We start from the raw sequence: 72089 nt of genomic DNA on the forward strand, positions 1-72089 counted from the left end.
GTGTCTTTTTGGAGAAGGATCACATTTCCAAAATGACAAGTGGGAGAAAAGTAGACCTCGAAGAAATTCGAGTCGAACAACAAACTCTAGAGAATGCTCAAGATGACATTCAGGATGAAACTCAGAGATCTTTAGAAGAATCTGGTGAGAATCATGGTCAATCTAGAAATGTTACCCCGCGTAGATCGCAAAGATATAGATCTCAACCGGAAAGGTACTTAGGTATTTTGACGAACGAGAGCTATGACGTTCTATTACTTGAAAGTGATGAACCTGCGACTTACAAGCAAGCTATGACGAGCCCTAGCTCCAAGCAGTGGCAAGAAGCCATGCAATCTGAATTAGACTCCATGTCTGAAAACCAAGTATGGGATTTGGTCGATTTGCCAGATGGCTACCAAGCCATTGGAAGCAAATGGGTTTTCAAACTGAAAAAGGACAAGGATGGAAACTTGAAGTTTTCAAAGCTAGATTGGTCGCAAAAGGTTACAGGCAAGTACACGGTGTGGATTACGATGAAACCTTTTCACCAGTTGCAATGCTAAAGTCTATTCGAATAATGTTAGCAATCGCTGCATATTACGATTACGAAATATGGCAGATGGATGTCAAAACTGCTTTCTTAAACGGCGTTTTAACAGAAACTGTGTTTATGACACAGCCTGAAGGTTTTGAGGATCCAAAGAATGCTAAAAAGGTATGCAAGCTAAAGAAGACAATCTACGGATTGAAGCAGGCATCCAGGAGCTGGAATATACGTTTTGATGAAGCAGTCAGTGACTTTGGTTTCATCAAGAACGCGGACGAATCTTGTGTATACAAGAAGTTCAGTGGGAGCAAAATTGCTTTCCTAGTATTATATGTCGACGACATATTGCTTATCGGAAATGACATTCCTATGTTGAACTCTGTCAAGATTTGGCTTGGGAAATGTTTTTCGATGAAGGATCTAGGAGAAGCACAGTACATATTGGGCATCAAGATTTACAGAGATAGATCTAAAAAGATGATTGGACTTAGTCAAAGCACTTATATCAATAAGGTGCTTGATAGGTTCAAGATGGCGGACTCCAAGCGAGGCTACCTACCCATGTCTCATGGGATGACTCTAAACAAGACTCAGTGCCCAAAAACACTTGATGAGCGTAGACGAATGAATGGGATTCCATATGCATCATTGATTGGTTCAATAATGTATGCTATGATATGTACACGCCCGGATGTTGCGTACGCACTCAGTGCTACGAGCAGATGCCAGTCAGACCCAGGAGAGGCGCATTGGACTGCTGCCAAGAATATTCTGAAGTACCTGAAAAGGCACAAAGATGACTTCCTGGTCTATGGTGGATATGATGAATTAATTGTTAAAGGCTATACGGACGCAAGTTTCCAAACCGACAAAGATGATTTTAGATCACAGTCTGGGTTTGTCTTCTGCCTCAACGGAGGAGCAGTAAGCTGGAAAAGTGCTAAGCAAAGCACCATTGCGGATTCTACAACTGAAGCGGAGTACATTGCTGCACATGAAGCAGCAAAGGAAGCTATATGGCTAAGGAAGTTCATAGGAGAACTTGGTGTAGTCCCCTCCATTAAAGGACCAATAGCCCTGTATTGTGATAATAACGGAGCTATTGCACAGGCAAAAGAGCCTAGACACCACCAGAGAGTCAAGCATGTATGTTGAGTAATATAGTGTTTTGATGATTATGAACAAATGATGATTATCTAACTAATGTGTGTATTGTTTAGATGTGCATGAACAAGTAATGACGGTTAATACAGATCATTTAGTTGGAAGATTATGAAGATATATACAAGAAGAAGTGAAGTTCCTGAAAGGAACTCAAGAAGTGAAGGGAACTTCAGAAGAGAAGTCTAATTATATAAGTATACCATTAGACTTAGAGTTTGTGTCCTTAACTACTGCATACTTGTTTATTAGTTTAGTTTTCTTCATCTTGCTTGTATTGGTTGTCATCACTGACTTTATGGTTTTGATGACAACTAGCAAACGACTAACCTATGTTTGAGTTCCAATATGTATACGAAACAAATATAGGTTTGATGAAGAAACAAACATGAAGAGTTCAAGTCAATAAATCAAGTATCCAAGCTGCAACAAAGTTCTTCAAAGGAACACAAACAGATCAGTTCCTCAGCAGATCCTACGAGGAACAACGAGTATAAAGTTCCTGAGTAGGAACAAGCATGGAGAAGTTCCAGAGGCGGAACTATCAACATGAGGCTCTTGAGTTGGAGCATCATGAAGCATGAAGAAGAAAATAAGAGTTTATTTTCTATGATTCATGTAAGTATGTAGAAACTTGAATAATTGAGGAACACGGTGCCAAAAGGAACTTGTCGGAACTTATGAGAAATAACGTCAGTTTATCTTCCTAGAATACTCCTAGTTTTAAGGTAATTTTAAGTGTCAATAACGTGGCTTTTAACACTCCTAGTTGTTAGGGATTTACCTTTGACTTTGAGTATTTATCTCCTAGTAAAACTCTATTTATTTATGTTTTTAAAATAAAAGATAATTTTTATAAAATCTTATTTTAATTAGGATTCTGATTTTTATATCATATATTTATTTATTTATTATTTAAAATTCGTTTTTAATAATGTAATATCTTTTGTAGTTTAATGTGTTTAAAATTTTATTTTTAATAAATAAAAAATAATTAATCTTTTTGTAAAATAAAATCTGATTGTTAGTTATTTTATTTTAATAAAATTTATTTTTCTATTTTATTAAAATCAGATTTAAAAGGTTTTGTTTTAGAAAATTAAAATCATTGTTTTACGTTGTTTTGGAAAAACTACATTAGTGGAGAAATAATAGGAGATCATGGAAAACCTGATTATGCTTAGCCCTAACTCCATGATTTTCTCTACTGACTAAAGTCATGGGATCATGCCTAAATTGAAGGGCTTAGTGGTTGTTAGTGGAGAAGATTATGGAGAAAGTGGTTGAGGTTTCTTCCTCTATAAAAGGAGAGCTTTCTCATTCATTCAAGAGTGTCTGACTTGCGTTGTCATTCCAAAAAGGGTCTGGTTTATGTGGAATAATTTTACAGAAATTATATTTTGTTTTCCACGTTTTTAGAGTCAGTTCCTACAGTTCCAAGTTCCTGACAGTTCCGAGTTCCTTTACAGTTATTCACTCTCTACATATTAGAGTTTAATCAATTATCAAATGTCAATATTTTAAGAGTTGTTCAAGGGTTGAGTGAGCTCTTGTAATGGGTAATTTGTCAAGGGTTTGAGTGAATTCTTGTATAAGTTTTGGGCAGGAACTTGAGTGAGTTCCTGATGTGTATGGGGTAGGAACTTGAGTGAGTTCCTGTTGTATTTGGGGAGGCTTTGAGTGAAGTCTATGAGAGAGAAGCTGATAGGCTTTGAGTGAAGCAAAAGAGTCAAGAGAGACTTCTAGGGAAGTCAGTGAGAGCGTAGTTGTTTGAGGAACAACTATTGGGAACTTGAGTTCGTAGAGGAACTCAAGTAATGCCCGAGTTCCTTATAGGTTTGTAACTGAGTTGTTGCCCTATAGTGAAAAGAGTTTAAGTTGAAATCCCTAGTGGGTCGAGGTTTTCTTTCTAGTTGGGCGTAGAAAGTTTCCTCGTAAAATCTCTCTTGCATTGTTTCTCTACTTGCTTAAAGTTTCTTTATAATTCCGCAAAATTGGCTAGAAAGTTCCATACTACAATTCACCCCCCCTCTTGTAGTGTTCCATCCGAATAACAGTTGGTATCAGAGCCGGAACTCGCTGATAAGCAGGCAACCCTGCTGAGTTAAGTTCCTGGAAGGAGGAACAATTACAAGAAACTTGATGAAAGGAACTCGATCCTACCCATTCAAAGGAACAAGGCAGATCTGACTTTTATTGTTGAATAAAAGTCAGCCAAAGTGTAACAGGCTATCTTCTAAGGTAAATATCTATTCCTTTAGACCTTCTTTGTGTGCATACATTAATTTATTACGTGTTCCTTGCATTGTTTCTAATGGAACTTCTGTTTTGTTTTGATTTAAAATTAAATTTGAAAAATCTAAAATCTATATTTAATAAATGATTCTTCAATTTTTTTTTTTCAAACTTCAGTACATTAAAATTATGTCAAGGAAACGTATTTTGAAAAATGCATATCTGTGGAACTCGGAGTTTTTATTTTTTAGGCAACAAAATATCCTACTTATTTTTTCTCTGCCTAAAAACTATTATTTTATATGCTTCATGAATATATTGAATATCATTTATATGAAGGCATATTGTATCTTGGTAGTAGTTGTTGTGTTGATTATTTTCTTAACAGTTACTACTAACAAGAAGGAACCCAAATCTGTTGGGTTCCCTCGACAAAGAAATTGGTACAGGAACAAACAAAGGTGCACATTAATATGTCAGAGTTCCTGTGAATTTAAGTTCTACATTGAGGAACTCGCTGGATCATTGTTGACCCACGAGTTATACTTAGGAACTCACGAAGGTGCGACATTATAAAAATACATTACATCAGCTCCCCACATCGGAACAAGGATCAAAATCCGAAGAGGAACTTTCGAATAAAGGAACTCATTTAAGCACCATTCCAAGGAACAGATAAAGGCTGCAACGAAAAGATCCTTAATGATACAGTTAAGGTAAACATTAAATTTTTGAGATCTTTATATGCATACGCTATTTATTTAAATCAAGTTCCTAACAACGTTTTATGAAAATTGTTCAAATATATTTTAAAATTTGTTTAATCGATTTTGGATTGTCTCAAACATGTTTTTGTGAGACAAATTTCAGATTCTAAAACTGATTTTGCATTCATGCATTATTTGAATGGTTCAAGGAACAAGACAAAGGAACAATGCATATAGCCACTCTTGGAACTTGGTTTCCCTGCAAAGAGAACTTTATTCTTTGGGCTGCATAATTTAATGTTATATCATTTATTGTCCAAAGAACGATTTTTCCATGTATTATGAGTATATTGAATATTTATTATATGTATGCATGTTAAATCTTAGATCTAGCAGTTTAAAATAATCATTTTCTAAGATGCTACTACTAAAAAGAAAGGAACTGAAATTAAGTCAGGTTCCCAAGACCATGAATTGTTTACAGGTCTGTTAGTATACAATTTTTGTATACTTTAATCTTCTAAATTATGCTACCTAAATATATTTATTACTAATGCATGATTTTGGAAAGTAGTAGAAGAGAAATGATTTTTACAGGTTTATAACTCATGATTGAGTGTGTGTATGAAGTAAAGGAACAACATCAGAATTACACCAAGGAAAAATGAGTTGGAAATCCATTAGATTCGTTGGAATAGTGAAGAGGAACTCAGGCTCGGAACTTGGAACTTCAGATGTAAACTTGTTCCAGTTCCACCAGCATGTAAGTTCCTTCCAAATATGATGGGTCATATCAACGAATCAACTCACATGCACTATATAATTGGAAGTCACTTTAAACATCTCAAAGGAACTCAATCATGTGAAATGCTAGTAAGGTTGTTCCCTCATTTTACTTGTGTTAATTAATGTTGAATATTTTTTTGATAACCTGTTTCCCTTAAATTGTTGTGCAAACTAACCTTATTTGTGTAATAGGTTTTATTTTGAAATTTAATATTTATAAAATGCATAATAATAAGTTCCATTGATCAAAGGAACTCTTCCCAAGATCTGGTGGAACAATCAACGAACTCAAGGTTACAGTAACTTGATAAATGGTACATAATCTATTTGACATTAAATTTATGGTGTCAAAGTTTTTCATGTACAAGTTCTTGATTCTTGTTAACCTAAGTTCCATGGAACAAAATATATGTTTCATGTTTCTTTCGTGAAGTAAATTTTCCAGGAACATTATATGTTGTTATTATGTTTGAGTATATATTTATTTAGACTAACTTGCTAATCATAAATTTGCACAAAAGTATTACACTTGAGTTTTATTTTTTTTCCAAATTACTCATATTAAAATAGCTCAAGATGGACAATTTTCATGAATACCATAGGAACATGTTCTAGCTTACTTGAAACATGAAAAATGAGGTGGCTCCAACTAAGGGGGAACACCTCGTTATATCTCGACAACGATTGTTCTATGAGAGAAAATTCACTATATTGTTTGGTTCTACCTACAATGGTTGTAACTTTGGACAACTAAAAAGATCAACTCGATCAATCAATATCATGCAACAAGTTCCACTACTTCTCTAGTAGTAGAGAAATTGCCAATTTCAGTCATCGAGTTCCTGTGTGCACTACAACATTCATTCAATCAATTTATCAATGACATCGACAAAGGAACTCGTAGAAGGTTGGTTCTTGAAAGGAACAACCAGCCAGAAAGGTATTGATTTTTAGGAGACTCTTTCTCCAGTAGTTTGTTTATAAGGTAATTATATATAATCCTATGTTGTTGCACATATGGAACGTAGGTTGTTCCAAACAGAAGATGACTTCTTTTTTCTTATAAAGAACAATGTCAAGTCCCTTCTTGAAAACTGATTTTAAAATTAACATATTTTGTTTTCAAGAGAAACTGATTTATTAGTGATATATATACATAAATGTTGAACCTAACGAATTGTTTTATAAGGTTTCATTATCATAAGTGTTTATATGAACATGATGAAAGAACACAACAACCACTCTCTTAATTTCTATAAAAATTAAATAGAGAGTGATAATTGAGATGATCAAATGACAAAAGCATGTCAAGGAACTTCTGAAGAATGATTGACAATATTCGATTACACATGAATGTTTCCATAAGATGTGAGGGCATCAAGATGGTGGAACTAGCACTCTAGGAACTCGAACATAAAGTCATCAAAATCAGTCCAGCACTTCAAAGAAATCATATACATGGTGAAAATTTATATAAGGTAAATTTTTCTTATTCATATCATAGCATGTTTTAATGCGTTATATTGTTAACTTATTAATACAAGTGTACAAGTTTTGCAATGCATTATGTGAATATGCTTTCTTTATGATTTCATCTACTCATGGACTGTTTGGAGGATCAAGACTTAGTGAAGCATGACATGAGCATAACCTAGTCTTTTCTATGAGTTTTGTTGATTTGGAACTCCTATACATATTTAGATAAGGCAATTATGTATGCTTAAAGTAAATGTGTCGCAGTTATATTTTGTGCTGTAAAAGGCATACTCACTTGCCCAAAGAGTATTAGAGGTCTCATAATAGAACTATATGGATGCTATCAAACAAGAAAATCCTAAGTTGCCAAAGAAACAATGGAAGAAACATTGATGGAACTAGGCAAGTAGATTCCCATAAAAATAGTTCTTTATCTTGCTTAATATTGTCAGAGGGAACAAACCTATATTTTAACCAACTTCCACTTATCCACACCATATGTATTTGAAGAACAACATCTTTCCACAAGACTGGTTTGTGTGTTCGTGATTGGGTTGAGCATTATACTACATTCGCAAAGAGTGTTCTATTGTGCCGAGCCATTAGCATTATTCTACAACCTTTGGGTTGTGTGTCCGTGCTAAGTACAATCATACTCTACAATCCAGTATTGTATCTCTACGTTGTATTCTTTATTCCTATCATTAACATTTCATAACTTCGAAGATCCTTATTTCCAAAATTATCATTCCACTCATATCCCGACACTTCAAATATACTACTTCCCACGAGCTCTAAGTTAATATTCATTGATTTGTATGGTTTGATGATACATAAAGAGTTATAAATGGATGGATACATTTTGAGGGGGAAGTTTGTGGAAGAAGTGAGAAGCAAGTTTATTATACTTTATCAATTGATATTTCGAGGGAAATCATTAGATGGAGCTACACTTACAAGCTCCAAAATGAAGAGAGGAATGGTAAGAAACTCTGGGGGAATAAGAGAGGAACAAATGTAAATGATTCATATTTGGTGGTGGAACTCAAGTATGTATGAATATATTTTCTCTTTACTGTTGTACTTAAAAACTCTAGGAAAGTGCCACAACGTGTAATGACACCCTTGTTTCAAAAAAAAAAAAAAAAAGGTATGATGAAAAAAAAAAAAAAAAAAATGAAAAAAAAAGAAAGAAAAAGAAAAACAAGGGTGATCAAATCTTTATTATTTCCTAGATGACATATGATTCTGAAGACGTTTACTCGTGGAATCAGTTGAAAGGGGAACATAAACAAAAATTGAAAGAACTTGATGAAATACGTTCAAGTTCCTTTTATCAGTGTGTTTCTCAAGGAAAGTTGGTGGTTGAAGAGAAGTGAACTTGATTGGTACATATCATGGTGAACGTGTGTTATGTTTAGAAGAAATTTCAAAATTGTGAGGTAAAGTGATAAACTCTAATGATTGTTAAGAACCTCACTTTGAAAACCTAACTATAGAGCACACTATCTATCTCAAAGTTCCCTCTATTCAAATTGCTCCATAAATTTCTTTCATACTTCTTTGAGCCCGATATTACAATATCATACTCTCTTAATCCATTTTTGACTTTCAAATTTGATCTATGCTTGACTTTAATTTATTATTTGTCAAGTTCCTTCAGTAATTTTAAAGTTGGATCTTTGGATTGTGAATTGGAAATTCGTGTAGCATATGCATCCTAAGTTTGAAAATTGAGCATCTTGAGACTTTTAGGACTAACAAGTGTTTAACCTTTATGGTGGTAATTGTGGCATATAGCAATATGTATATATGATTTACCTAAAGCAAATATGTGTAAAATTGTCCTTTTCGATAATGACAAAAGGGGGAAGATTATGTATAATGCTTATTGTCTAATATAGTCAAGTCTAAATCCTCTTATGCATGACTTGTTCAATAGTTTCCAGTCTGTATTATTAAGGGGGAATTAATGTACATCTTTAATGTTTAATTTGCGATAAGCATCATTTGTTTGTCATCATCAAAAAGGGGGAATATTGTTGAGTAATATAGTGTTTTGATGATTATGAACAAATGATGATTATCTAACTAATGTGTGTATTGTTTAGATGTGCATGAACAAGTAATGACGGTTAATACAGATCATTTAGTTGGAAGATTATGAAGATATATACAAGAAGAAGTGAAGTTCCTGAAAGGAACTCAAGAAGTGAAGGGAACTTCAGAAGAGAAGTCTAATTATATAAGTATACCATTAGACTTAGAGTTTGTGTCCTTAACTACTGCATACTTGTTTATTAGTTTAGTTTTCTTCATCTTGCTTGTATTGGTTGTCATCACTGACTTTATGGTTTTGATGACAACTAGCAAACGACTAACCTATGTTTGAGTTCCAATATGTATACGAAACAAATATAGGTTTGATGAAGAAACAAACATGAAGAGTTCAAGTCAATAAATCAAGTATCCAAGCTGCAACAAAGTTCTTCAAAGGAACACAAACAGATCAGTTCCTCAGCAGATCCTACGAGGAACAACGAGTATAAAGTTCCTGAGTAGGAACAAGCATGGAGAAGTTCCAGAGGCGGAACTATCAACATGAGGCTCTTGAGTTGGAGCATCATGAAGCATGAAGAAGAAAATAAGAGTTTATTTTCTATGATTCATGTAAGTATGTAGAAACTTGAATAATTGAGGAACACGGTGCCAAAAGGAACTTGTCGGAACTTATGAGAAATAACGTCAGTTTATCTTCCTAGAATACTCCTAGTTTTAAGGTAATTTTAAGTGTCAATAACGTGGCTTTTAACACTCCTAGTTGTTAGGGATTTACCTTTGACTTTGAGTATTTATCTCCTAGTAAAACTCTATTTATTTATGTTTTTAAAATAAAAGATAATTTTTATAAAATCTTATTTTAATTAGGATTCTGATTTTTATATCATATATTTATTTATTTATTATTTAAAATTCGTTTTTAATAATGTAATATCTTTTGTAGTTTAATGTGTTTAAAATTTTATTTTTAATAAATAAAAAATAATTAATCTTTTTGTAAAATAAAATCTGATTGTTAGTTATTTTATTTTAATAAAATTTATTTTTCTATTTTATTAAAATCAGATTTAAAAGGTTTTGTTTTAGAAAATTAAAATCATTGTTTTACGTTGTTTTGGAAAAACTACATTAGTGGAGAAATAATAGGAGATCATGGAAAACCTGATTATGCTTAGCCCTAACTCCATGATTTTCTCTACTGACTAAAGTCATGGGATCATGCCTAAATTGAAGGGCTTAGTGGTTGTTAGTGGAGAAGATTATGGAGAAAGTGGTTGAGGTTTCTTCCTCTATAAAAGGAGAGCTTTCTCATTCATTCAAGAGTGTCTGACTTGCGTTGTCATTCCAAAAAGGGTCTGGTTTATGTGGAATAATTTTACAGAAATTATATTTTGTTTTCCACGTTTTTAGAGTCAGTTCCTACAGTTCCAAGTTCCTGACAGTTCCGAGTTCCTTTACAGTTATTCACTCTCTACATATTAGAGTTTAATCAATTATCAAATGTCAATATTTTAAGAGTTGTTCAAGGGTTGAGTGAGCTCTTGTAATGGGTAATTTGTCAAGGGTTTGAGTGAATTCTTGTATAAGTTTTGGGCAGGAACTTGAGTGAGTTCCTGATGTGTATGGGGTAGGAACTTGAGTGAGTTCCTGTTGTATTTGGGGAGGCTTTGAGTGAAGTCTATGAGAGAGAAGCTGATAGGCTTTGAGTGAAGCAAAAGAGTCAAGAGAGACTTCTAGGGAAGTCAGTGAGAGCGTAGTTGTTTGAGGAACAACTATTGGGAACTTGAGTTCGTAGAGGAACTCAAGTAATGCCCGAGTTCCTTATAGGTTTGTAACTGAGTTGTTGCCCTATAGTGAAAAGAGTTTAAGTTGAAATCCCTAGTGGGTCGAGGTTTTCTTTCTAGTTGGGCGTAGAAAGTTTCCTCGTAAAATCTCTCTTGCATTGTTTCTCTACTTGCTTAAAGTTTCTTTATAATTCCGCAAAATTGGCTAGAAAGTTCCATACTACAATTCACCCCCCCTCTTGTAGTGTTCCATCCGAATAACAATGTACTTCGTAGATTTCACCTTCTACGAGAGTTCGTTGAAAGAAAAGAAGTCGAGATAAGCAAAATTGGAACTGATGACAACATATCAGATCCATTAACTAAACCTCTGCCGCAGGCGAAGCACAACTCGCACACTGCAGCTATGGGAATCAAGCATATTGGAGAATGGCTTTGATGTCTCTGTTTAATGTTTTAAAGTTTTAGAGTTTAAATCTTTGTAAAACATTATTGGTTAATCATTCACAATAAATGAAATGAATTCATTTTTCCATTTAATTTGTGATGAGTCCCTTCAATTTGACGATATATTCAAGATAGACTGTCAGGACCAGTCCTGTGACTAAGAAATGTCTATCAAGTGAACTTGAATGTCAAAGGTTGAAAATGGTCCCTAATCGGAGTTTTCTATAAAATTGGACGCATAGAAAACGTTAGACGATTAGAATTCAAGATGACTAGTAGTTCTGTTTCTTGAACTGTGTGGACATGGCAATGTCATAATCATTTGCATAGATACTTACTTTGGGAAGACTAGTATCGGACAAGACCTATGAAACTTTACTGTAAGAGATGAAAATCTGTCATGAGTAAATTTCATTAAATTATTAGACACTAAATCCTCAATACCTGAGTGATTTGAGATTACTTGTTTGAGAACTGGTTGCTTTGACGTTGACCAACCGTCGCACCGTAAAAGGAGGCTATAAAGGCAACGCTCAGGTAATCACCTATCAAACGAAGTCTAATCTCAAGATCGCAAGATTGGGATTGTCCTCCCATAAATCGGGATGAGATGCTTAAAAGTTGTACAAGGCCACTCGGAGAGCTAGAAACTGTGAAATGCATGGCCGTGCTCGGATGAATCATAGGCTATGATTATCTGTTTATTTGATCAGTTGAACTCTGAAACCGAGGAACACCTCTGGACGTAATAAGGATGACAACTCTTACCTTATGTTCAAGAGCAAGCATCGAGCGACAAAGGAATTAGGAAATGCACACTTGTCCCTAAGGACAAGTGGGAGACTGAAGGAAATAATGCCCTTGGTCCAAGTATGCATTCTATGTTAATTCTAATAAATGCGGTTCAGTATTAATTAACAAGTTAATAATTCAGTGAGATCAAGTGAGCTGAATGCCTAGCTAGAGGCCGCTTCAGTTCAAGTGGAATTAATGATATTAATCCACAGCTTACTCTTGACTGAACCCGTAGGGTCACACAAATAGTACGTAAATGGATCAAGTATTTAATGGCATTAAATACTCCATCTATGAATATTCGGAACCGACGGATCTTGGTTTCAGTGGGAGCTAAGATCGTCACAGGCAAGAAATGAATACTCCGGAAACGATGATATTGCCGGAAACGGAAATATGGATCGTATCGGAAATATAAATATTATCCAAGTCGTAGATGTTGCCGGAAACGGAAACATGGTACGTATCGGAAAATATTATCGGAAATGGAAATATTGCCAGAATCGGAAATATTGCCGGAAACGAAAATATTGTCAGAATCGGAAATATTACCGGAATCGGAAAATAATTCCGGAAACGGAAATATTAAATATTTGTTCGAAACGGAAATTAATTCCGGAATCGGAAATATTAAATATTGTTCGTATCGGAAATGAATTCCGGAATCGGAAAATTTAATCGGAAGCGCATCGTACGAATAAGCATCGGACGAGGCCTGCCGGACGAGGCCCAGCACGAAGCCAGGCCATCGCCCAGCAAGCCAAGCGCGCCGCACAAACAGCCACGCCAGGCCCAGCGCAAGGCCAGGCCCAGCAGGCTGCGCAGCGCGCACAGCGCGCACAGCACGCGCAGCGCGCAGCGCGCGCGGGCGCTGCATGGGTTGCTGCTCGCGCGCACGCATGGGGGCCCATCGTGGCTGTCGTGCGTGTGTGTGCAAGTGTTTGTGTTCGTGCACGTTTCCTAAAACATGCAGAGTTCGGTTAATGATTAAATTCCTAATTCTATTTGATAAATTAATTAAATTAGAGTTCTTGTAGGATTCTAGGTTTAATTAAATTTGTATCTGAATAGGATTTCGATTCCCTTTCCATACCCCTATAAATATGAGGCTAGGGCTCAAAATTTATAACAAGTTTCAAAGTATTCAAAAGTGAGTTTTTTGAGAGAAAATTAAAACACACATCTTGCTCATAAAAGTGCCGAAATTTTCTAGTACCTTAAGGGCGATTCTAGTTGGTCAATCTTAAGGCGGATCCGGACGTGCTGTGGACTATCTACGGAGGGACGACACTTGGAGTCCTAAAGACTTGTTCTTGTTCGGTTCGGGCGCAGCTAGGGAGGGCACGCAACAAAGAGTATGCATCTAAATTATGCTATATGATTATGTGTAAATAATATGTTGTCCTGGGTTAATGGTTGTTTCCGCATGATCTATGTAATGTCATATGTATCATAACCTAACAAAGAAGTGGATGGATAGTGAGAGGATACCCCCCTTTTTATAGAGTAAAACCCCAAGGATTAGGTCACAAGAGGGCGGCGGCCAAAGGGGACTGAAAGGGAAGAAAAAACCCACTAAGAAGCCCAATGTGTCCATCTCAAATTCGCGAACCGTGTACAACTCGACCACGCTTGCTTAGCCCACGCATCGCCCATCCATATTGACTCGGTCATGCCCTCTTCGGGCCCATTCTCCGAAAATCACTGGGCTCATTAGCCCCCTCCTCGGAGCCCGAGATTTAAACAAAGATAAAGAAAACACTTATAATCAAATAAGTGCCTAAAAGACCTTCCCTCAAGGCGTACTTGAGCATATCGCTCGAGTATTTAAAAGACCTTCCAAAGGCACCCTCCTCCTATCGAGGTCGGCCTGCACTATATTTCGGATCTCGTCCCTGGGGCTTATCAACCCCCCGATTAATCCAAAATGCCTTACCCAGATCACCAAGGGAGGTATTCGGCGGAGATAATTACCCTACCTAAATAGCTCCCTCGATTGAATGATATCGTCGGCTAAATACGATAAGGCAACTCGGAAAGGAGAGAAAAAGGGGAGGCGTCGGCCGGCCATAGTCAAGGTAACGAGCCTAGCTCCGAACGTATAACATCAAATTCCCTTGGGGCTTATTAACCCCCAACTAGTCCAAAATGGCTTATCTAGACCGCCAAGAGAGGCGTTCGGCGAAGACAACTACCCCTGTATAAATAGCTCTCCTCGACCGAGTATCATTGTCGACCAAACAAGATAACGAAATTCGGAAAAGAATAAAAGGAGGTGCGTTGACATGTTGTAACCAAGATAACGGGCTTAAGACTCCGAACGTATAGCGCCGAATACCCTTTGGGTCAGAAAATTTCTAGGACCAAACCAATGAGCTCCTCGACTAAAGGGGATGGTCACCGAAAATGGGTACCACGCCTAGTTCCTCGACCAGGAATAGGAAGCCCCTCAACGAGGGTAGCTCCTCGACCGAAGCTAGGGGGTCCCTCGACCAAGGAAAGGAATCGTCATTGAGGTATAAAGCTCCTCGACCAACGATGGGAAGTTCCTCGACGGGGGTAGTCCCTCGACGATGCAGCGTGATAGCCTGAAAGGCGTGCTCCTCGACCAAACAGCATCAGACAAGCGTATTGAGAAGTTCCTCGACAAACGGAAGGGTTCCTCGGTCGAACTACACCACGCAAACATAGAAGCATGTTCCTCGACCAACCGACATCCGATAGACCCATAGAGGAGTTCCTCGGCACACAGGAAGTTCCTCGACCCTAACAAAAGACAAAACACAGGGTTGTCCTCATCCTCACGTGGTGTTGGATCCGTATCATAGCGCCAAGGAACCCAACGCTCGAAAATAAGAGGAGTAGTTCCTCAGCCAAATCCCTTACAATTAACGCCTTACAAAGGGGGATGTCCCTCGATATCAACGCGGGCTAATCAAAAGAAGAAACGAATGGGGATCAGTAGAAAAATTCGCTCAACACACGACACGCCGAAGACCTCATCTCTTATGTTAAGCGTGGGGCTAATTGTTTGGACCCATATACATGGTCAGCCCAACTCGGTATAAAAAGACGAAAATGCCCCTAAGTCTCCTTAATCAAGAAGGACAGCTATTCCTTAGAAGTAGACGTAATTACAGAATTACCCCTATGTAATCATATAAATACTCTGCTATAATTGAAAGGATCTATCTAATCATTACCTAAAAAAGAAAATCAGTCACTCTCTCTCTCTAGCTCTTCTCACTTAACAACGACTTATCTCATTTTAATACGAAGGTTCCTCGGATACATTCAGGGACTATCTAAAAACGGTAACACAGGTGGTTGGATATAAGGAAATCACGGTCAAGTACGTCATCGGTTAAGTTAATTCCCTAGTTATTATATTCACAGTTTCTCTGGCAGAAACAGATGTGATCTAACTTATTAAAACTTTCATATCTCAAGATGTTAATTCAACCCTAAAATACCACATGTAAATGTCATACATTAACAAAAGAAAAAAGAGGTGGTTATTTTTTAAGAGTATGGTATTATTTCACTTATTGTCGTATGGGTTTACGATGGAAACCCTTTTGTCTTGTAAATTTCAGTGGGCTATCTCTCCTCCTAATGGGCGCAACCTATAGTCATGTTTAACATGTACAAGAGCTTGTTTGATAAGTAATCTACACCAAAAAAAGGGAAGAAAGTGGAAAAGTGAGTAAAATAAAAGGCCAAAAACAATAAACAAAATAGGTTGTAAAACAACACTCCATACATTAAAGAAAGAAGCTTGTGACAATAGCCATACATTAAAGTCTAACCATGTGCAACCTACTAATCATCCATATTAATTAATCTAATCCAAACAGACCTCATTGGGTAACACAAAAAGTGAAGGAAAAAGAATCCCAATATTAATTTTATATTTGCTTCAACTTTGTCATCAAATATCCTACAAAGACTTTTCTCCATCGATCCTTATTACCTTCAAAAGATAAGTACTTCGTATTAATTAGTACGGAGTACATTACATGAACATCTTTTAATGATTTATTCAACTATGCTGAATTTTTTCGACAATTCATTGAAATTTCTTAAATGCATCCACGTGCGTATGAGATTTCGTGCATCCTCTTACATATAAAAGATTTAAAATATTCTTACACGTAGTAGGTGCATCGGAGCGCATAATAGATGGTTAGTACTTTGATAATTCATTACAGGGATAATAAACTAAGAAATAATATAAATAATAGTATTTAGTTAGTCATCAACAAAATTTTGGTGATGTGGCCGTCTAATCTCACCATTGAAATATGAAGAGTAGACTTCACTAAAATGAAAAAAACGAAGATCAAAATTGAAGGGTTTTGTTTAATTAGTGAAAATAAAGAGGATATACCTTAGGCCAAAAGGAAATATTTTGCCAGATAAGTCTTTACGTTTTAATTATGAGTTTTTATATATAGACTCATTACACTAGTTCGGCTAAATCCAAAACCTATGCGGATAGAATAAGACAATAATTAAAAAAGAAAATATTTCGGAAACAAGCTAGTCTATATCTTATAGATATACGATACATTTTTAACTTCTAATTTGTCTAGTTTCCTTGTCCATGTTTGCGTTCTTGGTATAATTTACACAAACGCATACACGGTTCATGATCTCATCACATTTCCGAAACCTGTGCGATACCTATAAAAAAAAAACAAATGTGATAAAAAAAAAAAAAAAAGAGATAGAGAGAAACGCTAATTACGAAGTACCACGTATTAGCCAAGTAAAAGCTCAACATCTTACATATGTTTTTATCTCCTTCATTTCTTAAAAGTTGAACCTTTATGTTGCAATTAATGGAGAAAACATGAAGTATATAAAACAAACTCAATCCATCCATAATCCCTTATTCCCTACGAATTGTTTGTTGGTCAGTGGTGATTGGGGCTGAACTTGGTACGGAAAACCCGTGTTCGATCCCCCGCAACAACATTTGGGAGGGGAATAAAACCTAATCACCCAGAACTCGCCCGAATCCGAATTAGCCATAAAGGTGAACTGGTGCTAACACCAAAAAAAAATAAAAAAAATCCCTTATTCCCTTGATCCACCACTTATGATGCGTAAATGTTAAGCTAGACATACAATCTCCCAAAATCACCAAGCCAGTATACTCCTTATTTCCAAGGACAAAAAACAATCACCAAAAACTTTCCTAAATCCTTAAAACATACTCTAATGAGTTAAATATCATCCACCAACAAACCTCATCTTTTTATTCTAAGTCTTCGTCAAATATTAATAAAATTGTAAACTATACTTGTATATTTTTTTATTTTTTTAATAGGTAAGAAGAAGGGACGACCCTAACTGAACCAGCACCTAGTCACAAGATAACCAGCCCAGCTCCGCAGGTCATCGCTTGAATCACTCCCAAGCATTTCGCAGTTGATGGGGTTCGAACTTGTGACCTCCAAGTCACAAGATGAGTTCCCCACCAACTCCACCAACTTATATATGTTGGTTTATACTTGATATGTTTTACACTAAATTAAACAACCAAAATATAGGACTACTCAATAGTCAATATGTACTCATATTCTCCCATTTTTTTACTAGTGTTTTTGCAGTCGTTGTGTGTTATTGGTTCAAAAAATGGTTATAATAGTAAAAAAATCACGTGGTTTGAAAAATAAATAATCAACTTAAGCGAATTGTTTATCAAAGCAACAATTATTATACAATATGATTTGCATAAATAAAAAATATATTAGTAAAAGATGATTGATTGAACGATTAAAATCAAGTTCTTCTTTTGTTCCTTTAAAAAAAACAATTAATATTAATAAATAATGGACAAATTAGACATCAAATTATTTAAAAGTTGACTTATAAAATAGTGATACGCGTCATTTAATTCAAATGACAGAACATTATCCCCAGAATTTCCTTCTCCCTGGCCTCAAAAAAACTTTGGTTACTTTGTAAGTGATCGACCTACCTGGCTTTTTCTTAATTTCAACAAACAAATCAAAATACATTACTATAATCAAATTACTCCAAGATTAGATGCTTCCGTGGAGTAATGATGTGGACAAAAAGCTCAGCATCAACTTTTTTCTACGCCAAACTTTTAATTTTTAATTATTAATTAATTTATTTATGCTTCACTTTTTTCCTTCTACAAATCCCCATCCTTTTCTTTTTATATATCTGGCGGCTCTCATTATCACATGCATAATCTCCTTTAAATCTCATCTTTTTTTGGTGCATTTTTTTCTTTGGGAACTTTTAACAAACACTTTGCAGTCAATCCCTTTTTTTGCACTTTATTTATAAGTTTTTTTTACATTTATATATATACACACCCTAACCCCCTCATTCTACTCCCCACAAAAAAATACCCATTTTCCTATTTTAAGAAATAAGAAATCCCATCTTTTTGTTTTTTTTTCTTGAATATTTTATTTAAATGGCTGAAATTAAGCTATTTGGCCAAAGAATAGTGTTACAAGTTAAGCATGAAGAAGAAGAGCGCGACAAGAATGACGACAGTAAAAATAATAGTAATAATAATAATATTATTAACAAGAGACCGGACAAGATTATCCCTTGTCCGAGGTGCAAAAGCATGGAGACAAAGTTTTGTTACTTCAACAATTATAATGTTAATCAGCCTCGCCACTTCTGTAAGGGCTGTCAACGGTACTGGACCGCTGGCGGCGCCCTTCGGAATGTTCCTATAGGGGCTGGACGTAGGAAAGCCAAGCCGCTCGGCCGAAGTGGCGGGTTGTTTGGAGAAGGTTGCTTGTTAGATGGCATGAATATGGAACAGTTTGATATGGATGGTATGGTTGTGGATGACTGGCAACTGGCTGCTGCTATGGCTACCGGTGGCGCTTTCACACATGATGAGTTTCAGGTTAAGAGAAGGAGGAGTGAGTCTACTGGTCAAACATGTTGATCCTTTTTTTTGGGGGGGTATATTTTCTACTTGTGCTTTGTAGATCAATAATTGGGAAAGGTTTAAAGAAAAATGCGAAAAGGAAATTATTGTTAATGAATTTTTGGTGTATATATATATATAAATATTAATATAATTACGCCTTGTTTAAATTTTTTAATTTTTCCTTTGGATGAATTGGATCAATCTCGATCTTGAGGGTTCTAATTACAATAATGTAAGTTTTACAAAAAGTGTAGCGTACTGTAGTATTTAGGAAACTAATTGTAACTCGTAAGACATTGGAATTATTATCCCTAAAACAGCAAGAATTATGTCTCCTGTTGCATCGATTAGCATCTCCGCATACTCGAGTTTCACAATTTGAGATAAATACACACAACAATCATTTTAGAAAGTGGTGGATTTCATGTTAAAATTTGACCCACTAAACATTACATATTGTAAGTGATGTTTACAATCATAAAAAAAAAAGCTAAAAGAGTTAATCAATTAATAAGGCTAAGTGGCTACTCCATTTGTTGTCATATGATTTTAAAGTGAAACCTCATTTGATATTATGAAATAGACTCTATTTCTTGATCAATGACGGGTGTAATCTAAACCCTTATTTAACATTTGAATATTTCAGATATTGACACTAAACTTATGACAAGTTAGCTTATACTCCGTATAACCGAGATTATTCATGAGAATCGATCTATAGCATATTTTTCCATGCAAAAATGATCATACGGAGTATATGTGAATAGATTACTCAAGAAATGGTTGTGAGTAGATTTGGATTGGAGATATGGATAGTTCACCAACTGGTTATTATTGGATACCAAAGAATATATTCCAGATAAGAGACCCTGTTACATATTTGATATACAATTCCAATGTATATTTAAGCATAATAATATTACTATTATTTAGATTTCAGAGTGATTCTTTCTCTTTCTTATCCTACACTTACCGGTTACGTACGGGGAACATTATATTTACAACAACTCTAAGCTGTAGTGTTACATTTAAATCCTGTAATCGTACATGCAATAGAATGATACGGAGTAACGAACATGCTCGGTATTTTTAGTACGAGTATATATAACGAGTCTATTTTTATAACCTAGTCGATCTAGGTATGAAAATTTGTAAGAACATGCATATCAAGTTTAAAATTTATACACAATCCGTCCCTAAATATCGCATCTATTTCGGTATGGATTAGGAACGGTTGAAGAGGTTCTTCCGTTTGCCTCCACTACAAGAAATTGTACCAATTAAATTAATGACGGAAAATCCGTCGCTAAAGGCCAATAGTGGTGGGATTTCCTATCGTGAACCTATCATAAAAGTGGATCGTCATTGATGGAAATTTTGTCGTTAGCCCATTGCAAAAGACATTTACGACCGATGTTCCGTCTTTATTTCGTTGTTAGCCCCGTCGCAAAAGGCTTTTGCGGCGTGATTTTTGACCTCTCTTTCTTGGATTGCCATTAATGATACAAATTCTTGTTGTGCTTGCCTCATTCTTCTTGGTATGATTCTGCACAACTGAGAAACGTAAGCTACCCTTGATGGTGATTCGAGGATCTCCCCTCCGATGCTTAAGTCAGATAATATATAAATTATTAGAATTATAGGTCAAACAAAATGATTTTAGTTACATACCTTTCGCAATAAACGAGGTACATATATATTGGCACGGGTTGGATGTACGGATGATATGGGCTATACCCATAGGATTACGACCTGTTGACTTCCCTTGCCTCTTTGGGTTGATTCCTTCTACCGATATCATCCAAGTTGGTAAGGATGATATCATACCGGCTGGTAAGAAAGTTCCTTGGTTTATCCTTGCTGCAAATACTCCAAAAAAGGGTGTTACAAGCGGGTTGGTGTACACCCTTACAACTAGCCCACTCAGAGTGAGTGTAACTATTCTTAAATTGTTGCGCTTGCTCTGATATAAAGAGAGGCATCCCTACAACTAACCCTCAAATCTGCGTAGGCAGGCTGCTGGTACCGGTGAGATGAGTCATGAAATAACACCGGAATCGGAATCGAAAATATTACCGAAAACAGAAATATTGTTCGAGTTGGAAATAATTCCGGAATCGGAAAAAAAATTGGAACAATGACGAGCGATAGGCCAACGCGCAAGCGGCAACCCATCGCTCGACGAGCCATACCAAATCAAGGTGTAAGGCAGCATCGCAGCGCTACAACGCCAAGGCACAAGGCCATGTGTTGTGTGGCACAACGTGCAAGCCCAACGCCCAACTTTGCTGGCTAGTGCAGTTGTTGTGGTACATGGGCCAACACCAAAGGCTTGTGCAGAACAAGCCTAGACACGACTTTTCTTATGCACCAAGCTTGTTGGGCGGCCATCGCTTAGGGTTTTGGGGTTTTGGGAATTTTCCCAAGACTTCCTAAATCGTTTCTAGGGTTTTGGCAATAGAGTTTTCCTATTTCCTATTAATACATGGTCCATGATCCTGAATACACACATGTTTTTCATACTTAATTCTCCTATCACATTAAAAGTGAGATCCCGAATTAATTATATCTTAGACTAAATCTGTATCACCCTAATAATTCATTGTTTTTATAAAATCATTTTCCAACTCAAAATAAGAAAGTAATAAAGTCTTACCGCCACCGTGATAACGGTTAAGGCTAATACCAGAATTATGCAGCAGAATTAATTAACTTTAAAAATAATAAATAATAGTTAATGGCCTCCATACAAGTTGGAACCATAACGCCCCAAACCAAAATACTTTAAACAAAATCCATTAACTAATTAAAAATGTTATAGTCTAGAATACATAGATAAATAGATAAATAATATTGTACACAATATTATGGTGGTTCAAGATTTGGTGAAACATTATGGTAGGAAAGATGTGAAGCCTAGCTGCTTAATGAAGATTGATCTGCAGAAGGCATATGATACAGTGGATTGGAACTTTCTGCTTCAAATGTTGGAGCAGTTAGGTTTTCCTAAGAAGTTTGTTGATCTAATTATGGAATGTGTGACTACCCCCATGTTTTCTCTGGTTATTAATGGCTCTCTTCATGGTTTTTTCAAATCTAAAAGGGGGCTGAGACAAGGGGATCCCATGTCCCCTCTGTTGTTTGTAATCTGTATGGAGTATCTTTCCAGAATATTTCATCAAATGAGTGAGCTTCCCATGTTCCAGTTTCATCCAAGATGCAGAGAGTTAAAGCTGACACACTTGTGTTTTGCTGATGATCTTATTCTGTGCTGCAAAGGTGAATTTCCTTCAATATATTTGCTACTTCAAGCTTTCAAGTTGTTCTCTGATTCATCTGGTTTAATGGCAAATAAGCAAAAATCGTCTATTTATTGTTATGGCATGGCTGAAGATGATGTGAAGAGAGTAGTGTCAGCTTCTGGTTTTACTAGGAGTACCTTACCTTTCAAGTATCTGGGTGTACCTATCTGTGCTAAAAAGATTACTGCTGCACAATGTGAAATGTTAGTGGATAAGATGATTCTCAGAATCAAAGTGTGGAGTTCTAGAAACCTTTCCTACACAGCAAGAGTTCTTCTGATTAATTCTGTTTTGCTGAGTTTGCATAGTTATTGGGCTCAGATTTATGTCTTGCCTAAGAAGGTTCTGAAAGAGATCACCATGGTGTGTAGGTCATTTCTGTGGAGTGGGCAAGCTTATAGTAGCAAGCCAAGTAACATTTCCTGGAAAAGTTCTTGTTGTGAGAAGAAAGAGGGTGGTCTTGGCTTCAGAGATATTCTGACATGGAATACTGCAGCTATTGGTAAGTATGTGTGGGCTGTGGCCACAAAGCAAGATAGTATATGGATCAAATGGGTAAGCTCTGTATATGTCAAGGATGGGGAATGGTGGGAGTACCAGCCTAACAATTCTGCAAGCTGGTACTGGAGAAAGATTTGTGAAACAAAAGAAGTCCTGAAGCAATACTACACTATTGCTGAATTTAGTAGTATGTCCTGTTATTCTGTGAAAGATGTGTATCAAAAACTTACAGGTCCAAAACCCTTGGTGCACTGGGATCATATGGTTTGGAATAGATTGAATACACCCAAGCACAAGTTCATTTGTTGGATGGCTGTTCAGGATAGGTTACAGACAGCTGCAAGATTAGCCAGAATTGGTGTTTGCTCCTCCCCAAACTGTCTGTTGTGTGATCAGCAAGAAGAGGTCCATGACCATCTGTTTTTTGCTTGCCCCTATAGCAAGAGGTGTATTGAGGAGATCAAGAGTTGGGTTGGCTTTCACACTACTCACAGTGGGCTTCAGATTCTCATTAGTAGAATTGGTAATAGTCATCAAACCAAATTTCGAAGGCAAGTCTGGTATGCTGCTTTAGCAGCAACTGTGTATTCTGTATGGAGGAGTAGGAATGGCAGTTTATGGGATAAGTGTATCCCAACTGTGCATAGCACTGTTACTAGAATCAAGCAGATTGTGAGAGATCGAATTAGGAGTGTAATGCCTAGAAAAGTAAGTCGAAAGGATAGCTTATGGTTTTTAACTCTTTAAGAGTTGTTTAGTTGTTTTGCTTTCTCCTTTGTGAAAGGGTCCAACCTAGTTGGTTCGTTTCCATTGGAGTTAGCCTAGCTTGTAATCTGTTTTGGTGATTAATATTATCCTTTCTTACTTAGCAAAAAAAAAAAACAATGTAAGTGAAAATAAACTCGCTTAACCAATCCCATTGCTAGATAACTTAATTTGCAAGTTAACTCTAAAAACCTTTTATTAAGATTCTACTCCCCTACAATGCAAATGCAAATGATGGATCATCATAGGGTCATTAGGGCAAAGTCCATGACCAAAAATACAAAGCATGTAATCAACGAAATCTGAGTACAAACAAGCTAGAATGAAATCATATATCTACCATGCTTCATTCCCATGATGAATTAAATCACATGCTAAAGACAATTAAATAAACAATTAATCATGAAGAAAACACTCGACTCTTGACGCGATTTTTGACTCATAGATAAATTAGAATAAGCTTCGAATATGCCTAAAATAAATATTCATTAAGGAAGAGTGTTTGAACCCCACCAAACACTAAAATAATACTAATAATAATAAAAATAATAATAATAATAATAATAATAATAATAATAATAATAATAATACTAATACTAATACTAATAATAATAATAATAATAATAATAATAATAATAATAATAATAATAATAATAATAATACTAATAAAAATAATAACAATAATAATAATAATACTAATAATAATAACAATAATAACAATAATAATAATAATAATAATAATAATAATAATAGTAAAAAAAAAAAAAAATAATAATAACAATAATAATAAATAATAAATAATTATACTCTTACATCATAAATAATATATCGATCATGTACTCTTAATAATTATACTCTTACATCATAACTAAAAAATAGGGTTTTTCTACATTGTACCCCTGTAGTTCATGATTTTCTATGTTGTACCTAAACATTTTAAATTTTACACATTTTACCCTTTTAGTTGCAAAAGTTGATAGACCTCCCAAATAGAGAAAGAGGGGTGCAATTAATGAAGCTAAGAAGAGGAAGAGGCACATCTCATTTAAGTGTGGCAAATGCAAGAAAGTGGATCACGATGCTCGGACCTGGAAGTTTGGTGTTGGATCTTCCAAGTCCTCCAAAACATAAAACACCTTTTGTTTCTATAGGTAGGAACAGAAAAGTTTCCCCTGATGGTGCAAGTACTTCCAAGGCCCCACCAAAAGGAAAGAAGTTTAAGCAAGCATGAGGCAGTTACAGTTGTTTTGGGTTTTTTTTTTCTTTTTTTGCTGATTTGTGCTACTGGTGGATGTTTCTGTTATGCATTAAACTAAAAAATAGTAACATAACATATTTTTTATAGCATTGGTGCACATATAATTAGCGTAGTGGTTTTTTGTAAGCAAATATGGAAATGCTTCCCAATGTGGGATTTTGTGCATATAATATTATTATGCAAATACAATGAACCATGCAAAACATTTATATTAAGCATACTTGAAATAAAATAGGGTCAAAGTGAATTATGTGAATAGTGCAAAAAGTCAAAACGTTGCGAGTAGTCCACTCCCTTTGCTAATTATAAAGTCAATGTAATTAATAATGATGAACTACTTAACTACCTCATTATTAATTACATTGACTACTTAACTACCTAACTATTAGAAGTTTGTATAGAGTTCAAAAAAAAATGTCGGAGTTCAAGTCGGAGTCCACCGCAATATGGATCGTTGAAGACAATAGCAAGGTTGAGTAATTGTACGTGATTTTGAATCAAGGGAGGATGTTAGATTAATGATTCAAATAAATATTTATTTTGTTAGAGTTTTTCTAGGAGTCAGTAACTTTGTGGTTTACTAAGTCATGGACTAATGGGAATAATGGGTTAAAATTAATGGGATAAGTTTTCTGATTTAGTTAAGTTGTGGGAAGTGAAGATCGGTGAATTCTCGACTCGAAATTAGGGTTGATAGTATTTAGAAACATACTTGAAACGAACAAGTGATATTAGTGGTAATTTTGTCAGGATTTTTGTGACTATTATGTCTATAGGAATTCTAACACAAAACTATTTATTGAGTAGGAGAGTGTTAGAGTTATATATGGTATGTTTAGGCCAGGTTGTAGTAGGTTTAGGAAAGTTATTTAATTAGTTTAAATAACTATCATAACTCCATGTTCCAAGAATTGGGTAGTATGCTTGGGTAGTGTGCTCAATGATAAAAATTTGAGTACACACGCGGAAGTTTTGATGGACCTGAATATAATATAACAAAATTACATTTATTATTGATAAGAATTGTGCAACTATATTTGCGAGAGTCAATATCTCTCACTTAGCTCTCTTGATTAGCCCACCTCTCAACTTATGCACATACAACATATTTATATTTATAGTTATTGTATTCTAATTTCTAGATTTCTCTACACTTTTCTAATACTCCGTATTACATATTTTCATATCACATGTCTAAGATATTTCTAGATACGTACATCATCACTTGATTTTTCATGCCACATATAGATTTTTCTAGAGTAACCTTAACAAACGAACCAATTAAATTAAAAAATAATAATAAAAAGTCAAGGCTGTAGAATATTGGTTAGGAATATGTTATGTAGAATTTTCTTAGGAGATATCAGTTTAGTAATAATAATAATAATAATAATAATAATAATAATAATAATAATAATAATAATAATAATAATAATAATAATAATAATACTCCCTCCATCCCAAATTAGTTGTTACATTACGGCTTTGTACAAAGTTTTAGGTGATAAGTGGTTGTTTGGTTATCAATTGTTATTTTATTAAAAAAGTAGATGTGATAGAGATAGTGGGGTATTTTTTTAATTGAATGAGAGAGGGTGTGGGGACAAGAAAAAATTTAGTGGGAAGAGAGAGACAATATAATAATTTTGGGGTCATTTCTAATTTAGAAGTGTAACAACTAATCTGGGACGGACGAAAAAGGAAAGTGTAACAACTAATCCGGGACGGAGGGAGTAATAATAATAATAATAATAATAATAATAATAATAATAATAATAATAATAATAATAATAATAATAATAATAATAATAATAATAATAATAATAATAATAATAATAATAATAATAATAATAACCTGCAGACCTTCTTGTCTACTCTTGGGACAAAGGGAAAAATGTATGCTTAGATGTCACGGGTATCTCTACATTCACCGGGCCAGGAGTTGATGCTTTTGCTCCTGGGGTTGTTGTCGCTAATGCTGTTGTCAGGAAGAAGAAGAAGTACGAAGCGAAGTGCATAGACAACGGATATGGTTTTATCGCTTTTGCTTTCTCCACTCTTGGAGAACTGGGGAGTGATGCCCTCGAGTTCATGGCTAGGCTCGCACGGGTTGCTCAGAGTAACACGGCTACTGCTAACATTCGTTCTTTCCTTTTTCAATGATTGTGTTTTGCTTTGAATAAGGGTGTCGGCACCCAATTAGTGGCTAGGCTCCCATCCAACTTTGTGTAATCGCTTCTTTTTTTATAATAATAATAATAATAATAATAATAATGATAATAACAATAATAATAACAATAATAATAATAATAATAACCCAGTTGTCGGACCATACCGACAGAATTCCAGCGCATAAAATAAATGAAACAACGTCTTGTATCATTCATAGGAGTACAAGACCCTTGTCAAGGTACCTCCCCCCCCCCCCCCCCCCCAATTGCTCATACGTACTCAAGGTATATACGTTCCAAGAGTTTTGAAGCTTGTTCAGGTTGCACTTACGTTTATTAATATTTATTCACAAAGCCGACTCAAGACTTAATTAAGCAAAGCATTTAACAAACAAACAACCAGATAACCCTCCTTTTAAGATCTTTAGGACTTGTGATCAAACATTCAAAACTCAAGTGAAATTACTCCCGTTGCATATCCTTTCACAACTCGTTAGTAACTACTAACGCATTTACACTATGACTAGATTTCCTACTCAAGGCATCTGCAATTACATTAGCATTTCCCTCGTGATACTGGATGTCTAGATCATAGTCTTTAATCAATTGCAACCATCTCCTTTGACGCATATTCAAATCCTTCTATGTCAAAATGTACTTCAAACTCTTATGATCTGTGAATATCTTATATTTCACAACATTCAGGTAGTTTCTCCATATTTTCAATGCAAACACTATGGCTGCTAGCTGTAAGCCATGGATAGGGTAATTAATTTCAACTACCTTGATGCATACGCAATTGTAGGGGAATACAGTTAAAAATATATTAATGCAGCGGAATAATCCCCAAAGTCAGGAACCATGTATAAAGTACAGATCAAGCAGACTTACGTTTGTAGTGTGTTTTCCTTAGATTCACCGTATCACGAACACGAACAAGAACTCCAAATGTCGGTCCTCTACTTGGTTCACCGACACGTTCAGATCCGTCTTGAGATCGATGGCTTAGAAGTCACTCAAGATATTTTAGCTTTTAGGGAAGAACAGTTTGAACGGAGGCTCAAAAGGAATTAGGGTTTCTCTTTTGATTTAGGTTAAACTGAATTACATAATGTGTAAGTTGGAAAACATAATATGATAGGAGGTGTTATAACCCTTAGGTTATAACATGACCCGCCAAAGCACAAGGCCTTGGGCCGGCCAGCTCTCGCACAAGCCCACGAGCACACGCGCGCAGCAACACAGTCGTGGGCCTTGGGCCTCGCTGTTGAGCGTTGCCTCTTCTACTGTCCCGCGTGCGCCCAGCCGCAGGCCATGGGCCTTGCTCTCGCGCTGGCGAGCTGCTGCGCTCGTTGAGCCTTGCGCGCTTGCGCGCTTGGCTCGACGGGCCGGCAGCTTTGCCTTGCTCGTATCTGCGACCAATCCCTTACGACTATTGTTTATCATATAGTACTTGACAAATCACTGTCGTATGATACGATTATTCGTTTTGCCTAGCTTACGAACATTCGTGATACGATATACGATTCCGATCTAACGTTATATCGTATATTTATGTTTTTCCGAACTAATTCTCGAAAAGCTATTAAATGAATGTCCTATTCATTTAATCCGATGATGTATTACATGCCAATGGTGTGACCTTATAGGTTCAATCAAGAGTAAGCTGTGAGCCTAATATAGATTTAGAACTCACTGATCGGAAGCATTGCTCCAACCAGCTGTTCCGGTCACTTGATCTCACTGAATTATTTGTTCGTAATTAATCTGAACCTTGGTATTAGACTAATGAACCTTGGGTGAAGGACATATTTCCTTCAGCAATAACCTTTCCGTTCTGCATCAATACACACTCTAAACCATTCTTCGACGCATCACTATACACATCATATGTATCATCTTCATCTGGTAGAGTTAGCACTGGCGCGGCTGTCAATCGGGTCTTCAGAGCTTGAAATGCTTCTTCACACTACTCATTCCACTCAAAACTAGCTTCCTTTTTCATCAAAATATTAATTTGCTTGGTTATTCTAGATAAATATTGCACAAAGCGCCTATAATATCCAGCTAAATCAAGAAAACTTCGAATATCGGTGACACTCTTAGGTGTAGCCCATTCACTAACAACTTTAATCTTTGCAGGGTCTGTTGCAACTCCTTCTTTAGATACAAAATATCCTAAAAATGCAACCTTCTCTAACCAAAACTCACACTTTGAGAATTTGGCATAGAATTGGTTGTGTCTAAATATATTCAACACAGACCTTAAGTGTTCAACATGATCTTATTCGTTCCTCGAATACACTAAGATTTCATCTATGAAAACCACTACAAACTTGTCCAAAATGCATGGGATACACGGTTCATCAAGTCCATAAATATCGTAGGTGCATTGGTCAACCCAAAAGGCATAATTGTGAAATCATAATGACTGTATCTAGTCCTAAATGCAGTCTTTAGTATATCATTATCTGCGATTCTCAAGTGATGATAACCCGAACGTAGATTAATTTTCGAGAAGATTCCTACTGTTTCCAACTAGTCAAACATGTCATCATCATAGGCAAAGGATATTTGTTCTTGATTGTGACTTTATTGAGCTCCCATTAGTCTATACAAAGTCTTATACTTCCATCATTCTTCTTCACAAACAGAACTGGTGCTCCCCATGGCGATGCACTTGGTCTAATATGACCTTTTTCTAGCAATTCCTCCAGTTGACCTTTCAACTCACTCATTTCTGCCAGAGCCATTCAATATGGAGCTTTTGAAATAGGTGCAGTTCCAGGTACTAAATCTATAGTAAAGTTAATAGGCCGATTAGGAGGCATTCCCAGGATCTCTTCCGAAAAAACATATACAATTCATTCACAACTGCAATGTCCTCAGGTTTATCCTTATTTTCACTATCGAGGTCTCTCACATTGCATAAGAAAATTAGGTTCCCTTTCCTAGCTAGCTTCACGAGTTCCATTGATGTGATGATTCCTATGTTTCTAGGCTTACCAAAACAACGATAGGATACTACCTTTCCTAAACTATTTCTCAAATGAACCTTTCTGCTTTTCGCTGTCAATTTTGGCTTTGAACATGGCCAACCAATTCATTCCTAAGATTACTTCCAATTCTCCTAATTCAAACTCAATTAGGTTCGATAAGAATATGGTCTTGGCTATGGTAAGGGCACATTTCTATGGATCTTGGTGCATTTCACTATACTACCAGTTGGTATAATTATGGGTACCTTAATTGTTTCAGGTTCGCCAAACCTAGTTTACCCAAAGTATCTACTGAGATAATTAAATAAGTTGCACCAGAATCAAATGGTACTTAAACTAAAATGGAGTTAATAGAAAAAGTACCAGCTATGACGACATTAGAGGAAGTTTCTACTTCTTGCCTAAGGATCACATTCAGCTTTCCTTTGGAAATTCCTTTGTTGTTTCCACCTCCATTGGCATTCCCATTGTTGCTTCTATTCCCATTCTGTTATTGGTTTCCCAAAGGTTTTTCCTTGTTCTGGTTACTGTTGTTATTGTTACTGCCTTGGTAACCCCTCTAGTTTCCTCCATTATTACTAGCATATCCCCCATTAGTCACTACAAGAAATATGACTTATAACAACATAAATCTTTCAATACTTAATTTATTTGTTGGTATTAGTTGATATTACCAACGGATATTTTATCTGTTGGCTATAAGGAACGGTCTCCTAAAACCACAATCTTTTGCCAACAGATAGTCTTTAATTTGTTGGTTAAAGTATTTATTGCCGACAAAATTTTCACCAATTATACTTAATATTGGTAAAACATTTCATTTGCCAGCTTATTTTTTCTCTCTTCCCGCTTTAGCGCAATTCCCTAAAATTGAAAAACAAAACAAATTATTTTTAATAGGGTGCAGCAATATGAAGTACTGAGTTTAGGAATTAAAAAATAATTTCATCCGTAAAAAAAAAATTCAAAACGGCAGTAAGAAACCTAGAACTATCTTCTCGCCATTTTCATCTTCCCTGTATAGATCTCCAGCAAAAAACCTTTGCCATCTCCATTTTCATTTTCGCCGAGCACAACATTCCACAGAGAAGCTCCCTTTTCTACTGAAGTATGTAAACAAAGCTCACACAAGGTTCAAGCTTCTTTCCGCCGCCTACCCCTCTCTGGTATTCCGCCGTCGCCTACCCCTCTACGGTATTCCGCCGCCGCTGTGTACTCCATGATTTCTACCCGATATTCTGCCGCCTACCCCTCTATCTGGTTTATCTTAATTTAACAGGTAATTTTTTAAAATCAAATTGCTTTGTTAATTTTTTTGGCAGAGGTTTTGTTAATTGAAATTTAATTTTTTACACCTATGTTCTTGATACTTCTTGAAAAATTGAAGATGTTGGTATTGTAAATTTCTTGTTAGTTTTGAGAAAAATATCTGATTTTCAACATGGGTAAGTTTCTGTTATATTTTCGATTTTTAGGGTTTGGAAAGTTTTGTTGTGAAATTGTACTCCATGATTTATGTTCTATCCTTTTGCATCTGTTATAGTTTGCACCTATGTTCTTGATACTTTCTTAAAATATTGAAGATGTTTGTATTGTAAATTTCTTGTTAGTTTTGAGAAAAATATCTGATTTTCAACATGGGTGAGTTTCTGTTATATTTTCGATTTTTAGGGTTTGAAAAGTTTTTTTGTGAAATTGTGCAATTGTACTCCATGATTCATAAACCAAGCAGTAGAAAACAAAACACGAGTAGGGTGATTATAGTTTTTCCCATTGGAATGAATGACAATTCCGGTGAGCTTTTGATTCAACGGTTTTTGTCTCAAATTTGGAGTTCTTTGTACTCTGACTTGGTTGTGTTTTGTCTTGATAAGTAACTTTGTTTAAAATTTTGCTAGCATCATTTCCCACATGTACAGAATCACTATTTCTGCAGTATATACATATTTGAAGTCTATATCTTTTGTTTTTCCTAAAGATCGTTGGTTAGCACACCTGCACACGGCACACGACCGAGGACAGGGTAGCTTGACTAGTCTTGTGGGGCACTTGAGTTCGAGATACAGTCAAGCTTAATTTGAGTAGAGTTTTAACCTAGCTGGTAGCATGGTTTGAGTTTTAAGTTTTAACTAAGTCAGTCCCAACTCCCCGGGTAAGTTATGAATAGCCTTATCATCACCCCTATTCTGCCCCATGTACTATCCGAAACTTATATTTTAGTGCTTGAAAGCTGTAGGCAGTACAAAAGCACTTTGTTTAAACTTTTAATAGCATCATACTTCGTATTTTACTAGCTAATTGTATGAACTTTCCATGTACTTATTTCCACTTGCACTTTACCTTTGTTGATCGAAGCAATGTTTAGGCTACATTAGAGTTGCAGTGACCTTAATTTTACTGGTTATAATAAATGTAGTCTAAAAAAAAGTTGTTTCATCATCCACCATCTGGTAAATCACAGGAATTATATAGTTTCAAATGGTATACGTTTTCTCTCCCTGGAATGATCGTGTTCTTTTTTTTTCTATATTTGGAGTATATGCTTTAGCTAATTTTTTGCGAGTTGTCGATGTACTAACAAATCATTTGGATTAAAACTGTAATAATACAACAACCTAAAGCTAAAAAGAAATATGTGGCCTAAAGCTAGTTTAACGGCAATCAATCGTAGTACTGAGCTTCTGGCCTGTTGTTCAGACTTGCAGTCTACTCAGCCCAGGTTTTGTGCCTGCTGTGCAGGCTTACTGCAGTCTATCACTGGTGCAGATGTTGTTCTTTTCTTCTCTGTTGCTGACTTGCTGCATTGTTTTGTTTTCTTCTGCTTAGTTTATGCTGGTACTGTGTTCTACTACTGGGTGCACTGCTGTGTGCACTGTTGTACTCTGCTGCTATTCTATGTTCTCTGTTGCTGTCAGCGGCGGATCCAGATGATATTATAGGATGGCCGTAACATATACTAAATTCAAATACTAAACATTCAAATTAAAAATAAAACAAAAACTTTCGTGAAATTTTTTTTCATGAAAATATGATATTTTCTTCATGTTTATCTAAAATTTTCAATTAAACTTCTTAACATTAAAATATACAAGTGCAAATGATTATAAATAATCACATAGATTAAATGGTGGAGTAATATAGAAATGAAAGAATAGGGGAGTGTTCGTTGTACTATGTGGACACAGTTTTAAATAAATGCGGAAAGTTACAGTACGGTATTATAATACTGAGTACACTTCTTAACAACTTATATACTTTGTATATCCGTAAAAAAGACAAATTCTACTCTGTATATGAAAACTAGTAAAAAATTAGCAATATCACTTGTGACTTGTGAGTAATTAAACAGTTTTGAAGTAACAATAGCTATTCCGGTATTTGAAATAAAGACAAAAAAAACAAAATTTAACAATGGAAGATGTAAGTTATAAACTTATAAATGTCATGGCATTAAACTGGAAGAAAATATAAATCAACAGCTCAACGCAAAACTTCAAAAGCAACAAAAAAATGAATGAAAAAGTAGTTGGCAAAAATGGGATATTGTGGAATCGAACACCGCATTATGTTGGTTTGGTGAGACTATGAACAACATAAAACCAACTACGCTACAACAATTTGTTGTCTTTTATTGTCAAACCAAATATTTAAAACATTTTTTATCCATGGGGCGGGCCAAGGCCCAGGTAGGCCCCCCCCCTTGGATTCGCCAGTGGTTGCTCTACTATAGTCTACTGTGTGCTATGCTGTGTTTGCAGGTGGCCTCTTTTTTTGTAGTTTGGCTGGGTCTTTTGTACGGTTGCTTTTGCGTTTTTAGCTTGGGATGCGGGTTTGTGCTCCCTTAGCTCCTTGTTTCGTTGTTTGAATGTTGTGTGGTTTCGACCTTTTGGTAATAAAATATATGTTATTTACCAAAAAAAAAAAAAACAATCATAGCACTGGACATGTATGGTTTTCTATTGTTTGAATATTTTGGATTCTTGTAAAAACTTATCACCAAATATTGAAATTTTGAAAATAATATGCTAAATTTGACTGAATCTGCAGCCTATACTCTATAGGCAACTTGCAATTGTACTCTTTTCTTTCTCTCTTTCTTTACTTTGGTTTACTTCTTTAAATTCATAAATCTTTCCCTTGATTGATGCTAAAGACACAAAAAGCTCAAAACACGCGAGTTTTAAATTATAATTTCTATAATATTTTGTTAGGTGGGGAGAAGTAAAGTGTTTATTTCTTACTCATCCTCTAACAACCTCCAACAAGGCGCCGGAAGCCAAGACCATAATTGTTTCCTCTTTCAACCTTCAGTTACTGCCAATGCATTTTTTCTTGGCAAAATAATGTGTCTCAATAATATTCTGGTACCAGGCTATCTTCTCTAATCGAAAACAATGCTTTATGATATGTTACAAATAAAACTATATTAGGTTCGCTATAAGCTTTTCCTTTTTTATATGTAGCTTACAGTGATTTTTTTGTATAGCCATGTGAACTTTGAAGTTGTTGATTTGTGTTGATATCTTGACTCTTCTCAATAGATGCTAATGCAGTATCTATTATATAGCTTACATCATTTTTGTTCTGGCCATGCTTCTTATCTAAGGTTTATAAGTTGTCTTTGTTATGCTCAGTATGTATTGGTTTTCTTGGTTTGCTGCTGTTGGTTGGAGTTGGAGCCTTATGCCTTGGTGGTTGTGTTTCTGCTGCAAGGTTGTTGTGCTGCTCATGCAGCCTGTCCTTGCGGTTTTGTTTTGTTCTGCAGGTTTGAGTGTCGTTGTGGTTGTGGGTTTTTGCTGATTCAGGTGTTGGGGTCTGCAGATGGGGAGTTTAAATATACTGATGTTTTTTTTGGTGGGGGTCAAACTTTGGCTTGATTGGACTTTGTGGGTTTGTTGTTGGGTCGTGTTTTTGTTGGTTATGATTTGTTTTTATTGTCTTGTTATTTTGATGGTTGTCCTTGTAAATACTTTTCTTATCAAAATAAAAAACAATTGCAGTTACAATTATTTTTTTATTAGGAAATAATAATACACTATCGTGGTGTAGTAGAGTAGTTGGAAATAAACTTAAAATAGAGTGTTTGTCAGAGTTCGATCCCGAATATACTTGTAAATATAATGTAGTTTATACCACTAAGCTTTGTCTGTTGATCATAAGTAACTCATAAGTAACTGTGTATCTAATTGCATATAACTTATCTTTTAGTTATTTATAATAAGTTATTTCAAAACTCATTTGGGGTTCAGTTGGTAGCTAAGGGTGCATAACAGTTGTGTAGGTGTAGTATAAATGGCTTTATAAACTAAATGATAGGAAAAATCAACATAAATCTTTGAGGTGATGTTTATGGGTGCTAGTGTCACTACTACTAGTGTATTGCATGTAGCCCACATGATGGAATTACCAAAGATAAGCCACCCAATTGCTAGATTAAATTTACACAATCTTGTTTCGACCATTTATGTTTTTCTTTTGTTTTCTTTTATTTTTATTTTTTTATCTTTCTTGTGTATATGTAAAGTGCTATCTTTTATTTAATGTATTTTCACATGCTATGTCATATTTTTGGTGATTCTAGTAAGATGTAGATTATATTTGTTTACCTTGAACTAATTAAATCTATTGACATATTCCCTTTGTTCTAAAAAATCTCAGATATTTCCTAATCGTTAAAAAAAACCATAACCACGAATATTATGACATTAAACACCTACACTTTTATGTTCTACTTTTAATTCATTTGTTTTAATTTTGTAGGCTGATCTGTATAAGGTCTTTAATTTTCATCACTTTCAAAGATTTGAGTTCAATTAAACAAGGTGGACACAAAGGTATAATTTCTTCTACCTTAATCTTTTTAACCATCATCTACTTATAATTTATTCTTATAATTTGACATTGTACATAACTTCTCTATTAACTTATTATTATACTACGCTTTACATGAAATATATTATAGCTTTGTTTTTTATATAAATTATGTGATTCATTTGGTGGCATGTTTAATAACTTAAAAAATTTAAAATATATGTAGGGTTGTCCTTATGGACGTATTTGTCAATAAAAGTTGGGTAAAATTGAACAGAACACATGATCAGTACCGGAGGTCATTAACATCATTTCTAGATCATGCATTTGCAACCAACGCAAATCAAAACAAGATTGCTTGTCCTTGTGGTATTTGTGCTAATCGGGCTTATCATGAAAGACACACTGTAATGAAGCACATGATAATTAAAGGAATGGATGTTGATTATCAAAAATGTATTTGGGTTTTTCATGGAGAATCAAACGTTGTTGATAATGATGATATCTTTGAGGATAATTTTGATGATGGCATTGATAATACCAGTGAAGAGGGTATTTTTAAGATGGTAGGAGATGCTTTTGACTTTCATGAATCTACAACTAGTTCTTCTGCAAAAAATGTTGAAGCTGAAGCATTTTTTAAGTTACTTGAAGATGCCGGGCAACCTTTATATAATGGTTGTGAAGAGTTCACCAAACTGTCATTCATTGTTGAAATGTACCATTTAAAATGTCTATATGGTGTAAAAGATGTCGCGATTGATGCATTAGTGAAATTATTTAAAAAAGCTCTTCCAAAAGATTCCACATTGCCAAACTCTTTAAAAAAGATAAAAACAATCATTAAAAAACTTGGGTTAGATTATAAAAAGATTGATGTATGCCCAAATGATTGTGTGCTTTTCTGGAAAGATAAAATTGGACTAGACAATTGTCCAACTTGTGATGAATTGAGGTGGAAAACGGCAGATGATGGTACAATAATAGAGTTGGTTAATGGTAAAAAAGTTCCAAAAAAAGTTTTGCGTTATTTTCCCTTGATACCTAGGCTAAAAAGACTATTTATGTCATCTAAAACATCTCATATCATGCGTTGGCATGCTGATCAAGAAAAAGATGATAAAATGAGGCATCCTTCTGATTCATGTGTGTGGAAAGAATTTGATGTGAGATACCCTGATTTTGCTAGGGATCCTCGAAATGTGAGACTTGGTTTAAGTAGTGATGGTTTCAATCCTTTCGGAATGATGAGTACTCAATATAGTATATGGCCGATTGTTTTAATGACTTATAATTTACCTCCATGGCTATGTATGAAACAACCATATTTCATTCTTTCATTGCTTATACCAGGCCCTAAGGGTCCAGGAAACGGCATTGATGTGTTCTTGGAACCTCTAGTTGATGAGTTAGAACTATTGTGGAAGGTAGGTGTAGAAACTTATGATGCCTCAAAATGTGAAACATTCACATTACATGCAACCTTAATGTACACCATCAACGACTTCCCTGCCTATGGTAATCTCTCTAGTTTGCCACCAAAAGATAAACGTGCATGCCCTTATTGTAATGTTGATACATGTTGCATGTATCTTAAAGGAAGCAAAAATAGTGTTACATGAGGTATCGTTGTCTCTTAAAAGAAAATCATGAGTTGCGCCATAATAAGAAAGCATTTGATGGGAAAGTTGAGTTGGCACCTCCTCCTAAATCTTGGACCGGATCAGAATTGTTAGAGAAAATGAAATATGTTGATGTCATATTTGGAAAGCACCTTGAGACAAAAATAATTGAACCAACTAAACAAGCGTAAAAGGGGGGTTGAAAAAGTACCATGGAAGAAGAAAAGCTCGTTTTTCAGGTTGGAGTATTGGGAGCATCATCCTGTGCGTCATAATTTGGATGTTATGCATATAGAGAAAAATGTTTCAGAGAGCATCATTGGCACACTTTTTGGCATTGAAGGTAAATCAAAAGATACTACTAAATCACGTATTGATCTAGTACATTTTGTTAGGTTATGATACATATGACAATTCATAAATCATGCGGAAACAACCATTTAGCCAGGAATACATATTATTTACACATAATCATATAGCATAATTTAGATGCATACTCTTTGTTGCGTGCCTTCCCTAGCTGCGCCCGAACCGAACAAGAACAAGTCTTTAGGACTCCAAGTGTCGTCCCTCCGTAGATAGTCCACAGCACGTCCGGATCCGACTTAAGATTGACCAACTAGAATCGCCCTTAAGGTACTAGAATTTTCGGCACTCTTAGGTAAGAAATATGACTGAATTTTTCTCTCGAAACTCACTTTGAATACTTGAATTAATCTCTGAAAATATGTGACCCTAGGCACGTATTTATAGAGTTATGGAAAGGGAATTGAAATCCTAGTAGGATACGAATTAATTAAACTTAGAATCCTACAAGAACTCTAATTAATTAATTTATCCTTTTAGGAATAGGAATTTAATCATATACTAATTCTAATAGTTTTAGGAATCGTGCATGAACACAAACTCACACACACACGGCAGCCACAAGGGCCGCCCATGTGCGTGCGTGCGAGCAGCAGCCCACGCAGCGAGGCCCACGCAGCCGTGGCCTTGGCGCGCGCTGGGCCTGCCTTGCGGTAGGCCTGGGCGCTGCCTTGGCTGGGCTTGTGGCGCGCGTTTGGCTTGCTGGGCGATGGCCCGACTTCGTGCTGGGCCTTCGTCCGGCAGGCCTCGTCCGATGCTAATTCGTACGATACGCTTCCGATTAAATTCCCGGTTCCGGAATTCATTTCCGATACGAACAATATTTAATATTTCCGATTCCGGAATCAATTTCCGTTTCGAACAAATATTTAATATTTCCGTTTCCGGAATTATTTTCCGATTCCGATAATATTTCCGATTCTGACAATATTTCCGTTTCCGGCAATATTTCCGATTCTGGTAATATTTCCATTTCCGATAATATTTTCCGATACGTACCATGTTTCCGTTTCCGGCAACATCTACGACTTGGATAATATTTATATTTCCGATACGATCCATATTTCCGTTTCCGGCAATATCATCGTTTCCGGAGTATTCATTTCTTGCCTGTGACGATCTCAGCTCCCACTGAAACCAAGATCCGTCGATTCCGAATATCCATAGATGGAGTATCTAATGCCATTAAATACTTGATCCGTTTACGTACTATTTGTGTGACCCTACGGGTTCAGTCAAGAGTAAGCTGTGGATTAATATCATTAATTCCACTTGAACTGAAGCGGCCTCTAGCTAGGCATTCAGCTCACTTGATCTCACTGAATTATTAACTTGTTAATTAATACTGAACCGCATTTATTAGACTTATCATAGAATGCATACTTGGACCAAGGGCATTATTTCCTTCACATTTGAACATAAGGCAAAATCTTCATCCTCAAGAAGTTAGTGGGAAGAAGACATACTTACCTCCAGCAAGTTTTACTTTAAGTAAGAAAGAAAAAGAAGAGATGCTAGGTGTGTTAGCTTCTGTTCGAGTTCCAGATGGGTATGCAGCAAATATTAAAAGGCGGTTTATTGACGGCAAACTTTCTGGCTTGAAAAGCCATGACCATCATATACTCATGCAACAGTTGTTTCCATTGGCTTTAAGAAAAATGCAAAACAAAGACGTCAGTCGTGTTTTAATTGATATTTGCAACTTTTTCAAGGAGTTGTGTTCTAAGGCTGCAACACCAGAAAACTCTGAGAAGTTAGAGAAACACATTGTTGTGATACTTTGCAATGTGGAGCGTATCTTTTTACCTGCCTTCTTTGATGTTATGGTACATTTACTTGTGCATTTTCCATATGAGGCAAAGATACTTTGTCCCGTTTTTCAGCGTTCGATGTATCCCATAGGAAGGTATGTAACTTTATATTTAGTAGTATCATCATATGATTTTTTACAAACTTCAAATATCTTATTTAGATTTTTATGTGTTAGGTATTTGAACACGTTGCAGTCATATGTTAGAAATAAAAGTTGTCCGGAAGCATCTATTGCTAATGGAGCCCTTGCTGTAGAGTGTCTTGGTTTTTGTGCTCGATATTTACAAGATGTGGAAACAAGAGAAAATAAATGCTCGAGAAATGATGAGGGGCATGGCGATGACGTCGTAAAAGGATTGTCTATTTTTTCCTTAAAATGCCGTGCAATGTCCAAAAGAAGAAACTACAAGCCAGATTATTTTGTAATTGAACAGGCCCATAACTACGTATTAGCTAATTGCGAAGAAGTTCAACAATATTCAAGGTATGTAAAATTTAAAATTTCTTAATATTATCAGTCACATTATTCTTTGAACTTACTTATATTTGTTTTGAATCTATGAGATTGTTTGTGATCAATACCAGAATACGCCGGACATCATTGATGATATATATAGACAACAATTTTCAAAATGGTCTTCAAATAATGTAAGTTTGAAGTAATTTTGATACCATATTCAATTATGAAATTGCACTTCGACGTTTCAAATTAACTTTCTAACTAAATCGACCTCATAACATTTTCCGGTGTAACTGAATCTACCTAATGACACTTGTGTAGCAGATGATTTAAGACGTCTCAGTGGTTTTCCTAGCATGTGGGTTAATACGATGACAAAGGTCACTTGTAGTGGTTATCGATGGCGTGTGAAGAAAATTGATAAAGGATGTGTCACACAAAATTCTGGGGTAGTTGTGAATGCTGAGACAGATATTGGAAATGTGCATACTATGGAGTTCTGACTGAAATTTTGGAACTAATTTATCCTCTTGGGCGAAGCGTTTTGTTGTTTCGTTGTGATTGGGTAGATCCCATTAAAGGTGTTAAAAAGGATGATGAGTTTACCCTTTGACCTGAAAAGAATTTGGAAAACAGATGAACCTTTTATTCTTGCTTCACAAGTAATACAAGTTTTCTATGTGCCAGAGTCTAAGGAAAAAAATTGGCATGTAGTTGTCGTAACAAAATCTAGAGATTTGTACGAAATGGAGGAGGATATTATACCTGAAGTGGATCATATGAATGTAGGTGAAGATATCTCTAATGATATAAATGTAGACGTATTCAATGAAATTCGACAAAATGTTGTTGGGGCCACAGTTGATGAAATGTTAAGCAACTTGCTTGAGGATGATGGAATAGAAGAGGATACATGCAGTAGTGAGAGCGATGAAGATGATGATACCTTATATGATTATTAATATATTATGATATAACTTTTTGCATATATTTTTTTGGCTCTGTTTATTAATACTTTCGTGATTATGATATTAGTCAAATTCAAGTTTATATATTTATGCTATTGTACATACTGTATGTAAAACATCAATTATATTTTTATTAGCAGGTTAGAATGTCTTCTTTGAAGAGAAAGGTGATAACCCAGAATCAATTAGTGGTATGCTTCTTATATTATCTTTTCATGTGCTTAATCATTTTGTATGAGTTCTTACTATTTGTTTTTGTTTATGCAGCAAATGAGTGCTAAAAGTATGAATGAAAACAAATTATTAAGACGTAGTCCCAGGGGGACTACCTCTACCACACCCTCTACATTGCTGCCTCCAAGTGCTCGACGGTCTCTTTTTCACAACAAACGCAGACACCTCTATGCCTTCAAAAGAAGGAACTACTCCACAAACATCGCTTGGCGGTATTTAATTATGTATTGTTTTTTATGTGTGTGAAATTGAAGAAATAAAATTTAAGCATCCATGTTGTTTTCCTGTAAGAAAAATATATGCTTTGTGTTTAAATGGAGTATACTAAACTATAAAAATAACAAAATTTTAGAGGAACTGGCAATGAAGAGGTGGTCCATGCTGCTTAACAGCATGGGTACGTAAATGATTATCGTGTGTGAAATTTTTTGGATTTATAACTAGCAACGACTTGTTTTTCCACTTGGTATCATATGTCAAGTAATTTAAATTTCTTATCTTAATTAATAGCTCGACGTCGAGAACACCAAAATTCACAAAGTCGTAATGCTTGCAATAATCCACAAAAGGATAATCGTTCGCTGCAAAATGATGGCCAAGATAAAAATGTTCCTTCAAGTGTTCCTTCCGGTAAGGGTATTTTCTGCGCCGACCTCTCTCTCTCTATATCTCTATACATATATATACATTTTATCCCATTTTCATTTTTTATTTTTTTAATGCTCCTTACCTTTTTGTTTGAATATTTCTTCTCTTTTAACATTATGTATGTATGTATTTTTATTGTTAGGATTACGACGTAGTCCTAGACATATCAATTCAGGAGGTCTCAACCAAGGTCTTAGTTCAGGAGGTCACAACTCAGGGCTCACTTCAGGAGGTCTCAACTCACAACTAGGAGGTTTCAATCCAGGAGGTCTGAATTTATGTTTCAATCAAGGAGGTCTGAATTCACGAGGTCCCAGTCCAAGAGGTCTAGAATCTGATATATTTGCAAATTTAAGTCAACCAACGCAAGAACATGAAACAGATGATACAAGTCACATGATGCCCACACAAGGTGGTTATAATACCACAAATAGAAGGAGAGTTCAAGCAACTCAACCAAGGAATGAGAGGGGTCGTGGGGCTGATAAGACCAAGATTTTAAAGCAACGTGTATTTGTTGAGGTAAATGAATACGGTCAACCCATTAGTGATAGTGAGAGGTAGTTATCCTCATTAATTGGTTGTCTAGCACGGGATCCTAGAACATTGCAGCTAGATTGTTGGGACTGGAGGTTGTTAAGTCAAAAGAAAAAAGATGACTTGTGGGAAGAAGAAAAGGTATATGTAAAATGGAGAATCATGATTTGTTATGTCCTTGCACAAAAAATACATCTTAATACTTTATTTATTTTACAGCAATCATTTGATTTTACTGAGGGACGAGAGCCCTATGATTGGGCCATGCAGACTATGATGTTGCGTGGAGACTCCAAAAATGTGAGTTAAAGATAAAATATTTTGATGGAAGAACTCATGAAGATGCTATTAATCAAAGGTTACAAAGTACCCCATATACCTGAAGACATGTGGAAGAAATTGGAGGAGTTTTGGGAATCTCCTAAAGGCCAGGTAAAACTTAGAGCTAGAACAGTTTGTGCTTAGTTGTAGCTGCTGTTGTAGCTCTCTGGTGTTGCTGTAGTTTTTGTTGTTTTAGTGGCTTGTAACACATTGTTTACCTTGGGTTTCCTCAAGGTCTATGGTTATTAATAACTACAATTTATTAATTGTCAAGAAAACAAAAACAAAAAACATACATTTATTTCCATTTATGTTAAGAATTAATTATATGTTCATTAAAAATTTAGGAAAGGAGCAAAAGAAATATTGAAAACAAGAGAAAGTCAATGATGTGTCACTATGCTGGTTCCAAGAGTTTTGCACGTAAACGAGCAGAAACAAAGGTATATTTACTAATTTGGTTTCACTTTTATGCTACTTTATGTGTCTGTGGTTTAATCATATAATCATGCATTTGTATCATACTTAATTAGGCAAAAGACGGAAAAGAGCCTGATCCCCTTGATGTATGGCTTGATACCCATGTACCTAAAAAAGGTTCTCGACTTGATGATGCGTCGGCGACTGCAAAGGTGCATTTCGTCTACATTCATTTTAATTTATTACGACATGCTGAAATTCTAGCTGATATCATTTATAATTTGTAATGTTTGTTCTTTTTTGTCATTATTTATAGAAAGCAATTGAAGAGGATTTGGCTCGTCTCCCCCAAGTTTCTTGTAGTGGTGATGATCGCATATCCATTTTTAAAAAGCATGTGGGAGAAGATAAAAATGGTTATGCAAAGACTTTTGGTCTTGGGGTTAAGGTTCCTCGTCCTGGCACAAAGAGATGTGCTTTGGAGGAGGAGCGTGCCAAAATAATTAAAGTTGATACGGAAGCTCAAAAGAAGTTTGATAAGATGTCTAATTTGGTGATAAAACTCTTGGAGCTACAGGTAAAGCTTCTTTACTTACCTTTGCCTTTTGTTAAATTTATGCTCCCATTTGCCCATTTCTCTAATTTGCCTCCAATTATAATTAATGACAAAAGTTGTTTATGTCCCCTTATAATTTCGTTAAACTAGCTTATTATTGAGAATTGTTGATCTCCGATGAACTTCTTAAAAGCGTCAAAACTCTTCTATCGAGTTGATTGAGTTTTCTTTTTTTCTAAGATAGATAGGTTGTTTTGGTTGGTAGCAGGTTTGGTTAATACCACGTGCTTCGTTGAAATGATGACGTTTGTCTGGTGCATTTGGTTTTTCTTTGGTTGATTCGTATTTGTGCAAAATATAAGATATTTTTCCACTTGGTATTTGTTTATATCATTGAAATTATGACTTTTTTCTGGTGCATTTGGTTTTTCTTAGGTTTTCTAACTTAATATAGTTTTGGGAGTAATATGTTGCAGTTTCTTTTGTATTAATGATATATCAAGGAACTAAACATTGAACTCTTTGAATGTCCTCATCCTGTATTTTTTGACATGAAATAAAGACACAACCGATAGCTCCTTGATAACTCGAATAACTGTGTAGATTTCCTCATTAAGCTGATCAGGCGAACTGTTCAAGATCTTGTCCAAGTGTATGCTGTTTGTTACAATGCACATTCTTATTTTCATCAGTGCCTCTATTTCCAATCCATTGAGTTTCTGTGTTGGTGATGGTTGTCCTTAATTGTATGAATGTTGGTGGGTTGTTTTTGGTTGGTAGGTTTGGTTTATATCTCTTTGTACAAATGTAGTTCTTAAAGATTGGTGCTTGGATTTTTTTTAGTTTGGTTTATTTATTAAATGATTGGATCTTTCCAGGGTATGTCCAAAGAAGAAATTCTTACTCTTCTATCAGATGGTGAGGATGAGGATAATAATGATGGTGAAAACAATGATGGAAATGAGAAGGAAAATTTTGAAGAGGCTAATGATGATATAAGAGAGGAAGATGACTACCAGGCACAAGATAACTATCAAGCACAAGATGAAGAAGGCGAGGAATACTATGATTATGAATAGTAAGCAAAACATATACATCCCAATCCTAACATCTTTTTTTTGGATGGAATGAATGTTTATTCCTATCATGTGTTATAATCACGAGAAAGTCGTTTTAGACCCCGAGGTCGGTTATGAATCGAACTTACTAGGATGTTGTTTATTGTATTGGATAATACTATTTTGAATGGGTTGTAGTAACTTATAATGTACAAGGTTTTGCGTGGTTGGTTGTGGCCATGTCTAATGAAAAAATATGGAACTTGCTTTCATATACTTTTGTATAAGTTAGGTGTGTAATTCATACATTACCAACAGATAGATTTAGGTGTGTAAATTAACTAATTTTTGTTGGTACTCCCTCCCTCTCTTTTTGTTTTTTACGTATTCCATTTTGGGTGTTTCATTTTGTTCTTTACATTTCCTTTTATATTGTCACATAATGCATTAATATTCTATCAAAATTTGTTCCCAAATATTATTTTAACCAATTAAATTCATTGGACATTAAATATTTCTCATTTTCCCAATGTCAGATTTTTGATAAAAGTGAAAACATTATAAATAAACGTAATTTTTCTTGTTTAAATAAAAAAGTAGAGGAATCTCAATGTACATTAAATAGTCGTTAAATCGCGTGAAAAACATCAAACGTAAAAAACAAAAAGAGACGGAGGGAGTAAAATTTTTCACCAATGTATATTAAATGTTGGTAAAAGTATTACCAACATTTACAAATTTTGTTGGTAAATGTGTTTCCAACACTTGAAACTGTTGGCAAAACAAAATTACCAACAACTAAATTTCCGTTGTTATAAATAATACACGCCTACAGATCATCTTTATCTGTTGGTAATGCTTTTAGCAACGGGCTTTTTCCCAACAGATGACCAACGGATGATTATCTGTTGGCAAAAAGTTTTACCAACAGAAAAGTACATTTTCCCAACAAATAAGACCATGTTGTTAAAAGTAAGTTTTCTTGTAGTGACTGTTCTGGTTGTTCCAATTGTTGTTCTAGTGATTGTTCTGGTTAGGCTTCCCATTCTTGGCATAACACTCATATTTTCTATGGCCTAAATTACCACAAAACCTATAAATCACCGCGTTACCATCGCAATCCTTTCCAGGGTGGTTCGTATTAAAATGCCTACATTCATAGCTTCTCACTCTGTTCCTCTCAGACTGGTTCCTATTACCATTGTTGTTGTTATAATCGTTGTTGCGGTTTCCACCGTTATTCCCCTTGAACTGGAAATTGTTATTCCCCTTGTGCTTCTTAAAGTTCCCCTGGTTCTGTTGGTTACCTCCATGACCTTGCCTTCCAACATCCTTTCTTTTCTCACCAGTATTCTTCCTCAATTGTAATCCATACAGGTGAGCAGCCTTTCCATACAAGGTATCTAGAGAAGTAAATATCTCTCCAGATAGCAAGAACTGCAGATCCATTGACATTCCATTCTCAAACCTTTGAGCCCTAAGCTCTTCTGTTGCCACCACTTCAGGTGCAAACCTAGACAACTCTATAAACATAGAATAATATTCAGTCATAGACATCCCGTCCATCTCCAGCTCAATGAACTATTGGGCATTCTGCTTCTTCAAGTGCGGTGGGTAAAACGTTTTTCTTAAGACAACTTTGAATGATTCCCATCTAAATCTAGGTGTAGCCCTTAAAGAATTCTCACACCTTTGCCACCACAAATCATCTCCCCCCATAAGGTAATATACAACCCGATTAACCCTAAGGTTCTCGGGACAGTTCACAACCACTATCAACTTATCGAATTCCCTTTTCCAGTTCTCTAGTACACTTGGGTCAAACTCCCCTTGGTACAGTGGAGGCTTACTCTGAGCTACCTTTTTGAACATTTTCCCAGCCCGGTCATGAACTGGGTTCTTCCTAACGTGTGCTAGATTCTGAACTACCTCAGCTAGTTTCCTAACCACCTCAGCTATTCCTTGGTTAGCCATATCTCTTCTCCTGAATGAAATAAAAGGCTAACTTTAACGACTGGGTTTGACATAGACAATGCTAAGACTATAGTTCAAACAAGACAATAAATTTCTATCCAACAATGCATCAAACATTTCAAACATGTGGGAAGAAGTGGCACCACTCATGTCCCTTCTTCTGATCTGTTCGTATCACATAGCTAAGTGGTATACAGATACACCACGATGTATTTATAATTTCATTAAATAAATAAGCACATAATCCCTTTGCGTTAATCACTCAAACTCACTTGAATCGGAATAACTTAGAACTTAGATTTTGAAGAATAAAAAAAGAAACTATTTAATTCCATTGCTTTAATAAGAATCCTACATCCTTGCATAACAAAAGATTACTCCACTAAAACCATAAATAGTAGATTTGTTACTTAATTGCTTAACAACAAATGAAAAGATTAACTAAACAATAGAATGCTCAAATGCTAGCGGCAACACGCCTATCAGCCATGCAGCTATCTCTTTATAGTGCTCTGGAGTGAACTCTTGATCTTCAGGATCATCCATGTCTTCGTCTGGATCAGAATCTTCATCCATCACCTCACCATCTTGTTGTAGCACAATATTGACCTCACCATCAATTTTAGTCTCGGCCTCAAATCCACTATATATCTCAATAGTAGGGTCAGGAATCACTGGCTCCGGACTCCCCACCTCAACAACCTCATCATCATTACCATTATCACTATTCTCCATTGCATTCTCAGTGTCATCATTTCCTTCCACAAACTCTAAGCCCAGACTCTCAGCAAGTTTACCATCCCCATAACAACTCTCAACCAACTCAGAACTCCAGAATAGCAGTCATAACCTTAGTGTCATACCTCCATCTACCATCCTCAGTACCATACTTATGTCAATTAGGCGTACCGTCCTTATAATGCATATCTTGAAACTTATTCTTAAGTGATATGTACGATGTCCTATGAGGCAAGTAATAAACAATCACCTCAGCCATAACATCTCTATTCCTCATGCGTGGTATGTTCTTGAGTGTAGCAAAATAGTTGCATGCAAATTCAATTTTCTTCACATACAAATGTGGAGTCTCACTATCAAGCTTCTCTAGTTGTCCTAAGTTGGAAAACTTTGAAGGCAACATTTTTAATTAATTCCTGGAATACACAACTTAAAAGTCTTATTAACGTGTTCCCGTACAAGAAATCAACCCCCTAACAGAAAGCAAATTAAGTTCGTGGAGCCAAACAATTTCAATGCACAAGTACATGCTTAATCATGAATTATGATGCAATTAATCACATAAAGCAAAGGATTTCTTGGTATTTACTAACATAAAAATTCACCACTTTTGTATTTACTACCTTATGAAAATTTTATTTTAAATTACTACCTTAAAGTTCCAATTTTTGTATTACTACCACTTTACAGTTTTCTCATTTTAAAATTGAGATATCTCTTTCGTTTCTTAATCATTTTAAGTGATTCAAAACCCATTCTTCTCATTTTTGTGTAAGGATTCAATAGGGATCTTGCTTTTAACATTTTGAAAAAATTTAAAAGAAATATATATTATTTGTAAAATTTTAAAATATTTATGAATTATCAAATGATTTTTTTATAATACCGTTCTCAATCAAAGCCTATAGAAAAAGAAAAATAATGAACTTTGAATCACTTTAAACGATTAAGAAACGAAAGAGATATCTTAAGTTTAAATTGAGAAAACTATAAAGTGATATTCAATAAATAAAATTTGGAAGTTTAAGGTAGTAATTTAAAATAAAAATTTCATAGGATAGTAAATACAAAAGTGGTGTATTTTCAAGGTACTAAATACCAAAATTTCCTAAAGCAAAATAAAACATGATCAAAGCTTTAAATGAATTCAATTAAGTAAAAATTTAGCACATAAAAGACACTTACTGCATACTTAACTAAACATGCCCTTCTTAATCAACCCTTTCCTCACTTAAAATAAATAATAATTTTCAAAAATAATTAAGAAATAACTCCTAAATTATCGAACATATTTAAATTACAATCGAAAACTATTATTTAATAATCAAGTAAACAAATAATTAAAATAATTAAATTCATATTTGAATAAATAATTTTCCGAAATTAAGTAATTAAATAAATAAATGAAACTTTTGGAAAAATTAAATTCGAAAGGAAATTCGAATTAATATTCAAAATTAAATCAAAATTTCAAAACATGAAATTAAATAAAGAATAATTAAATAATTAATATTTCAACTTGATTTCAAATAAACTTAAATACTTGGTATTTGAATATTAAAAATATTGTGTACTTAAAATATTGTTTTTGACTTTAGGGAATTAAACTTTCAAAATATCCTAAAGTTCCGCAAAACCACTCAAATAGTATGAATTACTATTAAGTAGCCATTTAAATCGTAGCTTAAGGGATTACCATTTTGCATTGTTATTTAATGCAAATAAACTCTTAAACTAAAGCTCTGCAAATAACATTTTGTAATATTTATTACTACAAAATAGCCTTAGGCTTCTGAATACCATTTTGTACTATAATTTACTACAAATTAATAAGACTTAAATAAGATCCGATACCACTTTGTAACACCCTAATAATTCCTTGCTTTTATAAAACCATTTTTCAACCCAAAATAAGGAATTACTAAAGTAGTACCGCCACCATGATAACGGTTAAGGCTATTACCAGAATTACGCAGCGGAATTAATTAACTTTCAAAAACAATAAATAATAGTTAATGGCCTCCGAAAAAGTTGGAACCATTACGACCCAAACCAAAATACTTTAAACAAAATCCATTAACTAATTAAAACGTTATAGTCTATACTAAATAGATAAATAGAGTTTAAAACAATGTAACTGAAAATAAACTCGCTCAACCAATCTCATTGCTAGATAACTTCATTTGCAAGTCATCTATACAAACCTGTTATTAAGATTCTACTCTCCAACAATTCAAATTCAAATGATGGATCATCATAGGGTCATTACAACAACGGCCATGACCAAAACACAAATCACGTCTACTACAAAATGCATGGTTTGAGGACGCTTGTGGCTCGACACCTGAGGTTGGGAATTAGCTTGGGAAATGCAGTTTCGAGTTTTCTCGACGCCATTTGACGTTGCGGAATTTCCCGTCTTGTTTTGGCGTCGACAAATTAATGACCTGCTACATGTTTCTCACGTGTTCTTTACTAGCAGTCCCTGTATTTAATGTTTGGTGGAAAAAACCCCCAACTTCACTTTTTCTCTATCAACCGTCTTCTCTCAACCCTAAACCCCATTACTCTCTCGCTTTCTCTGCCGACATAGATCTAGTTTACACTCAAGCTCGAATTGCTCTATCAATTTGAAGCTATACGACACATTGTAAACGAAATCTAAATACTTTGAGGTACTAATTTGTCTCCCACGTTTTGAATTTTGATCTTTGGGTATGTTTTGTTCTAGACTAGTCTTTGACGTTTTTCAGAAATGCAATGGTTTAATGTTCGCACTCACCGAATCATCAGCTTTCAACCCTAATTTCTCATTTATCGCACTCACCGGATTTTAGGTCTTGTGCAAGGTGATTTGGGGATTAATTCCATCAATAATTACTTTTGTTGTTTGATTTTTGTTCCTCCATATTATGAGTTTGGATTTGTGTAATTTGGGGTTTAATTTTATGCCTCGTTGAATTAGCGGCTCAACGAATCAGGATAGTTAGATTTTAGTTAATCTAGTTCGACATATTTTATTTAAATTTTGATTTTTTTATGAAATTAGGTTTCATATTTCCTCTATTACTGCTTTTTCTTGTTTTTTTTTGTTGATTCTAGATTTGTATTATGTGTATTAATTAATCGGTAGATCTCTTCATTTCCTTTTAATTTGTAATTATTTTTTGTGAAATTTAATTCTTTTGTTTAATTCATGTGAATTTTAGGGTATCTAATTAACATTTTTAGGGTTCAAATGTGGCTCTTTGTTGCAGTTGATGAATCTCTAAAGAATACTTCTCAGGTCAGTTGAACTGTTTCTTTTATGTTCTGAGAATTTACTTTTTTTGAAATTAATCTAAACAGCACTACTACAAAAATAGGCTAAGAAACCACAAATAAGAAACCAAATAAGTTACTTAATAAGTCTCTTAGGTTAAGAAACCATACAATTATGAAATATGGTTTCTTGGAATATTAATAAGAAACCATAAATTAAAGAAATATGGTATCTTATATCTAAATTAAGTTAAATAAATAATGGATGACATTAAAGAAACCACATCCAAGACAAACATGGTCTCCCTCTTTGTCGTAATTAAATTATTCTAGGGAACTTTTTAATATTTTTTATAGGGTTTTTTCAAAATAATAATTATTAGAATTAATCTACTTTTGAAGTAAAATCCTTTTTCTTAATTGCGGTAACTGCAAGTTCATGGGCTTATTGATCTCCTTAATAAACTGCCTAACCTTTATAATTTTCATATTTTAAACCCTAAACTCCTCCTTTTCTCCTTATTTACGCACAATATTAAAGAACAATAATAACATGTCAACAACACCTATCTCTAGACATATTTTTATTTTCAACAAGCTAGATTCAATTTATGGGTCATTTGATAAGGCCTTCTGAGAAGAAGAATAAGTCCTTGCTACCTAGGGCTAAGAATCACTCTCACGATGAGAACGGTTTTGTCGAAGAACAAGGGTTTGTTAGTTTTGGTAGGTTACCAGATCTGGGTATGAAACCCAGGATTCAATCGGAGCCGTTGATTGAGAAATGTAATCACTCTTACGATAGAGATGACGACGATGACGAAGAAGGGGTTGATTGAGAAATGTAATCACTCTCACGGTAGAAATGTGATCTCCGATGATGGTTCCTCCGCCGCAGCTACCGCCGTAGATAAGTCGCGCTCCCCTTTCTCTATTCTCTAATCGACTTCGTCTCATTTTTGGTAATATTTTTAAGCCCATACAAGCTTTGGGCCAATTGTTGAGCCCTAAAAGATCTGGGTCTTTCGTTGTGTTAGGTATTGGCCCTTCGTCATTGTCGTCGCCGGCCTCGTCGTCCTTGTTGATGGGTAATGGGGTTGATGATGAAGAGGGGGAACAGGGTGGTGTTACTCACCATTCCCCAACTCAAGTATTAAAGAACTCATGGAGATTCATTTTCTAAGGATCGAGTTACCTAGTGGTGAATTGGGTATTGTGATGGGGTTATGTTTTACTCAAATGGAGGGCCGATTTTGGGTCTAATTTTGATAATTGTGTCATTCTCGGCTCTTCTTCAGTGGTTAATATCATGAAAACCAGCCAATTAAGTGAAAATGGCGTCAAGTTCGATTTTGATAGACGACCAATGAAGAATCCAATGGTGATAAATAAGATCCAGAAGTTGGCCAGTGTTGAAATTCTACAAGTTAAATGATTTGGAACCAATTGATTTATTTTTAGGAACAGTGATATAACTTTGGAATTTGATGTTTTTTTGTACTGCCCAACAATGTAATTGCCTTTGTAAAAAAAAACTATGTAATTGCACCGATTGGTGGATCAATCATGTATAATTCTTGTTCAAATTTTGAACTTTATTTTAATTGAGGGATTTTGTTTCTCCTGTCCCTGTTTCAGGATTCTGCTGTGTTTGGTGGTTTTAGTTTTCTTTTCTGCAATGTTTCATGAATGAATTTTTTTTTTTTGAAAAAAATATAGTTCAAAGAAACCAGATTTCATACAACAATGGTGACTTTCCTTTCATCAAAGAAACCTTTTTTGTGAAAAAAATGGTTACTTTGCCTTCTTAAATTGTGAATAAAAAACTGTATCAAAGAAACCACATATATTATAAGTATGGTTTTTTTTATCAAGGATAAGTAACCACACCAAAATCATGGTTTCTTAGACAAAGAGACCATTGAGATATAAACCATACATTTTTTGGTCTCTTAGGCCTATTTGGTATGGTTTCTTAGCCACTTTTTGTAGTAGTGCAGATTTTCATTTTTAGTTAAACTTGATGGGTTAGTGTGTTGAAATCTTATATGATTTAATGCAAATTGTAGAGTAACTTATTTATTTTATTAGCTGAATGGGTATGATGCAATTCAGTCAGCAAGTAACCAAATTTGACTGATTCTGATGTATGCAATTGATAGTCGAGTGCAATAATGTCTATAAGACTCTATGAGTGGTGAATTATAGTAATGATCTCGTCGTTGTAATTGGATTTTCCTGTTACAACGACACTGCAAAATTGATCCAAAAGATTTGATCTACTAAATTGTTGTGATTATGTGGGTGATTACATGCATTTAGCATGAGTTGATGTTGTGGATATTGAACTTAGCAATCATCATCTATATTGTCGCATTGGTCTTGCCGGGTTTATCTAGTTTCTCTTTCTAGTTGTATGAAGAGTAGTGGTGATTATATTTTTCTGAACTTTTAGACTAGATTTTCTTATCATTAACGGCCCTATCTTGCTATGTTGAATTTCAGAATATGCATCAGGGATACCCTACTTAAACATTTGTGTTATTATATGTGCTTGAGGTTGTTTTTAAGGTCTGAATTGAAATTCATTATTCCAATATTATTTTGGTTGGCACTTCTTTTGGTTTCTTCTCCTTACCGTCAACCACCTGACTGGTTGTGACAGCAGGCCCGCCCCAATGTGAAGCTAGCGAGAAGAAATGTGCATAATTTACGATCATATCGATTTGGCGATGTCTAATTGTTTTTCTATTACTTAGTAGAGAAATCCCTCATTGAAGTTGTTTAACCAATTTTTCTATATCATACGGTTCTTGAACTTATTTTATATTGTGAGAAAAAACTATGTATCAGTTCCAGTTCTAGAATAACTACAACTATACTGGCTAGGTGTTTTATAAAAGTCTCTTCGAGAACTTTTATACAAGCTAGATGCTTTTTAATGGTCGCTTTGGGGACTTTCTAACAAGCTAGGTGCTTATGTGATGATCTATTTTGTTTGTTGTAGGATTTGGTAATAGTTTCTGAAAGTAGTATAGGAAATATATCGTGCTAACAAAGTTTAATATTGTGAAATATGGTTTGTCCCTTGAGGGTTTTTTTTTCTTATCTCCTTAAGAATTACTCTCCCATGCTTCTATCTCTTTCTCAATCTTTTTCTTCTGCCAGTATTTCTATATGCAATCACCTTTCTCGTTGCTCTCTTATATGCGTCACGTACTCGTGTTATACATTGTCCTGGATTGGGGAACTACTTGCTTCATTACCATTGTCATTGGTTTGCATAGCCTATGCATGTGGAATTTTTTTTCACTTATCCTTGGTGTCTAGTATCATATATAAGTGCATACCTTTTCGTTTCTGTATATCCTCCAATATTTTTTTTTTGTTTAGAGGAAATGTGTAAAGGAAGAGCGAGGCCATCTTACTCTGTCTCACATGGTTTCCTTCTTTGTGTTACACTTGCTATTTTGACCCTTACTTCCCTGCTATTTTGTCCCCTACTTCCCTCTCACAAGTCAAATTATTATAAAATCTACTTAATATGAAGTATGATGGTTTTTTTTTTACAGATCACAATAAATTTTATTCTAACTTCAGTGCAACATGCTACAATCCTGCAAGATATATTGTTGTGCTTGACGTTCCTCATCATGGACGTTCCACCCCTTTCCCATTCTTCCAGCAACTCCCTTAGATCAATCTGTTTTGTACAAGTGCTTATTACATTTATGTTTTTTTAAGGCTTAGATCGCTAAAGGTGCAGTGGAGAATCAAGGGACACTTCAATTTCGAATTAACTACCGATCAATATCACATAGCTCGATCCATGAGATTGCATTTTCAAGTCTTTAGCTTGTATACACAATATGTTCTATTTATGATTGATATTATTGTATACATATTTTTTTGGATTTTGAATGTTAATTTAGGTGTATTTAGTTTGGGTGTTAAATGTTATTTTGTATGTATTTAGATTGGATTTTAGATATTATTTTGTATAAAGTTCAACTATGTGAACTAAATTAGTTCAATACATTTTTTTTAATGAATTCCTAGTTGCTTTTATTTCAGATATGTAACATTTGTTCGTTATCTTCAATTCTTTCTTATAGTTTGTACATTTACATGTAAATAGCAGTAGAAAAGACTTGCAAAATAAATATCTGGACGGAATGTCAAAATTTGCCTTTTTTTCTAAAGTTCATTGCCCAAAATCGAAGCCGACGCAAGAAGCTGTCGACAAATATTTAGACAATAAACAACGTCATTAAATAAGATGCATAAAAGCGTCGACAATTTCTAGAATACCGCCAAAAATCACAGATTTGGCGACGCTAAAAATGAGCAGATGACGCCATTAGTTGTCGAGAATAACGACGCATTACATCGTCTAGAATTCTCGACTCGCTTTTTGTCGACGAAATTAGGCAGCGTCGAGGGGTTATTTTGTGTCGCCTTCTGGCGTCGAAAAACAAGGAAAAAGCGTCCCTAAATAGAGTAATCAACAAAAGTTGAGTACAAACAAGCTAGAATGAAATTCTATATCTACCATGCTTCATTCCCTCGATGAATTAAATCACATGCGAAATCCAATTAAATAAACAATTAATCATCAAAACAAGACTCGATTCTTGACGTGACTCTTGACTCATAGATTAATTAGAATAAGGTTCGAACGGACCTAAAAGAAATATCCATTAAGGAAGAGTGTTGGGAGCCCACCAAACACTAAAATAATAATATTAATAATAATAATAATAATAATAATAATAATAATAATAATAATAATAATAATAAAAATAATAATAATAATAATAATAACAATAATAATAATAATAGTAATAATAATAATAATAATAATAATAACCCAATTGTCGGACCATACCGACGGAATTCCTGCGCATAAAAGAAATGAAACAACGTCTTGTGTCATTCATAGGAGTTCAAGCCCTTTGGCAAGGTACTCCCCGCCATTGTTCATACTCAAGATATATACGTTCCAAGAGCTTTTAAGCTGGTTCTGGTTGCACTTTACGTTTATTAATATTTTTTCACAAAGCCCTCAAGACATAATCAAGCAAAGCATTTAATAAACGAACAACCAAACAATACTCATTTTAAGATCATTATGACTTGTGATCAAACATTCAAGACTCAGCTGAAATTACTCCCAATGTTCCTTCTCAACATACCGTTGAGTCCACGAGATGCCTATTAACATGCGGGTTGTGCACTAGGCACGAATAATCCTTAATTCAATTCACCTTGACACATTCTACATATGTGGTGGCTTACGTGACCATACCCTTCATATGTACTTAATAAACATGACTCGAAAGTCTACCCTACATGCGGTGGCTTACATGAGCATACCCTTAATGTGTGGTAAATAACAATGGTGCAACTAGGCACAATATACTTGGCTCATAACATGTTAGACATTACGTACAAAAGCACAAATCATTCCTTGCATGCGAATAAACCATACATGCATAACCATACTTGGATAACGTGCTTGTAATTTAAATTCAACAAACATAACCAATCATAACATGCTTGTTCACTTCAATTCTACAAACATAAACCATATCCATAACATATTTTCTCACACATTCAAAAATGAATCCATAATCCAAGTACATGAATCACAATATAAAATCACCACATGAATTCCCATGAAAATAAGGTGGTCACCCTAGACTTGTACGTACCTTGAATTTCTAAGTACGGGGGCCACGTACTTTGTGATTCAATCTACAAATTTAGAAATCTCCTCCTATCATTAAAATAATGAAACTTAATTATTATCTATGTTCATTAAATTTCCAGAAACTTTATTTAGTTTTTAAATGCATTAATTAATTAGATATTAATCGTTAATCGTTAAAATAATAATTCTAATTAATCGTTTTAAACCCTAGCATGAATTTCAACTATTTTCATGCTTAAAACCATTAAAAATTGACACTTTAGGTCTCAAAACAAATCTGAAAATTATAATTGATTACCATAATTAAAATATTCATCTAATTATGTTAATCAATTAGCCATAAGGCTTAAGCCAAAACCCTAACCCTAAATCATCATTAAATTCCTTAAGACCCTTAAAAATTAAAGCTTTATTTAACAAACCATATATGAAATTTAATGTCCTTCAATAAAAAATAGTCCCCAACATTCTAATCATCAAAATCCTCAACTTTGGTGTTTACAACCAATCCCAAGTACAATAATAAATCAAAATCCAATATTAATCATCATAAAAATCCATGTTTTAAAATAGAGAAGATTAGGAAGAAGAGAAACTATATCAAGCCAGCCTAGAGCATGGCACGGTTACTTGCACTAGTGGAAAAACATTCATTTGCGTCGCTCATTTAAGCCCATTTGCGTCGTACATTGGTGCGACGCAACTGGCCGCGGCGCAAATGAAAAACGTCATTTGCGTCGCACTTTTAGGCGACGTAAATAAGAGTTAATTGCGGCGCAGTTTAACTAAACCGCGACGCAAATGACCTTTTTTATCATCCTGTAAAAGTCATTTGCGTCGCAGTTTAACTAAACTGCAACGCAAATGACCTTTTTTTTTTTCTTTTTTTTCGTATTTTTTTATTGAGCAGCTTCATATTTCATGTATCTGGATCACAATACTATATATACAGGCATAAAAAAATAGTGGAATATATAGTTGAAAATTTCGGCAGAGTCTCCTTTGTAATATGACCCTTCCCAATAATCGAAAATTATAATACACACATAAACCTGTCAAATTATTATAGTTTTATAACCCCATTAAAAGGCAATCCATCATATTGTTCAACCAACATGTTGATAACGAACCTAACAAACAAGTATTACAACAAACTAGCTAGCTAGATCTAAATCGGAATTGGTCATAAAGTAATCAGCCCAAAATTCTTTAACCTCATTAATCTCCTCCAATGAAAAAGGCTATGTTCCTGAGTAATCCTAAAAACACAATAGTATATAAGTAATTAGGTTGACAATCAATAGTTTTGCCTACTTCAATTTATTTTATAAAGTATATCACATACCGTAGTAAGATCTTGACTATCATGATGCTTTGTAAATATATCGTACATAAAACGCATGACGTAGTAGCCACACTCTAGTGATCCCGGTTGTTGAGGACACTACGTGCATTAAAATAAACAACACAAGTAAAATTTATATGAAATTATATGTATTAATTTTGAAAAACTTGATCTTTAGGTAAGTATTAAACTAATTATACTTGTGCCGCAATCCAATTGAATTTAGTTCCTTTAGATTTTCCAGTTTGTGCCTTGTAACTCCGAAAAGCCCTACACGCTTGACAAAAGGGGACTTATAGTTATATATTTTATTATATTTTTGTAACATGTAAATGCAAAGAATTCATAAAATACTTTACTTACATGTTCAATTGGTTCTTAATCATCAAATTTCTCCTCTTCTGCATAGAATCAAATATTATACCTGAGATTTAGCCAAGCAAAGAACTAAAAGAATCCAGTGACTCCTACGTACAAACAATAAAATTATGTCGTTAGAAAAAAAAATATTAACAACAATCAACAATATAATTAAAAACAAATTTCAAATGTTCTTACTTTTCGTAGTATGGACATAAGATGAATGACTTAGAACTGAGTGTTGCCATGGATTTCGACATGTTAAATCGGACCATAAAGTCCCGAAGACTTTTGCCCCTTTCTTGTTGCACCGAGGTGAGCTTGGCAGTCGTTCGTTCTCTTTGGTTATTGCTAACGAATTGAACCTTGAATTTTTCTTGTAGATCCTCGAAGCTAACGATCGGACCCTTTAGCAGCGACTTTTACCAGGTTCCTGCTACTCCAGTTAACGTGGTTGGGAAGTACTTACACCACGTTGCTTAAGAATGGGGGTTCAAGTACATGTGTTGCTCGTAGGATGTCACATGATCTCGTGGATCGGTCGTCCCATTGTAGGTAAAATGCGCTGGAAGCCTGACCTTCGGGATGTCATCCATGACCAGCTCCTCAATGAATGGGGAAGACTTCGGCGTCATAACCTTTTTTTTAGCCTCAATCTTATTCCTCTACTCCATGAGGTCCCTGTGCGAGAATCCTTGGGAGTACTTGAGGGCTAGGAGTTCGGTCTCGCCTTTTTTTGCCCCTCCCAGTAGCTCGGCTACTTATTTCTGGCTAGTCTTTGGATCGGCTCGAGTCACCTATCATTTCGTGCACGGATGGCATTAGCATAATATGCATGCTACTTCGGATCCGTATGGGTCGACTGGTAGTCGTCCCATTGCTCCGAAAGGTCCAGGGAGTAGGTTCCCTATACCATTTCGATCGTTCTTGGGCTAGTTCTTGAGAGTTTCAAGTACTCTCTGCCCACTCGAATCTCAGGTAAGTTCCTAACATTGGTGGAAGAGTTCGGTTAGACTTGGAACGTTTTCTGCTCGGTTGTCGTTCTAGATTCAGTCAGCGCCTTGTCCTCCGGTGAGTACGACTGTTGTTTATTGCATTCCGTTCTTTATCTTGTGCAAAGAAATTCTGCATTATTTTCATGGCCGCCTTAAGTCGTTCCCTTGTCGGGACCGGAGGCCTAGACAACTGTGTGAGTATGTGTTGTCCTACTCGGATTAGAGTGGGCATGCACTTTAGATCCAGAACCTGATCCAGATTCAGTGTATGCATAGTCAATGTTTTCCATTTTGGAAGAAAAATGGTGGACTTTTAAAGGCTTTGTAGTATATTCCCCACAGATGGCGCCACAATGTTCCGGATATGAAACAATGAGTTTCGGACTGAAGGCCCTTTCTTTGTATGGAAGAGCTAGCTTGCTCTTTGGTGTTATAAGTCCAAGAATACATGCACACAAGTAATGTTAATGGCCTTGGGATGGTTCCGAGGAAAGCCCCTCCGATGCCTAAGTAAACACTAGGTTCTGATATAGAGAGAGTACTCTAGAGAAATATAAGTGTTAAGACAATAAATGAATGTACCTTGATATTTGCACTAGGGAGAAATATTTATAGTGTTTTTGTAGTAAATGCTGTTGGGCTTTACTACAAATGGGCAGTGGCCCGCTTATAAGAGGCGTAGAGCCTATTGAGGGAGAGCTGACTCATGTTGTGTTAGTCAAGTGGGGTTTTGGACAGCAGGCCCAATTGGTAGCCAATTAGGCACCCAAACAGCTAATATATCACATCTTGTAAATTCTGATATGTTTATCAATTGTAGTAATAGCCCACAACGACAAATTAGATTTTTTCCTCAAGAGTTGGGCCTCCTAATTATAATTTTTCATTCGGATGCAAGCTTGATCGGAGAATCCCGTGGCGACTATAGAAAAAACATATGAACTCTAAATAATATTTAGTAGGTAAGGGAAAGATACCCCATCTTTTGAGCGAAACTATTGTCCAAGTCAATCTGACTCAAGTTAACATAATGTACTTTGCATAGCAAAAATATTGCACGAGTCAATCCAACTCGATTTAGAAGACAAGGTCCCATGCCAGAATTCAAATTCTTTAGTGGTGATCAAGAGTTCCCTTATTCTTTCCTAACACTCTTGTTTTATTAGTAAGTCTAGTAGTTAAGTTTTGTATTGAAATCTCTAAATTTTAGTGGTAAGAATTCCCTTATCTTTTCCTATCACTCTGGACTCTGAACTTCTGAAAACAATGTCTACCCTCTTTGCCACATAGACCCGTCCCTGTTCTGGAGTAATGTTTTTATACAATTTATAGATCCTAATACAATTTTTTATTTTTTTTTATTTTTTATAAAAGCAATACAAACTTTATTACCTGACCAACTAATACTAGGTAGAAAGTTACTAAACGTACCTTTTAGAAAGCACTTGGAAAAATGCAAGACTTTTATGTGGTTTGTTGGCTTTACCTTTGTATGTTGCTTTGATAGTCATAAAGAGAAAGATCTGAGTCATAGTGATTAGTGATTAGTACTAAAAGATAAAACGACAAGCTTCTTTTTTACTGTATTGGGATTGACAAGCATGGGGAGGTCTTATGGTATGACTCAAAATGGCATTATTCTTTTGTTGGACTATGCAAATTTGTCCCCCCAATCGCTTAAAGTTTCCCCATCTTCTTGGTGATTGAAAATTTGTATACATGAATCAGGATTGCCTATACTCAACCAGTAGTGTTGGAACGTAACCCTTATACAAGCAATACCCAAAAATTATATCTTCATTCATATGCGGAATTAGTCGCGGATTCAAAAAATTTATATACGGTATATACAATTGCTTAAAATAAATTTCAAATAATTTATAAGTTAGATTACTTTTCACTGCAAGATTTGTATAATTAATAACAACTCAATATTGATAGTTTAAAAATTTCGTCGAAAAGATTTTTGCGACGGGCCTATTAACCAAATAAAGACGGGAACAACAATTGTAAATGCATTTTATGACGGAAGAGCTGCCAAAAACTGACCCGATCCGAAAATCCGACCTGAACCGATCGAATCCATGAACGACCATGACCCGAAATTATAGTAAAACAGGTAATCCGAAACCCGACCTGTACCCGACCAAAAAAAACCGATAACCGATTTTAACCTGATGTTGTAACACCCGAACCCAACACCCGACCCGAAGATGACCGATAACCGAACTGACCCGACCGAACAATGACCCGAACCTGATTCAATACCCGACCCGATGTCAACCCGAAACCGATTGTAACTCGATGAAACCTGCTATTTACCCGACCTTTGACAACCCGCTACCTGATTTACCCGACCTGTTGACGATAACCTGACTTGTCATTGACACGACCAAATATTAACTTCAACGATAAATCTATTTTAATTATTTATTACTAAATACTGAAAAATTAAAATGCGAAAAAATTAAAACGTGTTGACAACTTAACGTTTTTATATAAATAAACAAAAGTAAAGTAAAACTTGTTTTGTTTTTACAATAATTTCGAGTTATTTTTTGCAATTTGGATGAGATGAAAGGTAGGCATTGAATCTAACATCCTAATTGACAGTCTTTCTCTTTGTCTGCGCGACCTATGTCAATGTGCTCAACAACGAGAAAAACAGTTACACTATCACACAGGAGACTCACATTGGCTCGAGACCCACTCACTTACCCCTCATTCCAAAAATCAAATTCGAGTTGCGGGAGTAAATGTTTTTCACTTTCACATTTTGAGATGACCAAATCGATCATTGGTTCGTAATCCATATTCACTTTATATATGTATTGACTTGACAAAAACACGTGATTATTTGGTCAATATAAAATTAACTCTCAAATAAGTTAAACAATATTTTTTACAATATAAAATAATTAAAATGTATAGGTTAATTATCATACCCGAGTTTGATCCGTCCCCGAAAGTGACCCGACCTGAATTATATCTGATCCGATTATTATCCGATCCAAACCAAGACCCGAACCCGAAAATAACTGTGTTGCAAACCGACTTAAACCCGACTCGATAAGACCCGAACCCGAAATTACCTGCTACAAACCAACTTAAACACGGCCTGATAAGACTTGAACCTGAAATCAAACTTAACCGAAATGTGATCCGACCCGAACCCGACCTGAACCTGGGATAGAAAAAAACCCGACATGACCAGACCTGAAATCAACCCTACCGAACCCGAACTCAAGCCGGACGGAATATTGACCCGACACGACCCGACCTAATCATGACCCGAGACTCGAGATGACCCGATCCGATGACCTGTTTTGGCAGCTCCATATGACGGGCTAACGATGAGATATTCCATCAATGACGACCCCCTTTTATAACGGTTCGCGACAGGAAATCTCACCACTATTGGCATTTAATGATGTGATTTCTCGTCGTTAATGGTTCAATTTTTTATAGTGTTTTACTCCCTCCGTTCCTAAATAAGTGGCACTTTTGGGCCTCGGCACGGTGCTTAAGAAAATTGTAACGTGTGCAAGAGTTAATGATTGAGAATGTTTTTTTTGGGGAAAGGATAAAATAGATAATTTTTTAATTGAATAAAGTACAAATAAAAGTGTATGTGGGGATTGAAAAGTGAAAAAGGGTAGAATGTGTAAGAAAAGAAATTATGATTTATAGAAAAGTGGGAAAAGTGATGGAAAAGTGGGAAAAATACATGTTCAAAAATAGAAATGTGACACTTATAAGGACTTATTTAGAAACGGAGGGAGTATTTCATTTACATGTATCAATCAAAATAATGTTAAAGGGGGGTTCTGTCTACCCTTTGTCTAATGTAGACACACCTCTATGCGGAATATCATCCATATTGCACATAAGCCCTATTTGGAGAAAAAAGAACATAATCGATCATCGCGTAATTACTAACTGTCTTTAATTCTTTTGATGACCTCCAATTATATGATGAATTTCCAAATTGATTACATTATACTAAGAGATATCGAGAATGACATGTGTTACACCCAGTGAAAAAAATTTCCCACCTAATTTTTTTTATTCATTTATTTGTTTCAATAATTTTTTATAGAAAACATTCTTTATATTTGACTAAAACTTTATTAATCTTTTGAGAAGATGTCAAAATATTTTGTACTATATCCTACTTTATTTTCAAACAATTCTTTCCGTTGGAGTAACAAATAATTGTTTGAAAATAAAGTAGGATACAGACATACGGTACAAAATATTTTGACAGATTCTCAAAAGACTAATAAAATTTTAGTCAAATATACTGAATGTTTTCCATTAAAAAGTATTTGTTTGACTAAAACGTACTTTATTAATCTTTTGAGAATCTGTCAAAAAACAAATTTGTTGATATCCATTGGAGTACAAATTAGCTGGACAATGAAATAGCTTAAATTCTTATGTGGCATAACAAGCTAATTGTCAAATTAGCTTACTATTGGAGGATGCTCCTAAATCTTAATTAAAATTTAAAAGATTCACTTCCCATAATCAGCCGTGTTTAATGAAAAGATATATATACTTTTTATTTTTGGCATGTGAAAATCCTCACTACCAATTATATTAATCTTTCTCTTTCTTTTGTGATCCTCACACTTACTTGCATTCTCTTTTACTACAATAAATAGTTCACCCATAATTATTTTCTTACAATAAATAATAACTCAATATCTCACTTTCATCTTATTTTAATAAATTCAACTCATTCTTCAAAATTATGTGTCAGTCAAACTGTATCTTTTAATTGAATACAGAGTGAGTAATTTTTATAAGATGATACGTATAAAAATATGTTGTTCCGGTGTTGAAGTGGATGAAACAATGAGCTTCCAATGAAGGCCCTTTCGTGTGTGTTGAATATCTTGCTAGCTTGAATTAGTAATGTCCGAATTCACCTGCACAAAGACAAAGTTACTAGCCTCGGGGGTGTTTTTGAGGAAAGCCCCTCCGATGCCTAAGTAAGAATGATGCTCGATTCTAGAGAGAAGTTCTCTAGAGTGTAGTCTTAAGGCGATAAATTGGACCTACCTTGAGGTGTGAGACTTGGCTGCTTATTTATAGTGTTTGCATAATAAATGCCCATAGGTCATTTATTGCTATTGGGCCGTGGGCCTTGGTTGATGGCTGAATAGCTTTTGGAGTGTAGTGGGTTTGATGTTGTTGTATTGAGCCATTGGGCTATGGACTTAGTGGCCCAATTGATATTCAATTGGGAGCCCAAACAACATGCCCCTCAGACCCGACCCATTTAGAATTAAATGGTTGGGTTTCCAACTGTCAAAAGTCCAAAAGTTCCTTCTTTTTGAAAAAGAGGTGATTTGAATTCGTGAATTGATGACAAGTGTTGAGGAGCGGAAGTTGGGCGGTTTTTAGTGTTAGGTTATGATACATATGACAAAACATAAATCATGCGGAAAAACCTTAATGCCAGGAAACATATTATTTACACATAATCATTTAGCATAATTTAGGAGCATACACTTTGTAGCGTGCCCTCCCTAGCTGCGCCCGAACCGAACAAGAACAAGTCTTTAGGACTCCAAATGTCGTCCCTCCGTAGATAGTCCACAGTACGTCCGGATCCGCCTCAAGTTAGACCAACTAGAATCGCCCTTAAGGTTACTAGGAATTTCGGCTATTGTGTTTGTAAGTGTATGGCTGATTTTTCTTTCAAAAACATACCCTTTGAATACTTCAATTGTGTCTATAAATTATGATCCTAGGCTCTTATTTATAGAGGTATGGAAAGGGAATTGGGATCCTAGTAGGATACGAATTAATTAAACTTAGAATCCTATAAGAACTCTAATTAATTAATTTATCCTTTTAGGAATAGGAATTTAATCATATACCAAATCCTAATAACTTTAGGAATTGTGCATGAACACAAACACACACACGCACGGCAGCCACGAGGGCCGCCCATGCGCGTGCGTGCGAGCAGCAGCCCACGCCACAAGGCCCACACAGCCGTGGCCTTGGCGCGCGCTGGGCCTGCCTTGCGGTGGGCCTGGGCGCTGCCTTGGCTGGGCGTGTGGCGCGCGTTTGGCTTGCTGGGCGATGGCCCGGCTTCGTGTTGGGCCTTCGTCCGGCAGGCCTCGTCCGATGCTTATTCGTACGATACGCTTCCGATTAAATTCCCGGTTCCGGAATTCATTTCCGATACGAACTATATTTAATATTTTCGATTCCGGAATTAATTTCCGTTTCGAACAAATATTTAATATTTCCGTTTCCGGAATTATTTTCCGATTCCGATAATATTTCCGATTCTGACAATATTTCCGTTTCCGGCAATATTTCTTATTCCGGCAATATTTCCATTTCCGATAATATTTTCCGATACGTACCATGTTTCTGTTTCCGGCAACATCTACGACTTGGATAATATTTATATTTCCGATACGATCCATATTTCCGTTTCCGGCAATATCATCGTTTCCGGAGTATTCATTTCTTGCTTGTGACGATCTCAGCCCCCACTGAAACCAAGATCCGTCGATTCCGAATATCCATAGATGAAGTATTTAATGCCATTAAATACTTGATCCGTTTACGTACTATTTGTGTGACCCTACGGGTTCAGTCAAGAGTAAGCTGTGGATTAATATCATTAATTCCACTTGAACTGAAGCGGCCTCTAGCTAGGCATTCATCTCACTTGATCTCACTGAATTATTAACTTGTTAATTAATACTGAACCGCATTTATTAGACTTAACATTGAATGCATACTTGGACCAAGGGCACTATTTCCTTCAGTCTCCCACTTGTCCTTAGGGACAAGTGTGCATTTACCTATTTCCTTAGTCGCTCGATGCTTGCTCTTGAACATAAGGTAAGAGTTGTCATACTTATTATGTCCAGAGGTGTTTCTCGATTTCAGAGTTCAACTGATCAAATAAACAGATAATCATAGCCTATGATTCATCCGAGCACGACCATGCATTTCACAGTTTCTAGCTCTCCGAGTGGCCTTGTACAACTTTTAAGCATCTCATCCCGATTTATGGGAGGACAATCCCAATCTTGCGATCTTGAGATTAGACTTCGTTTGATAGGTGATTACCTGAGCGTGCCTTTATAACCTCCTTTTACGGTGCGACGGTTGGTCAACGTCAAAGTAACCAGTTCTCAAACAAGTAATCTCAAATCACTCAGGTATTGAGGATTTAGTGTCTAATAATTTTAATGAAATTTACTTATGACGGATTTTCATCTCTTACAGTAAAGTTTCACAGGTCTGTCCGATACTACTCTTCCCAAAGTAAGTATCTATGCAAATGATTATGACATTGCCATGTCCACAAAGTTCAAGAAACAGAACTACTAGTCATCTTGCATTCTAGTCGTGTGATGTTTTCTATGCGTCCAATTTTATAGAAAACTCCGACCAGGGACCATTTTCAACCTTTGACATTCAAGTTCACTTGATAGACATTTCTTAGTCCAAGGACTGGTCCTGACAGTCTATCTTGAATATATCGTCAAATTGAAGGGACTCATCATTTAATAAACCACAAATTAAATGGAAAAATGAATTCTATTCATTTATTGTGAATGATTAACCAATAATGTTTTACAAAGATTTAAACTCTAAAACTTTAAAACATTAAATAAGGACATCAAAGCCATTCTCCAATATGCTTGATTCCCATAGCTGCAGTGTGCGAGTTGTGCTTCGCCTGCGGCAGAGGTTTAGTCAATGGATCTGATATGTTGTCATCAGTTCCAATCTTGCTTATCTCGACTTCTTTTCTTTCAACGAATTCTCGTAGAAGGTGAAATCTACGAAGTACATGCTTGACTCTTTGGTGGTGTCTAGGCTCCTTTGCCTGTGCAATAGCTCCGTTATTATCGCAATACAGGGATATTGGTCCTTTAATGGAGGGGACTACACCAAATTCACCTATGAACTTCCTTAGCCATATAGCTTCTTTTGCTGCTTATGTGCAGCAATGTACTCCGCTTCAGTTGTAGAATCCGCAATGGTGTTTGGCTTAGCACTTTTCCAGCTTACTGCACCTCCGTTGAGGCAGAAGACAAACCCAGACTGTGATCTGAAATCATCTTTGTCAGTTTGGAAACTTGCGTCCGTATAGACTTTAACAACTAATTCATCATCTCCACCATAGACCAGGAAGTCATCTTTTTGCCTTTTCAGGTACTTCAGAATGTTCTTGGCAGCAGTCCAATGTGCCTCTCCTGGGTCTGACTGGTATCTGCTCGTAGCACTAAGTGCGTACGCAACATCCGGGCGTGTACATATCATAGCATACATAATTGAACCAATCAATGATGCATAAGGAATCCCATTCATTCGTCTACGCTCATCAAGTGTTGTTGGGCACTGAGTCTTGCTTAGAGTTATTCCATGAGACATGGGTAGGTAGCCTCGTTTGGAGTCTGCCATCTTGAACCTATCAAGCACCTTATTGATATAAGTGCTTTGACTAAGTCCAACAATCATTTTAGATCTATCTCTGTAAATCTTGATGCCCAATATGTACTGTGCTTCTCCTAGATCTTTCATCGAAAAACATTTCCCAAGCCAAATCTTGACAGAGTTCAACATAGGAATGTCATTTCCGATAAGTAATATGTCGTCGACATATAATACTAGGAAAGCAATTTTGCTCCCACTGACCTTCTTGTATACACAAGATTCGTCTGCGTTCTTGATGAAACCAAAGTCACTGACTTCTTCATCAAAACATATATTCCAGCTCCTGGATGCCTGCTTCAATCCGTAGATTGATTTCTTTAGCTTGCATACCTTTTTAGCATTCTTTGGATCCTCAAAACCTTCAGGTTGTGTCATAAACACAGTTTCTGTTAAAACGCCGTTTAAGAAAGCGGTTTTGACATCCATCTGCCATATTTCGTAATCGTAATATGCAGCGATTGCGAACATTATCCGAATAGACTTTAGCATTGCAACTGGTGAAAAAGTTTCATCATAATCCACACCGTGGACTTGCCTGTAACCTTTTGCAATCAATCTAGCTTTGAAAACTTCAAGTTTCCCATCCTTGTCCTTTTTCAGTTTGAAAACCTATTTGCTTCCAATGGCGTGGTAGCCATCTGGCAAATCGACCAAATCCCATACTTGGTTTTCAGACATGGAGTCTAATTCAGATTGCATGGCTTCTTGCCATTGCTTGGAGCTAGGGCTCGTCATAGCTTGTTTGTAAGTCGCAGGTTCATCACTTTCAAGTAATAGAACGTCATAGCTCTCGTTCGTCAAAATACCTAAGTACCTTTCCGGTTGAGATCTATATCTCTGCGATCTACGCGGGGTTACATCTCTAGATTGACCATGATCCTCACCAGATTCTTCTAAAGATCTCAGAGTTTCATCTTGAATGTCATCTTGAGCATTCTCTAGAGTTTGTTGTTCGACTCGAATTTCTTCGAGGTCTACTTTTCTCCCACTTGTCATTTTGGAAATGTGATCTTTCTCCAAAAAGACACCATCTCGAGCAACAAACACCTTGTTCTCAGATGTATTGTAGAAGTAATACCCCTTTGTTTCCTTTGGATAGCCCACAAGGATACATTTGTCAGATTTTGGATGAAGTTTGTCTGAAATTAATCGTTTGACGTATACTTCACATCCCCAAATCTTAAGAAAAGACACTTTTGGAGGTTTTCCAAACCATAACTCATATGGAGTCTTTTCGACAGCTTTAGACGGAGCTTTATTTATAGTGAGTGCAGCTGTATTTAGTGCATGTCCCAAAAATTCTATTGGAAGTTCGGCCTGACTCATCATTGACCTAACCATGTCTAGCAAGGTTCTGTTCCTCCGTTCCGGCACACCGTTCCATTGTGCTGTTCCAGGAGGAGTCAATTCTGATAGAATTCCACATTCTTTCAGATGGTCATCAAATTCATAGCTCAGATATTCACCACCTCTATCAGACCGCAGTGCCTTAATCTTCTTGCCTAATTGATTCTCTACTTCACTTTGAAATTCCTTGAATTTATCAAAGGATTCAGACTTATGCTTCATTAGGTAGACATAACCATATCTACCGAAGTCATCAGTGAAAGTGATAAAGTAGCTGAAACCACCTCTAGCATTTGTACTCATTGGTCCACATACATCTGTATGGATTAAACCCAATAGTTCAGTTGCTCTTTCTCCAACTTTAGAGTTATTCCATGAGACATGGGTAGGTAGCCTCGTTTGGAGTCTGCCATCTTGAACCTATCAAGCACCTTATTGATATAAGTGCTTTGACTAAGTCCAATAATCTTTTTAGATCTATCTCTGTAAATCTTGATGCCCAATATGTACTGTGCTTCTCCTAGATCTTTCATCCAAAAACATTTCCCAAGCCAAATCTTGACAGAGTTCAACATAGGAATGTCATTTCCGATAAGTAATATGTCGTCGACATATAATACTAGGAAATCAATTTTGCTCCCACTGACCTTCTTGTATACACAAGATTCGTCTGCGTTCTTGATGAAACCAAAGTCACTGACTGCTTCATCAAAACGTATATTCCAGCTCCTGGATGCCTGCTTCAATCCGTAGATTGATTTCTTTAGCTTGCATACCTTTTTAGCATTCTTTGGATCCTCAAAACCTTCAGGTTGTGTCATAAACACAGTTTCTGTTAAAACGCCGTTTAAGAAAGCGGTTTTGACATCCATCTGCCATATTTCGTAATCGTAATATGCAGCGATTGCTAACATTATCCGAATAGACTTTAGCATTGCTACTGGTGAAAAAGTTTCATCATAATCCACACCGTGGACTTTCCTGTAACCTTTTGCAATCAATCTAGCTTTGAAAACTTCAAGTTTCCCATCCTTGTCCTTTTTCAGTTTGAAAACCCATTTGCTTCCAATGGCGTGGTAGCCATCTGGCAAATCGACCAAATCCCATACTTGGTTTTCTGACATGGAGTCTAATTCAGATTGCATGGCTTCTTGCCATTGCTTGGAGCTAGGGCTCGTCATAGCTTGTTTGTAAGTCGCAGGTTCATCACTTTCAAGTAATAGAACGTCATAGCTCTCGTTCGTCAAAATACCTAAGTACCTTTCCGGTTGAGATCTATATCTCTGCGATCTACGCGGGGTTACATCTCTAGATTGACCATGATCCTCACCAGATTCTTCTAAAGATCTCTGAGTTTCATCTTGAATGTCATCTTGAGCATTCTCTAGAGTTTGTTGTTCGACTCGAATTTCTTCGAGGTCTACTTTTCTCCCACTTGTCATTTTGGAAATGTGATCTTTCTCCAAAAAGACACCATCTCGAGCAACAAACACCTTGTTCTCAGATGTATTGTAGAAGTAATACCCCTTTGTTTCCTTTGGATAGCCCACAAGGATACATTTGTCAGATTTTGGATGAAGTTTGTCTGAAATTAATCGTTTGACGTATACTTCACATCCCCAAATCTTAAGAAAAGACACTTTTGGAGGTTTTCCAAACCATAACTCATATGGAGTCTTTTCGACAGCTTTAGACGGAGCTCTATTTATAGTGAGTGCAGCTGTATTTAGTGCATGTCCCAAAAATTCTATTGGAAGTTCGGCCTGACCCATCATTGACCTAACCATGTCTAGCAAGGTTCTGTTCCTCCGTTCCGACACACCGTTCCATTGTGGTGTTCCAGGAGGAGTCAATTCTGATAGAATTCCACATTCTTTCAGATGGTCATCAAATTCATAGCTCATATATTCACCGCCTCTATCAGACCGCAGTGCCTTAATCTTCTTGCCTAATTGATTCTCTACTTCACTCTGAAATTCCTTGAATTTATCAAAGGATTCAGACTTATGCTTCATTAGGTAGACATAACCATATCTACTGAAGTCATCAGTGAAAGTGATAAAGTAGCTGAAACCACCTCTAGCATTTGTACTCATTGGTCCACATACATCTGTATGGATTAAACCCAATAGTTCAGTTGCTCTTTCTCCAACTTTAGAGAAAGGTTGCTTTGTCATCTTGCCAAGTAAACATGATTCGCACTTACCATAATCCTCTAAGTCAAATGGTTCTAGAATTCCTTCCTTTTGAAGTCTTTCCATGCGTTTCAAGTTAATATGGCCTAATCAACAATGCCACAGATAGGTGAGATCTGAATCATCCTTTTTGGCCTTTTTGGTATTTATGTTATAAACTTGTTTGTCGTGATCTAATAAATAAAGTCCATTGACTAATCTAGCAGATCCATAAAACATCTCTTTAAAATAAAACGAACAACTATTGTCTTTTATTAAAAAGGAAAATCCCTTAGCATCTAAGCAAGAAACTGAAATGATGTTTTTAGTAAGACTTGGAACATGGAAACACTCTTCCAGTTCCAAAACTAGCCCAGAGGGCAACGACAATAATAAGTTCCTACAGCTAATGCAGCAATCCGTGCTCCATTTCCCACTCGTAGATCGACTTCACCCTTGCTTAACTTTCTACTTCTTCTTAGTCCCTGAGAATTGGAACATAAGTGTGAGCCACAACCTGTATCTAATACCCAAGAAGTTGAATTAACAAGTGTACAGTCTATAACGAAAATACCTGAAGATGGAACGACTGTTCCGTTCTTCTGATCTTCCTTTAGCTTTGGACATTCTCTTTTGTAATGGCCTATTCCATCACAATAAAGACAGCTTGATGTGGACTTGTCCTGCTTTGATTTAGCATTGCCCTTGGACTTTCCACTTTTCTTGAACGGTGTTCCTTTAGCCTTGAGTAAATCTTTGGCTTCACAGTCCAGTATTATCTCAGCTTTCTTACAAGGTGAACAAATTCTGCAACTGTTTCTTCTCTTGGTTCACTTAGGTATAGTTGCTTGAAGCGACCAAACCCACTGTGCAGTGAATTGAGCAAGATAGAGACTGCCATCCGTTCGCTTATTGGTGTTCCTAGCAGACTTAGGCAATCAAGATATGAAGGCATAAGATCCACATGGAAC

At 35.6% G+C, this 72089-nt stretch overlaps 3 protein-coding genes across 27 annotated transcripts; all 3 read left to right on the top strand.

The window, feature by feature from the left end:
• Positions 1-18223: 18223 nt before the first annotated feature.
• Positions 18224-19247, top strand: LOC110800277 (dof zinc finger protein DOF1.5). The gene has a single exon (XM_022005593.2). The coding sequence runs from the start codon at positions 18442-18444 to the stop codon at positions 18931-18933; it is 492 nt and encodes a 163-aa protein (XP_021861285.1). The 5' UTR covers positions 18224-18441; the 3' UTR covers positions 18934-19247.
• A 2538-nt stretch (positions 19248-21785) lies between these two features.
• LOC130461623 (uncharacterized) lies at positions 21786-26907 on the top strand. The gene is made up of 3 exons (XM_056829778.1): positions 21786-23429; positions 24451-24670; positions 26606-26907. Exons 1-3 carry the CDS (start codon positions 21786-21788, stop codon positions 26905-26907), a joined length of 2166 nt encoding a protein of 721 aa, XP_056685756.1.
• A 3781-nt stretch (positions 26908-30688) lies between these two features.
• LOC110800275 (uncharacterized) lies at positions 30689-45133 on the top strand. 25 transcript variants are annotated; one of them, XM_056828253.1, is made up of 13 exons: positions 30689-31193; positions 35675-35748; positions 39701-40009; positions 40111-40173; positions 41094-41144; positions 41221-41399; positions 41698-41817; positions 41978-42357; positions 42592-42804; positions 43041-43136; positions 43227-43325; positions 43430-43690; positions 44548-45133. In XM_056828253.1, the coding sequence occupies exons 9-13, from the start codon at positions 42697-42699 to the stop codon at positions 44746-44748; spliced, it is 765 nt and encodes a 254-aa protein (XP_056684231.1). In that variant the 5' UTR covers positions 30689-31193; positions 35675-35748; positions 39701-40009; positions 40111-40173; positions 41094-41144; positions 41221-41399; positions 41698-41817; positions 41978-42357; positions 42592-42696; the 3' UTR covers positions 44749-45133. The 25 variants fall into 25 exon arrangements, 5 of the variants coding, with proteins under 5 accessions (XP_056684231.1, XP_056684230.1, XP_056684229.1 ...); XM_056828252.1 differs by having other exon boundaries at positions 30781-31193; positions 40090-40173; positions 40307-41144; positions 41978-42513; XM_056828251.1 differs by having other exon boundaries at positions 30781-31193; positions 41978-42513.
• The last annotated feature ends 26956 nt before the right edge of the window (positions 45134-72089 follow it).

This window comes from Spinacia oleracea, chromosome 5, assembly GCF_020520425.1.
Source record: "Spinacia oleracea cultivar Varoflay chromosome 5, BTI_SOV_V1, whole genome shotgun sequence".
NCBI classification, from domain to species: Eukaryota; Viridiplantae; Streptophyta; class Magnoliopsida; order Caryophyllales; family Amaranthaceae; genus Spinacia; species Spinacia oleracea.

Excerpts from the sequence above, each read along its gene's own strand:
- LOC130461623 (XM_056829778.1), top strand. The coding sequence starts at position 21,786 with ATGGTGGTTCAAGATTTGGTGAAACATTATGGTAGGAAAGATGTGAAG. Across the intron at positions 23,430-24,450 it reads GGAGTGTAATGCCTAGAAAA|TTGCAAAAGTTGATAGACCT; the intron begins GTAAGTCGAAAG and ends TTACCCTTTTAG. Across the intron at positions 24,671-26,605 it reads AGTTTCCCCTGATGGTGCAA|ACCTTCTTGTCTACTCTTGG; the intron begins GTACTTCCAAGG and ends AATAACCTGCAG.
- LOC110800277 (XM_022005593.2), top strand. The coding sequence starts at position 18,442 with ATGGCTGAAATTAAGCTATTTGGCCAAAGAATAGTGTTACAAGTTAAG.
- LOC110800275 (XM_056828253.1), top strand. The coding sequence starts at position 42,697 with ATGGAAGAACTCATGAAGATGCTATTAATCAAAGGTTACAAAGTACCC. Across the intron at positions 42,805-43,040 it reads GGGAATCTCCTAAAGGCCAG|GAAAGGAGCAAAAGAAATAT; the intron begins GTAAAACTTAGA and ends TTAAAAATTTAG. Across the intron at positions 43,326-43,429 it reads ATGCGTCGGCGACTGCAAAG|AAAGCAATTGAAGAGGATTT; the intron begins GTGCATTTCGTC and ends CATTATTTATAG.